Source organism: Lemur catta, chromosome 11 (genome assembly GCF_020740605.2).
Source record: "Lemur catta isolate mLemCat1 chromosome 11, mLemCat1.pri, whole genome shotgun sequence".
Classification (NCBI taxonomy): Eukaryota; Metazoa; Chordata; class Mammalia; order Primates; family Lemuridae; genus Lemur; species Lemur catta.
In genome coordinates this window covers 934,634-1,004,042 of record NC_059138.1, presented here as the reverse complement: position 1 = coordinate 1,004,042, position 69,409 = coordinate 934,634, and the positions used below count along the sequence as shown (strand labels likewise).

Genomic DNA, 69,409 nt, shown 5'->3' with positions numbered 1-69,409 from the left:
CCTCAGCCTCCTGAGTACCCTGGGACTACAGGTGCATGCCACTGTGCCCAGCTAATTCTTTTTAGAGATTGGGTCTTGCTATGTTGCCCAGGCTGGTCTTGAACTCCTGGCTTCAAGCAATCCTCCCACCTTGGCTTCCTAAAGTGATGGGATTACAGGTGTGAGCCACCGAACCCGGCCACCATTTCTAATATAAGCTGTGGGCAATTTTCTGTGAAGACAGGAAACCTAAAAGGTAAAATACATGTATAGGAGTCTTCAAAGGTGATGAAATCTTGGGTGTTCTAGGGGATTTTTTATTTACATATATTCCTCTGAGGATCTGAAGGCAGGGTTTCATTAAGGAAACATTTATTAAATATGTACATGAAATATCTTATTTCTCATATACCACTCTGTGCTTTCATGATACCTTTTTTTTTTTTTTTTTGAGACAGGGTCTTGCTCTGTTCCCTGGGCTAGAATACAGTGGTGTCATCCTAGCTCACTGCAGCCTCAAACTGCTGTGCTGGCTCAAGTGATCCTCCTGCCTCAGACTCCCAAGTAACTGGGACTACAGATGCGCCCCACCCTGCCTGGCTGATTTTTCTATTTTTTGTAGAGGGAGAGGGTCTCAAACTCCTGACCGCAAGGGATCCTCCTGCTTCAGCTTCCTAGAGTGCTGGGATTACAGTTGTGAGCCACGGTGCCTGGCCGCATGATACCTTTTATATGGGAATTTCAAAGAACTAATTTCCAGCGCCCGTAGAGGGTACAGCAGCTATCATTATTCTTATTTTACACACAGGGAAACTGAGGCTTGTTGATGTGGTTAAAGTCACAGCATCATCAGTGTTAAAGTTTTGTTGGGCACTTAGGGTGCATGGCACAGCAGTGACCGCATGCGTCACGTTAGTGTGCTCGTGACTTGGGAGCGTCACGTGGTTTCCTGCCTCCGGCCCTGTGCGGGCCCTGTGCTGTCTTCCCACGCAGGATAGAGCCGCGCTGTGAGGTGGCAGCGTGAGAGTTCTGCAGCTGAAGCGTCACCTCCCCGTGTCTGCTGAGATGGGGATGTAACCTGCTCTACTGCTTGACCTTTGAAATTTGTCACTGTCCATCAATCCCCGACATTCCCACCCCTCCTCAAGCCTCCCCCAGTTGAGGCTGGTCCCACGCCTGTCCCTTCTCTGTTCTGCCTGCCTCTGCTCTCTTCTGAAGGAAGAGGTGTCAGTCCCTCTTTTTCCAGGTTGCTTCCTCCACCCCACACACGGCCAGTGCTGCCGAGACCGAACCCTGCCGCAGCTGCTTTGTCCCCAGCACCCTCGATTCCATTCACCGGGCTGGTCAGAAACGTGCACGAGTGTCTCTGAGGTAGCAGACAGAAGCCAACAGCAAAACCGAGCCGGATAAGGCTTTCCTCGCCACGCACCGGCTGGCCTCCCTCCTGCTGCCCACAGGCGCTCCCTCTCTGGTCCCAGACAACACCTGTGTGTGTGTGGCCAGCGCTCTGTGGAAGGTCGCTGGCCCTTCGACCATGGATACTTCCAGCCCTCGCTCCCTTTTTGACCTGGTGATAGTAACCCAGTCTTTTTGGAAGCTCCTCTTCCTTAGAGCACAGAGACCCGAGTCCTGGGACCCCCGCCTCTCATTCCCTCTCGCTCCTGCTCCCCGCGGTGGTGGCTCTCAGACCCTGGCTTGCAGCCTTGGGGGTCTTTGAGGTTCCATGTAACCAGCACCCTGTCTTCTGGGTGTTCTCAGTTAGACCCCATTGGCCCCCTTCTCCCTGCCTGACGCCTTAGCTCTCTGCTGTCCCCACAAAGCCGCCTCTCCCTCTTGTCTCCCAGTTCCTGTCAAGTTAACCCCTCCTGGTTAGAACCTTAACATCTCAGAATCAAGTTTTATTTTTCCCTTTCCTTCACACCACCATGTCTAGTCAAGCTAGATCCTCAAGACTTTTCTTTGATAACCCTGAAGTATTTCCAGGGCTTTCAGAGTCGCTGTTACCTTTAATTGTCAATGAAAATAATTTGCATCTCCTGTAAGGGACTGCAAGAAGTCCAGACCCCCCGGACCCCATGGAGCCTCTTCCAGGGGTTCCCGACCCTCCTGTCCCAGTTCTTCTTGCGGCCTCCTCAGACGCTGCCCAGACAGGCCACTCAGGGCCCCAGTCCCAGCCACCCTCCTGCAGAGCACCTGGCCTGCCTTCGCGCCAGCCTTCCTTCCACCTGAGGAGCTTAATGAACCTTCCTGGACACGCGAGGATGTCATAGAAGGGATGAAAAAGTCAGGACAAAGCCTTCAGTTCCGGCCATCCCCCTTCCCTGCCCCAGAAGCTCCTGGCTCTGCCCCTTTCCCAGGCCCCAGGCCTCTCCTCAACCTCCCCCCGACCTCGGTTCCTGCCCACCTTCTTCAGTTAAAATTCTAGTAACTTCTGCAAAGACACTTCTCACACAAAGACTGTCTTTCTCCTTGTTACACACAGTCTTGCTGCCTCAATCTCTTCTTCTACACTCTGTTGGCAGCCTTGCCTTTCTATAACCACAAAAGAATTTCCAGAAAGGAATCCTGTTGTCATCCCTAGAACATGGAACAGCTAAGGTTTTTTTTTTTTTTTTAGAGATGGGGTCCCACTATGTTGCCCAGGCTTGCCCCAAACTCCTGGGCTCAGGCGATCCTCCTGCCTCAGCCTCCCAGGTACCTGGGACTACGGGGACATGCCACTGCACCCAGCTTAAGTTTTATAAATAGTACACTTTGTCTTTCTTTTCCCACCCTTGGAAATGTTCCTGTGTCTGGAATTCTCTCCATCCACCCAGACCTCAAACTGTTACCTCCCTTGGCAGTTCCCCTCGGGAAGTTCCCCTTGGTCTCCGCTCCGGCGTCCCCAGGCCTCTCCTCTGGGCCTGGAGCCTGGAGGCCCACAGCGCACACCACGCCTGCCAGGGCTGCGGGTCACAGGGGCTCCCTCGCTAGGCCCAGGCTCCCCCAGCGAAAGAGTCCTGTCTTGGACCACTTGTGCCTAGAGCCCAGAGTGCCGGTATACAGTAGGTGGTCAGTACATGCTCAGTAACCGATGAATGAAAATACACTTCTCATGCTCATCGCACAACTTTACCACAACTCAGTCCCTCACCAAACCACAGCCACACTATGCAGAGTTCTCCGGAATGGGCTTTCCATCATTCATGGTTTTAATTTCATAAAAATTTAATTATTGATTTTGAACAGTAAATATGTTTTGTATGCAGTGTAAGATATTCACATACTATATAAAGTCACAAAGAAGAAAGGGAAAAAAATCTCACTAAAGTACTTCTAACAATTTACTGAATATTCTTCCATTTTTGTTTGTGTATACATGTGTATATAGGTATATACACACATGCAAATGAATACAATTTCACTAAAATGAGATACTATACCCGCTATCTCAGCAATGCATCTTGATATATTTGGTGCTGATCAGCATAAGCACATTATGTTTTTATGGCCTGCATGGTACCTCAAAGCCAGGAGGCTCATCCGTGAACTTGTGATCAATAACCTGTGTGAACCTCCCCCATTTCTGCATTTATTACCTTAGGGCAAATTTCTACAAGTGTTACTGTTGGATCAAAGGTAAAGTGGCTCACGCCTGTAATCCCAGCACTCCGGGAGGCCGAGGCGGGAGGATCGCTCAAGGTCAGGAGTTCAAGACCAGCCTGGGCAAGAGCGAGACCCCCCGTCTCTACTAAAAATAGAAAGAAATGATCTGGACAGCTAAAAATGTATACAGAAAAAATTATCCAGGCATGGTGGCGCATGCCTGTAGTCCCAGCTACTCGGGAGGCTGAGGCAGGAGGATTGCTTGAGCCCAGGAGTCTGAGATTGCTGTGAGCAAGGCTGACGCCACGGCACTCTAGACCGGGGAACAGAGTGAGACTGTCTCAAAAATAAATAAATAAATAAATAAAAACCTGCCAAACTGTCATTCAGGACCTTCACCTGAGGGCCCTGGACTCACAGTGGGCGTGGCAGAGTGTGTGTGTGTGTGTGTGTGTGTGTGTGTGTGTGTGTGTGTGCGCCCACACGTGCAAGTTCCCACATCACTTGCACATTTTTGCAGGGAGAGGTCCATAACTTTTATGAGTTTTTCAAAGAGGCTGGTGACAGCAGAGCTGTTACTTGCTGGGTAATCCCATGTGCCTGGCAGTGAGCTAAGCACAGTGGTCCTGGCATCGAGCCCATTAGTCCCATTTTACAGATGAGGAAACGAAGCCCCTTAGAGAGGATGCTTCTGTCCTTCCTGCAGTCTGTGCATTTGTCCTTATTTGGCTTCCCTTGCTCAAAAAACTTCAATGGTTTTTCCACTGGCCGCAGGATAAAGTGTAAAGTCCTTATTCTCAAACAGGCCCCGATTCCGGTCTCCCTTTCATCTCTGACACCTAAAAGCTTTGCTCCAAGGAAGTTGACACAGTCACACACCCGGGCCTGTCTTATGCTTTTGTACTTCGCCTCCTTGCTCCTCTCCACATGCTTTTCCACTGCAGTTCAAGTCCTTTCCATGCACGGGCTCAGAGTGGAACACTAGACCCCAGCGACCAGGAAGGGTGGGCGAGTGGGAGGGATGAGAACAATGGAAACAATGTACACTAGTCAGGTGATGGTTACACTACAAGCCCAGACTTCACAACTATGCACTACATCCACATAACAAAGCTGCACTTGTACCCCCTAAACCTATACAAATTCAAAAAATAAATAATAAAACCAGAAGTGGGTGTATTATGAAAAAAAAAAAAAAAACCTTTCTGGTCCTTTTGAGGCAAACTTCTTCCTCTGAACTAGAGTTTCCGGTAGTACCATCACCTGGGCTAACATTAATTTTGGAATAAATTCTTAATCTTCACTGAAAGACCTTCTCTGTTGTTTCACAAAGAGTTACTTAAACGCTGCCATGCTACTTCAGCTGCAGGGAGTCCGTGCCGTCCTCCCTGACTACCGAGTGAATTCTACCAGGCTGGGACCTCGTTTGGTACTAGTTGATTATTCTCGTGATATAGTTCACTGCATAGACAGATTAAAAAAACATATTTTGTTTTTTTTCAGGAGAGAAGAAAAAGCCATTTGAGGCTAGCCTGCCACTTACTATTTAAAATTCATGTGTCTGTGCTGTCTGCATTTCAAGATGAGCTCACAATTGCTGTGGAGACTTATTTAAACATGAAATGTCACATGATAGCACTGTCAACGCTGAGATGGAAATAAAACTCCATCACCCTGCTAGTAGATACAGTGGCATGTGACAATGCCAAACTGCAAATATATCTGAATGAAATTCCAGCTCTTGCTGAGATTATCTTATGTTTTATTATGAGAGGTTTATACTAACACCAAATATTCTGTTATTTCTTCCTTTTGACCATTTACATAAGACTTAATAAAAATAGAGAATTGAGTCAGATTAAAACATTTTTTTCCCTTTGCTAACTGATCATCTGCTAAAAGCACTATGCTATACCGTAATACAATTAGGGTTTAAAAAGCAAAAAAATGAACAGACAATATAAAGCAATCTTTTATTCTTAAGTAGAAAAACTAGAACCATTAACCAACTCTTCCAGTTACCTTAAATGAGGAAACTGTAGGGAAGGGAGAACTTTCCCTCTGAGGGTCCCGTCATTGAGTCTACGGAATAACCTGACAGTAGGCAGATTGACAGGAGAAAAGGTACACAGACCTATCCCATGTCCCAGGGATGACCTGTGACAGTCTGTCCTCTGGGTGTGGAGCTGACCTACAATCTCCTCCCCTGTGATACCGTTTATTCTTCCTCCTCCCTGAGGAGATTCCCAGGGAGGGGATTCCTGACAATTGAGTTTCTTTCGGAGGATCTGTCTTTAGGCACCTAAGGCAAATTCAGAGAAAGCCCCTCCCAGCAGTTGCTGTTCCCCAAGGGCCTTCTGCTTGAAGGGATCAGCATACTGAAGTGGCATTATTTGATCTCCTTCATTATTGACCAGCTATTGCAGATAAAAAGTGTTACAAGTGCCTTTTACCTGAGTAGCTCAAGGGCTCAAGTGAGCAAGAATTCCTTAAGTGTCCTTAGTTGAGAAGGTGGCTGAAAAGCAGAGCCCTGGGATTCAGCATTTTAAATTCACAGAAGCCTTGACAAAAGGGCTTTTTATTTCTCCCCGGAAATGATGAGGTGGGTTAGCACTTAGACAATAAAGTAGCAAACATCTAGTTTAGCATTGTAGAGGAAGACAGCTGGGAAATCTGGGCTAGGATGCAGAGCTATAATTGTATTAACAGGAAAAAACCAAACTTTGCAAAATAATTTAAAGAGGTTTATTCTGAGACAACGTGCCGTGACCTCGGTCTGGGAATACATAAACCCCAGAAGCCTTCAGTAAGTGGTCCTGAGGTGGACAGATTCCAGTTTGGTTTTATACATTTCAGGACACAGGAACTGTAGGTAAAACCATAACTCAACACGTGCAAGGTATACCTTGGTTTGGCCCCAAAAGGTAGGACATCTAGAAGCTGGGGCTTACGTGTCATGAGTGGATTTAGAAATTCTTTAATTGGCAATTGGTTGAGAAACTAAAGCTTTGTCTAAAAATTTGGAATCTGCATGAAGGAATGCCTAAGTTAAGGAAGTTTGCTTATCACAGAGCAAGCCACAATATACTGACTGTGAACTAAAAATCTTAAGCCCCCTAGTGACTGAATGGACTCCCTCTTGGCCAAGGGGACCTCCACCCGCCAAAAAAACCCTTAAAGATGAGTTTCTGGCCATGAGGAGAAGGGAGGTCAGACAGGCCTAGTTATGCCCTGTTCCTTTTGGAGTTATTCCTTGTAACAATAAGATACAAAATCATTAACAAGGCTAAAGCCATGTAAGACAAAGGTTAAACCACACCCGTAGGCCATCAATTTACTTAACAGATGATTTAAGTCTCTGTATATGTCTGGTGGCTTGTCCATGATTAGCAGACTTCCTTATCTTTACTTAAAACAGTCCAAGACTTTAGGCAAAGCTTCATGTCTTTAACCAATTACAAATTGAAGAATCTTTTTTATTTTTTTGGAGACAGAGTCTCGCTCTGTTGCCCAGGCTAGAGTGCCGTGGCATCAGCCTAGCTCACAGCAACCTCAGACTCCTGGGCTTAAGCGATCCTCCTGCCTCAGCCTCCCGAGTAGCTGGGACTACAGGCATGTGCTACTATGCCTGGATAATTTTTTCTATATATATTTTTAGTTGTCCAGACCCTTTCTATTTTGAGTAGAGACAGGGTCTCACTGTTGCTCAGGCTGGTCTCGAACTCCTAACTGTAAGGTTTCTGGATGGTCGGCGCCAGAGAAAGAAAGACGAGGAGAGTAGAAAGGGGTAAGCAACAAGGCTTTATCTGAGCGCTCCCAGGCGAGGGTAATGGTCCCGAGAGAGGGACCTGATAAGTCGCACTGCCCAGAAGTCTTGTGTGGGCTTATATATGTTTTAGAGCTGGGGGATGGTGGGCTTTCTGTTCCCTTAAGGTTTTAGGGTGGGTATTGAGAACTAGGAGGCGCTGGTGGTATGTATGGATTTCAGGAAGGAGACTCTTATTAGGGTAATCCATCCAGGTGTGGCTATTCTTTAACTTAGCTGTGCCTTGCAGGCATTGTTTTCCGCAGGTCTCCTGGGCTGCTTCTTTTTCTCATTAGGGAGGGGAGGGGTGCCCGCCACCAGCCTGACAGTAACTTCCAGTTATCCTCCCGCCTCAGCCTCCCAGAGTGCTAGGATTACAGGCCTGAGCCACCTCGCCCAGCCCTCCCCCCCCCCTTTTTTGGGACAGTCTCTCTCTGTTGCCTGGGCTAGAATGCCATGGTGTCAGCCTAGCTCACAGCAACCTCAAAACTCCTGGGCTCCAGCAATCCTCCTGCCTCAGCCTCTCGGGTAGCTGGGACTACAGGCACAGTCCACCATGCCCAGCTAATTTTTTCTATTTTTAGTAGAGACGGGGGTCTCACTTTTGCTCAGGCTGGTCTCTGTAAGGCTGGTGGTAGGCACCCCTCCCCTCCCTAATGGAAAAAGAAGCCCACGAGACCTGCGGAAAACAATGCCTGCAAGGCACAGCTAAGTTAAAGGACGACCACACCTGGATGGTTACCCTGATAAGAGTCAGGGTTCCTAGAGTCCACACATACCACCAGCCCCTCCTATTTCTCAATACCCGCCCTAAAACTGCAACAAAGAAATTCCTTACTCTTCCTGTCAAAACTCTTCGCGCCAAAGAAACCCCATCCCCAAACTCTAAAAAACACATATAAGCCCACTCAAAACTTCTGGGTGATGCGACTTCTCGGGTCTCTCTCTCCTGGGGACCCGAGAACCTCACCTGGGCCCGCCTCTCTTGGGACCCGGTACCCTCTCACTGGGGAGCGCTCCAATAGAGCCTCTTTACTTATCCCTTTCAACTCTGCTTGCCTTTCTTTCTCTGGCGCCGGCCTATCCAAAAACCTTACAGTCTCAAACTCCTGAGCTCAAGGGATCTGCCTGCCTCAGCCTCCCAGAGTGCTAGGATTACAGGTACGAGCCACTGCGCCAGGTCTGAAGAATCTTTAAACCCACCTAAAATCTGTAATCTCCCACTTTGAAATGGCCTGCCTTTTCAGGCCAAACCAATGTACACCTTCCATGTATGGATTTATGATTTTACATGTAATTCCTGTCTCCCTGAAATGTATAAGCAACCAAACTGTAACCCAACCACGGGAGACCATTGGTTCAAGGGTTCTTGGGTGTGGTTTTCTGGGCCATGTTCCCAGATACTTGGCTCAGAATAAACCTCCTTAAATTATTTTACACAGTTTGGGTTCTTTTCAGTTGACAGGACTCAAAAGAGATCTATTTAACAAATTGATGGTCAGTAGGCATGACTTAACCTTTGCCTTCCACGGCTTTAGGTCCTGTTTATAATTTAGTATCTTATTGTCACAAACAGTCTGTTTTCACAGTCTCATGACCTGGGTACTCTTAACATTAATGCTGGTCAATTGTTGTGTCTAAGCTCCAAAGGGAGGGGCCATAAGGAGGCATGTCCAATGCCCCTGCCTTTCAAGACCAGCATTAACGGAAAAAAACCCCAACTCCGTAATTTAAAGAGGTTTATACTGAGCTGAATGTGTGTGACCAGCCCAGAGCACACGACCTCAGGAGGTTCTGAGAAAATGGGCCGGAGGCAGCTGGGTTACAGGTTGGTTTTATACATTCAAGGGGACAAGAATTACATGTAAAATCATAAATCAATAATACATGGAAGGCTTACATTAGTTTGACCCAAAAAGGTGGGAGGGGCTTACAGGTTATAGGTGGGTTTAAAGCTTCTTTCGTTTGTAATTGGTTAAAGAATGAATTTTTGTCTAAAGGTTTGGAATGTTTTAAGATAAGGAAGTCTGTTAATCAGAGACAAGCCACTGGACATTTACTGAGACTGGAATGATCTTTTAAGTAAATCAATGGTCTGCAGGTGCGGTTTCAGGTTCCTCCTCCAGGGCCTTAGGTCCCGCTAATGATTTACTATGTTGTCGTTACAACAGAAGCTCCAAGAGGGAGGGAGCGTGACTGACCTCCCTTCTCCTCTTGGTCAGCAACTGAGCTTTATGGTTTTTCTGGGGTCCCCTTGGCTCAGGGGGGTCCTTCCAGTCAGCCTGGAGGCTCAAGATTTTATTTGCGTTCTCAGCAGGGACCCAGTTGCAGGATTTTTCTGGGGTCCTCTTGGCCAAGGGGGGTCCATTCAGTCAGAGGGGACTGAGGGCTTCACTTTTAGTTGATGAGTGCTTGTTTGCCTCATCAAACCTTGCACCCGCTAGAGCTAGACTTTCCTTTTACTACTTAAAACGCTAACGTTTTTGATTCCACAGGACTTGAGTCGTATGTTCCAAGGCAATCACTATCTCCAAACTTCTGGCTGGTTTTCACGTCCTGGAAACGGAACCCTTGCCGAAGCAGGAAAGGCCGGCGGCGGCGGACAGACCGGGCGCGCGAGTCTCCAGGACACCGACCACGCAGGCGGAGCCGCGCACCTGCGTTTTCGGCCACCGCTTTCTGCGCTTCCGTCATCACTCGCCGCAGAGCTCCGCGGGCGGGCAGGGGCCTCCCACGCCCCCGCCTCTTCGCTGGCGGCGGGCAGGGCACCGCGGATACGAGGAAGACGCAGGAGGCCCCCTGCCCAGCAGCAAACACCTGTCCCCTCGCGGCCGAGGCCGCCTCCCCGCCCCCAACCAGCCGAAGACACGAGAACCTTCGCGAAGGCAGAGGCGGGGAGCGGCCTGCCCAGGGCCCGGTGTGGGCAGCGACGACTGCGCATGCGCGGCGTCAGCACAGGGCGGAAGTCGACGTCGCCGTGCCGCCGCCGCGTGACGTACTTCCTGTTTGTTGTTGGAGAAAGGAGAGAAAGGAAAGCGCGAGGAGCCGCCGCCGCGACCCGCACAGCCGAGCCAGAGCCGAGAGGAGCCCCGGGCCGCCGCCCCCTCCCTGTTTGCCGCCGCCGGCCGCCCGTGTCCTCGGTGAGGCGCCGCTGGGGGCAGGGGGAGGCCGGCGGAGGTCGCGTGCGAGGCCCGGCCGGCGCCGGACCTGACCTGGAGCCCTGGTCGCGACGGTGGGGTGACCTGGGTCTCCGGCCTGGCCCGGGCGAGGGCGGGCCGGGCAGGGGACGGGCGCGGGCGGCCGTGGGTCTGCGGGTCGGCCCGGGTCGGGGTCTGCGGGCGTCCCCTTCTTTCCGCCTCCGTGCCGGCGCCCGGCAGGCTCCGCGGCCGTTGGGGGTGGGGCCCGCGCCCGGGGCGGCCTAGCTGGGCCCGGGGCCGAGGGGCTTGGTGTTTGCTCCGTGCTTAGAGCCCACGTCGTTGACTCTGAAACCAGAATCCGGGGAGTTTGCGGAGTGAGGTCCTCGTGGTGGGCCGTGCTGCCAAGTATGGAGGGCGACGGGCGGGCGGGCGGGCGGTGGGGACGGCAGAGCCCTGTCGGTAGAATTCTCGGCCGGTTCTTCAGAAGTTTGGTGATTAGCAAACTGACTTTTGTCTTACTTAAAAAGCCTATTTGCCTTGTTTCATTTCAAAGGATTTGAACTGTAGTTTATGTAACTGAAGTTTATGTAACTTAACGTTTATGTAAACTCTTCGCCAACTAAGGACAGAAGTTGACACGGGCAGTGCAAAATGCAGACCTTATATTGGCTCTGAAAAGGTTTTGGCGGTAGCGACTTTGAGGATGGGTTGCTAGTCAGTTGTGTAAACTTCATTACTAACTTTTCCACACGAACTGTTGGAAGGAAATGGCCCGAGCAGAAGCAGTGTGCCACCCGAGGGAGGTTGCCCAGGAAGCCGAAGGCTGCAGAAGATCTGGGAAGAGTAGGCTGAGGAGCACATTTTGCTATTTTTCTACATTTTTATTTGAATTGTAGATTTGTAGTAAGATTTTATGACTAGTATTTGTCAGCTAATTGATTTAGTAGAAAAGTAAGTGATCAAAAAAGGAAAGGTAAACGCACAAACCATTTGAACTTGGTTGCTGCTTGTTCATGTTTAATCACACTTTTCCTAATAATTTTACGTGTCGAAATGATAGTTTCTGAAAGGGATTATGTGAATGTCCCCCGCTTCCCCCGTGCCCTCCCGCCCTCTTGCTGTCTCTGGGGAGGTTTAATCCAGGCTTTTCTTGTTTCCACAACTGAGAGCCTTAAGCTCCATGGGGTTGGGGCTGTGTGCTCTGTGTTAAAGTGATGAGTACTCCGTGTACACGCTCTTTAATGAGCTGTGGACTTCCTGGGTTATTGAGAACATTAAACTTGGGGGGTAAATTTCTTTGAGTAGTTGGTAGGCGTGGATGCCATGACAGGAAGTGGGAGCAAAAGAGGTGAGAAATTGGCTTTTGAAAAATGCCATACTGAGTGTGGTACCGTGGAGGATGAGAGTGGTGGGGATTTCAGAGCACTGAGAGCTTTTAAGGAATTGGAGATGAATTCAGCATCGTACTTTCAAAGACCTCAGTGTTTTAAAATGTATTTTTTTTTGTGAGTGTTATCAAAGTGTTAGCTTTGGGAGATATTTATGGCTGCAGGACAGACTTCTCTGGAGGATGGGATGGGGGAAGTATTTAATACTGTGAAGACTAAGTTGTGGGTATGGAATTATAGTGTGGTACCTGCTAGTAAGTGTCATACAACAGCTTTCCCTTTTAAGCAAAATCATTAGTTTTAAGAAACAAGGGTAAAACCATTTTACCTTGAATTACCTCTGTTTTGGTTTTGCATCCATCCATCACCACGGTCAACAGGTTTCAACCTGGATAACTCAAAAACCAGGTTTGGAGATGGGGTGGTCTTTTGCTTTTTTAACAGTTTTACATAGGGCACTTCAAAACTTGGTAAATTATTTGTAATTTTCCTGAATATGTCACAACATGACTTGTTTTTTTCCATTGAGTGTAACCAGTAAGAGCACATGTATGACACCTTTCTGTTGCTCTTGTGTGAAGGTCAACCTCTGTTGGTGAAGGCTTACACATGAAACGCTTTTAAATCACTTCTGATGCCTATTGATAATGAGTTAGAGAATATAGTCGGCCTTTATATTTGTGAGAACGGTATTTAAAAAAACCTTTTTTCGGCCCCACTTCAAATTGATTGTGTTAAAAATCTGGTTTGGTTTAAATTTGCCCAGGACACCACCTAGTGGTGAAAGGCGTGTACCACGGGCTCGTTGGCAAGTGAGAATGGGCTGGGGCAGTAGGATTTAACAAATGCTGTAGTTCTCCTTGATGAATAGAATTTGAGAACTTCACAGTTGAAGGAAAGGAGGTTAATGAGAAGAAAAGTGAAGCTGGTGAAAATAAGAATATGTTAGAAATGATCATTTCTGAATGGAAAGACAGTGATACAGCCAAGCTGAAGAAAATGATTTAGTGGATGTCAGCTAGTAAAAATTTGATGCTGTTATTGATATTACTAAGGTGTTTTGTTGAACTTTTATTTTTGGATGGAAATACAAAATCGTAGTCAAAACTTGTCATGTTATTGGAGACATTTTACATGAGAAGTAAATTTAAGAGACGCCTTTAAGGTGAGGAAGATTAATTTCTGGAAATATAAGTATTTCAGTATCTATCAAAGGGGAGAAAGTTTTTTTAATGTCTCTCAGACTTTATTTCAAAAGCAACAGAATTCGAGTTGTTTTTTTCCGGTTAGTCTATGTCCTGGTTACTGTCCAGTGATTAATAATGGAATCCAGAATTTAGGAAAGTTGGAAAAATATGTATAACCTACAGTTTCAGTTTGCTAGCTTTGGAGACTGATTACTTGACTTTTTTTTTTTTTTATTTTCTAGATGACGGGGAGTTATTCAAGGCTGTAACTACCTAATAGGTTATGACTGCCAGTTGAAAGAATGGTCTTTAATAGTGAGTAATAGAGGGAATAACTTCCTGCGTTTGTTTTAGGACTATTTTAGGACATATTGGATAGGAATGTAACATAAGTAGGTGATCTGTGATAAGGAATCATAACTCACTACTGTGTTTTTTTCCTTCTTTTCCCTACCTGATTACATTTTGTTTGGGAATTCATCATATGATGAAATGACACTTGGGAAACTTCTCCACGTTTATTATTTGTTTCATTTTAAACTCGTGGCCTGCCTCCATTCCATTAAGCAGATAGTATTGCACTGAATTATTTGATGCCACAGCATGATTTGAACTCCTCTTTAAAAAATGTTTTAAGGCCGGGCACGGTGGCTCACGCCTGTAATCCTGGCACTCTGGGAGGCTGAGGCAGGAGGATTGCTTGAGGTCAGGAGTTCGAGACCAGCCTGAGCAAGAGCGAGACCCCATCTCTACTTAAAATAGAAAGAAATTATCTGGACAACTAAAAATATATATAGAAAAAAAAATTAGCCGAGCGTGGTGGCGCATGCCTGTAGTCCCAGCTACTTGGGAGGCTGAGGCAGGAGGATCGCTGGAGCCCAGGAGTTTGAGGTTGCTGTGAGCTAGGCTGACGCCATGGCACTCTAGCCCCGGCAACAGAGTGAGACTCTGTCTCAAAAAAAGAAAAGAAAAAAAAAATGTTTTAAAATTAGCCACTTTCTAGAAGTAATGAGAATTTTAATTGACTGGTTTTTAAGCTAAGGGTAGTGGAATGTCTCCAATGGCCATGTGACCTCTCTTGAATTACGTCACATACAGCCGCATATGGTGTGAGTGGTGTTCAGTGGGTGGACAGTAATGAACGGCTTTCTGGAAGAAGGACCCTTTTCAGCTCCATATTCAGCGTTGGATCTCCTTTATTGGAGCAAAGGAATTTGTTTTTGTGTGGTTTTTTCTTTTCTTTGGATGAAAACACTTGGAGGGAGACTTTTTTTGCAAGTAGAGCAGAGTTTCTTGGGTGCTAGATGGAGAGATGTTTGAAAATGGCCTCATGCATGAAAAGATAGTCACTTACGTACTGTAACTTTATTTGGGTGGATGTTTAAGATTTGGGTCGTAGAGTAGAAAAAGCATAAAAGTCTACATACTAAACTTGAGGTCTTTGTCTCAGTGATAACCTGCCACATAATGACAGTGTCACCATGAGATTATAGTGGAACTGAAAAATTCCTGTCGCTTAGTGACGTCTTGTTTTGTAGTGACGCTGGTGTAAACAAGCCTGCTGTGCTGCCAGTTGCATGAAAGTATAGCACATGCAATTATGTGCAGTTGATAATATTTAATAACGAACTGTTACTGATGTGTTTACTGTACTTTTTTTTAAGTCATTTTATTAGGGGGTACTCTTACTTTAAAGAAAAAAGTTAACCATAAAACAGCCCCAGGCAGGTCCTTCTGGAGATATTCCAGAAGGCATGGTTATTATGGGGGATGACAGCTCCCTGCATTGTTGCTCTGAAGACCTTCCAGTGGGACAAGATACAGGGTCTGAAGACAGTGATATAGACGATCCTGGCTGTGTGTAGGCGTAGGCAAATGTGTGTGTGTCTTACTTTTTGAGACAGGGTCTTGCTCTGTCACCCTAGCTGTAGTGCATAGCTCACTGCAACCTCAGACTCCTAGGCTCAAGTGATCCTCCTGCCTCAGCCTCCCAACATGCTGAGATTACAGATGTGAGCCACCGTGCCAGGGTTGTACTATATTTTTACTGTATATTTCCTATGTTTAGATATGTTTAGATACACAAATACCATAGGGTTATCATTGCTTACAGTGTTTAGGACAGTAATATGCTATGTAGGTCTGTAGACTAGAAGCAGTAACTCACACCACATAGCCTAGGCATGTAGTAGACTGTACCATCTAAATTTGTGTAAGTACACTCGGATATTCTCACCATGAAGTCACCTAATGATGCATTCTAGGAGCATTGTGACAGCATGGCTATATTTGTAATAATCATATTGGGTGCATATATTCTCTTAAATTTCATTAAGACCATGGGGCACAGTTATGGCTTTTAAAAATTCACTTTTAGAAAGTTATGAAAATCAAAATCTTGTAAATTAAAGGAGCCAACTGAGCTGTGCAGAAAACTTAGCTTTTTAAAGCTGACTCGTGATGGAAGATCTCAAATAGCTGAAACTTTGATTTCTAGTCAAAGCTGGTAGTAAATACAGTTTCACGGACAAGAACACAGCGGATGGGGCAGGGCCCAGTGGCTCACGCCTATAATCCTAGCATTCTGGGAGGCCCAGGCAGGAGGATTGCTTGAGCTCAGGTATTCAAGACTACTCTGAGCACAGGACCAAGACCCTGTCTCCACTAACAGTAGAAAAATTAGCTGAGTGTTCTGGTGAGCACCTGTAGTCCCAGCTACTTGGGAGGCTGAGGCAGTAAATTTGGTACCTCTGTAGTAGTGGCCCAGGATGTGTCATCACATTTGTTTTACATTTTCTGTAGCAATGGTGTTATCTTGGCAACTAGAGCTTCATGAGTGTAAAAATCCTGTCATCTCCTGCATACTGGTTTGCATGCAGTTGATGTCAAGTATCCTTGTATTTAGCCATGAGGTGTTAATTTTGGTCAGAGAAAGTCTAAAATTAGTAAAGTGGGCTTTTGCAGGTAGCCAGTTGGTTTGGGAACCTGTAAGGGCCTTTCCAGTGTCTTTCCAGGGGTAAGCGGAATAGAGGTTAGTAGGCACTTCTGTGGGGACTTTTCTGCACTTTTTCTTACAGCAAAAGGAGAATCTCAGACTTTGTGAAAATAACTTAGACTTATTTTTCCTGGAATTCAACCTTAAGAATGTTCTCGTAATAAAATTTATAAGTGCAAATGATAGTTCACGTGTGGAGTAATTGCAGAAGATATGCTAGCTAATTTAGCTTTGGCAGTCAGAACTGAGGAAGTACCCTGGTTCAAGTGTAAGCCACAGCAGAGACGTGGGTGTTTGAACCAGGAGCGCCTTGTGTGTCGCCTGTTAGCCCTCGTCCTGGTACTGCACATGTGAGTTTGTTTGCTGGGTGAGTGGGATTGGAGCCGGAGAGGTTAGAGGAGGAAGCGTGTTAATTTGTAGACTAGGAGAAGAGCTGAAATCTTACCCTTGAGTGGACAGTTGTGCTGTGAGGGCAGAAGCTTTTGTCAGCAGCAGTGTGTCTCCTTGGATGCGCCAAAGCTTTGGGAACCTGTTCCACCTTGGCAGGACCGTTTAAATGTAACGTAGTAAAGTGAGAATTGAGGGGCTTGAGCTTTGTCATTCACAGTCTTTGGGTCATCTTATGGCTGTTTGGGTACAGTGCATTGGATGCAGGATTCTCTTCGGCTCAGTCTGGATGTGAACATATAAAATTTGGTTCTGATCACAATCTCTGGCATGCATCGTGTGTGCCATGACATTTTAATGTTTGGCTAATCTGGCTTGGTTAGTCTGACTTCATCCTGGTAAGTGGACAGGCAGTTCTGGGCTCACATTCTAGAGGAGTATTTGTGTCGTTTCCTGGAGGAGCTTGTTGGAAGTGCAGAGTCACAGGCTACTGTAGTTTGGCGAAATAGCATCTTTTGGAATGGGTCCTCTTTTAGTCACATTGCTTCATTTTCATGCCTACTCCAGTGACAGTGTGTATATGTAGACGGTTGTCAGGCTTGATTTCCGTGTGTACTTGGCTTTTCCTTCCCAGGAGCACTTGCCTCCCCAGCAGCTGCTGATCCTCACAGTTTGTTGCCTACTTTTTACTTTTCCTGACTTAGTTCAGAGTTTTAGCTGCACCCGATCATCACTGTCAACTTAGCCAATTTTTTTCCAGCCCTAGCAGTGTATGGCACTGAATGGGTGTCCCCGTGTTGAAAGAGTGAATATTGGAACATGCGGTTAAGACCTAGGTGTGTGCCTGTGGGAAGCTGAGGTGGGAGAATTGCTTGAGCTCAGGAGTTTAAAAGGCTGGCCTGGGCAACATAGCGAGACCCTGTCTCTTCACAAAAAAAAGGTGGTTGTGGTGCACACCTGTACTCCCAGCTACTCTGGAGGCTGAGGTAGGAGGATTGCTGGAGACCAGGAGTTTGAGGCTGCAGTGAGCTATGATCATGCCACTGCACTCCAGCCTGGGTGGCAGTGAGACTCCATCTCTTGAAGAAAAAAAAAAAAAAAAAAAAAAAACTTGGCCTCCCTTGATTTCATTAACGATTTGGTCAAAATTTAACAAGTAGGTGGAAAAAATGGACAAAGAATGTAGACAATTCATAGGAGTCGAAGTTACAGATGGTTCTTGAATGTGAAAAGAGGCTTAACTATATAAGCAAAACAATGAGGTATGAGATTTCACTGACGAGGTTAAGGTTGGAACAGTTACACCAGTTAATAATTGTTTTTGAAGGCCAGGAAGAACTTGAGGCTAATGCTAGTCTAAACTCTGTGGAGAGGAGTTAGGCAGCATCTTTGATTTTGAAGGTATACGTTCTTTTCCGCAGAAATTCCTGCAACTCAGAGATGTGACCAGGAGGGCAGCTCTGGAGAGCCTGGGCTGACTGACCCCTCCTCCGTGCGGGCTGTCATCCGAGCCGGTTACTCAGCCTCCTGCCGCAGGTTTCCCCGCCCGGAGATGAGGACAGCGATGGTGTGGGGCACTGTGTGAGGGTGGAAGGGAGGGAAGACAGTTTCTCAGACCTTCAAACGCTGGCTGTTGTGACCATGACCTCTATGAGTGTGTGCGGATACTTGTTACAGGGTGGTTAGAGATCTGTTTGATTGCTGACATTTCCAGTGCAGGACCTGTGGTGCGTTGGGCCGGAACAGGCGGACTTCAGAGAGAATGGACGGCTTGCTCTGTGTTGGGAGGAACATTCTCCCAAGATGTACTCCGAAAGGGGTGGGGCACTCTGGAAAGCTTGCAGCTCCCTGAGGGGCTGTTGGTACAGGCTTTAGATCTGTGGCTTGCCCTGCTCCGTCTGACTCAAGGAAAGAGAACCTGTAGCAGTGATTCTCTACTTCCCCCTCACCCCCACCGGGGATTTCTGGCTGTGCCTGGGGACTTTTTAAATGGTCAGAACTAGGGCTGGGTGTGGGAGGATTGATTGCTTGAGGCCAGGAGTTGGAGGTTACAGTGAACTGTGATTATGTCTCTGCACTCCAGCCTGGGCGACAGATTGAAGCTGTGTCTGGGTGAAAAAACCCCAAACGAACTGGGGAGGTGCTGCTGGCACCTGGTGGGTGCAGACCATGGTCTGCTAGGCAGCCCACGGTGCGGGACAGACCCCACGGCAAAGGCGTGTCCCGCCCAGATGGTCAGTTGGGCTCAGACCCTGACCCAGAGGGAAGCTCAGGCTGGGAAGGAAGCGGTGCACCTGGCCTTGCCTGTACTTCTCTCCCTGGTGCTGCTGGAGTAAAATACTTTGTAGAAACTTTTGCTCTGACTCTAGGAGCCCCCAGATAAGTCTTTTCCTCTTTTTCCCACAGTACTAGGATTATAGGCATGAGCCACTGTGCCCGACCGTGAAATTCTTTTTTTATAAAGTAGGCAGTTAAATGTTAAGAACAGAATCCTTCCTGTCTACCACAATGCCCTGTTCTCCATGGGACTTGACATGTTTTCACTTTGAAAGGGGAAAGTGTGGCCTGTAAATAGTATTTTTCCAAATTTTCCCTTCATTTTTTAAAAAAAATTTATTAAAATTTCCTTATGTCTTTTTTGTTTGTTTGAAACAGGGTCTCACTCTGTTGCCTGGGCTAGAGTGCCGTGGCGTCAGCCTAGCTCACAGCAACCTCCAACTTCTGGGCTCAAGCAATCCTACTGCCTCAGCCTCCCGAGTAGCTGGGACTACAGGCATGCACTACCATGCCCGGCTGATTTTTTCTATATATTTTTAGTTGTCCAGATCATTTCTTTCTATTTTTAGTAGAGACGGGGTCTCGCTCTTGCTCAGGCTGGTCTCGAACTCCTGAGCTCGAGCGATCCCCTGCCTCAGCCTCCCAGAGTGCTAGGATTACAGGGGTGAGCCACCGCGCCCGGCCTTGTCTTTTTTAATATATATTTTTTTTTCTTTCTTTTTTTTTCCTATACATTCAGAGAAACTTTTCTAGTAACAGACTACAGAAAGGATCCTTGAAAGTATAGTCTTAATATATATATTTTTTGACATAAGCTCTCCTGGCTGGACTGCAGTGGCGTTATTGTAGCTCACTGCACCCTCATAGTCCTGAGCTCAAGGGATCCTCTTTCCTCGGCCTCCCAGAGTGCTAGGATTGCAGGCGTGAGCCACTGCACCTGGCCTGTCCTTCAGTTCTTAAGCTGTTTAAGGGCTTCTACAGCGAGAATTGGTTGTGCAGACCTAGTATTCTACTTAATAGCTAACAGAAGCGATTCCTATCATTACCATCGTTACTCGTTGTCCTTCCATTTTTTTTTTTTTCGTTAAATTTATTTCAGGATATTATGAGGGTACAAACGTTTTCATTACATTTTATGTCTTTGCCTCACCCAAGTGAGGTTTAGAGGCTTACCCTTCCCCTCTACAATGCACACTGTGTCCATTAGTTGTGAGTGTACCGCCTCCCCCCCCCCCCCAATCCCTGGAGAATATTACTACCATGTGAGCACCATAGTGTTGATCAGTTAGTGCCAATTGTGACCATTTTTAAGGAAAATCTTTTAGGGATGTTTCAGGAGGAGGAGAAGTAAAGGCCTTCAAGGACTTTTAGCATTTAATTTTGTTTTAATTTTTTTTGAGGCAGAGTCTCGCTCTGTTGCCCGGGCTAGAGTGCTGTGGCGTCAGCTTAGCTCACTGTAGCCTCCAACTCCTGGGCTCAAGCGATCCTCCTGCCTCAGCCTCCCAAGTAGCTGGGACTTACAGACATGCACCAGTATGCCGAGCTGTTTTTTTCTATTTTTAGTAGACATGGGGCCTCACTCTTGCTCAGGCTGGTCTTGAACTCCTGACCTCAAGTGATCCTCCCACCTCAGCCTCCCAGAGTGCTAGGATTACAGGTGTGAGCCACCAGGCTGGGCCAGTAGTTATTCCTGATAATGCTAGTATTCAAGGGTCTCCCATCAGAGAGTGGTATTGCTACACTTCCTTGGTATTTTTCCCTTGTGCGTCTTTCCTAGCCTCTGAGTTAGAATTTTTCTGTTTCTTTGAAAAGTATAGTGTAGTTTAAAAAAAAAAATTCGATTTTAGAATGTCTTTAATCTTTATTTCCAGTTACTATGTTTATTGAGGTATTTGGGTTACACAAGTGAACACATAGATTGTGCCTGGCTACACGTGTATTTAAACTCTTATTTTATGCTTTTTCATAATCCCTGGCTCCCTGTGTGTACCGTCTCCCCCCACCTCAATTTCTGGTATGAAGTTTACATTTTACTTGTTTTCTATTCATGTTTGTCTTCATATTTTGGTGTGTGGGCTGTCCCGCCTGCCTTCCAAAGTAACAGCCTGTGCCCTACTTGCCTCCCCAGTAGGGACAGGCCCTTAGAGTGAATAGAGCCTGTTCTGTTTCTCTACTTCTGGAGCCTTAGTAGCCAGTTTCAGCATCACATGTTTCCTCTTTGATCCTGGCCTTCTGATCTTCAGAATTACGTTGAACCTTCTTATCCTGTTTCCATGTCTCTGCACTGAACCTGGATAATGGCCTTAGCTCTCACTTCCACATCACAAGCCCTCTCTAGCTCTCCGGAATCTGCTGTTAAGTTTAAAATGGCTGTGTTAAACTGTTGTTACTGCCATTTTGATTTGTTAACAAACCAGCAGGTTGACACCAACATTTCCATTCCTCTTACCACAGTTCTTTTGTGCATACTTGGCAGGGTGTGTGTTTCTCAGGCTGAATGTTTTCCTTCTGTCTGGGATTGGGCTGTGAGCTGATCTGCACGGGGATCGTTTGCTGTAGGAATCTCTGTGATGTGAGTTGCAGAGATTCTTGTTTCTCCCAGAATAGTGCTCGAAGATTACGAATAGGATTCTGTTTTACCTGCTTGAGGCTTTTAGGGCTGCGTGTTCTGAGGGGTGTTTCTCCTTCCCTCTTCCCTGCAGTTCACTAGGAAGTTTTTCCTATTCCGCTTTCTTGGAGTCAGCTCTTTGAGGGACCACAGTTAATGTAGGGGTGTTAGTTGCAGCTGCTGCTTGCCTGTGCCTCTAAAACAAGGCAGTCTGGATGCCCCAAATCCCGCCCCATCAATGCATAAGCTTCATGTCTCATGCTTTCTTCTAATTTTCTGGTTACTGGCACCCTGGGTGTGTCGTTCTATCCTAGGAGCAGAGCTGTCTCTTTAAATTTGCTATATTTTAGCTAACATTCTGGGTATTTGTGCTAAGAGGTGGTTCTCTGTTAGATCGTTGTGTGATATGTTTAGTTTTTTTCTTGTTTTGGGTTCCTGGACTGGTAACAGATTGCATTTTTTTTTTTTTTTTTTTTTTTTTTTTTGAGACAGGGTCAGTCTGCATTGCCCAGGCTGGAGTGCAGTGGTGTTGTCATAGCTCACTGTACTTCACTGTACCTTGAACTACTAGGCTCAAACCATCCTTGTGCCTCAGCCTCTGGGGTAGTTGGGACTACAGCCGTGCATCACTGTGCCTGGCTAATTTTTCTATTTTTTCTAGAGACAAAGTCTTGCTATGTAGCTCAGGCTGGTATGGAACTCCTGGCCTCAAGCCATCTTCCTGCCTTAGCCTCCCCAAAAGATTACATTTTTGTGTATTTCTTCTTAACCCTCTTATATAGTTACTGCATGAATATTTAGTGAGGGTTGTGTAGGCAGATGTGCACACACATGCTGAGTCATGAGGTAAAAATATTTTTTTCATACTACGGATTGCTTTCTAAATTTGGAAAGTAAATACAATGAAACTGTACATCTTATTTTGAGAAATGGAATAACTCATAATGTGGCATTATTTAACCTTGACATTGTTCAGCCTTAGCAACATGGCCTTAGGAAGGTTAAGATCTCATGTATTTGTTTACAGTGAGAATATTTCTTTTGAAACTCTCCAAAACTAAGGTTTCTGGGAAGGCTCCTGAAAGCCTAGCTTCAGTTTTGGACAAAGTGGCTTGGTTTATTGGGTAAAGCTAACATGGTGTGGACCTGTTCAGTGCAGTTTCTTGATCTTTGGTTTAATAAAATGATTTAGCCAGTCAAATTTAAAGAAGTAAATTGGTTGGGACACTCACATCTTAAAGAAGCAGGATGTGTGTAGTTGCTGTTTGTGGGACAGGTGGCCGAGCAGAATGGATTTTCCCTGTCCTACTCTGTGAAGCAGCGAGGGAACCCAGGGACCCACGGGTGAAGCTAATCTCTGCTGCTGGGTTTGGACTGAAGGTCATCTGGGGTAGTGACATCCACAAGGCAGTACTGTATCTGTCTGGTGGTGGATGGACGGGAGTTTGAAGCCAGAGGGTAAAGTTAACACTGACAACTCTGCATTCAGAAACCTTTCCTTTTTCTGTTGGGAGATGTGTGAGGGGGCTTTTGCTGTCCCTGGTGAGAGGGACAGAATGGTGGAAGGGCAGCTTTCTGTTCTGACCTGCAGTTTCTTCAGGGCAGGGACAGTGTGTTCGTCCTCAGCGCACGAGTCTTGCCCAACGCCTGGCACAGGTGTGTGTTGAAGGAAGGCGGTGGCTGGTGTTTTCTGAGCGTGGCCCACATGTGGGAAAACAGGACACTCACGGAGAGCCTGTCAGCTCGTGGTCAGGTGGCTGCCCAGTCTCAGAGTCGCCTGCACCTTTTATTTAGCTTGGGCTATTATTAGGCTATTGTAGAGCTTTTTTTCTATATCTAGAAGGGTTTTAGAACATGAGTTTTGGAATCAGTTCCCAGAGGGGAGGCCCTGGCCTGACAGGTGAGGGTTAGCTGACAGAAGCTCTCTGGGCCAGCAGGTGCTGGGTGACTCTCCTGCCCAGGTCCCACCCCTGTGACCCACCCCGCCCTGCAGTCTTGTCACTGACTGCCTGTTTTTAATTGCAGGACCTGTTCCCACAATCAGGTAAAACATGGTGGATTATTATGAAGTTCTAGGCGTGCAGAGACATGCCTCAGCCGAGGATATTAAAAAGGCGTAAGTAATTTTATTTCTGAAATAATACACCTGGGAAGTTGTACATTGGTAATTAAGTGGTATAACTCTTTCTGCTGCTATTAAAATGGCTTTTAATGTTACATAACAGTCTTTGAATGCCACAAAGCTCAATTTGAACTTTAGAAAGCAGTGAACAAATGAGCGTTTGCAGTCGGGGAACTCGGTGTAGCCCTTCGCTCTTCAGGCCCGCGGTGCACCCTGTCCCTTTGCCTTGCTGCGGTGGAGTCACGTCTATTTGAAGTAGATGAAAAATTCACAAGGGCTGTGAAATAATCCCCGATTTTACACTGGACTTGGAAATGGAGCTGACATGGCACTTTCCGAGGGAGGGGCCCAGAGCACAGCACCCTGACTCCCTGGTGTGGTTGCCGGCCCGGCCGCTCCCCTCAGAGGCCACTTCCTCCACGTGAAGTCTGAGATCTCTGCTGCCTGCTGCTCCTCGCTGCGTGCGACCAGGGCCTGGCCAGCACGAGGAGGGCAAGTCCCAGGTCACAGACAGCTCTCAGGGTCATCTGGATCCAGGGGTGGGGAATCTGTGGCTTTCCAGATCCCCAAGTGTGGTTCCTTGATTGAATCCAGACTTCACAGGACCAGTCCCTTTCTTAAAAAGATTTGTTGTGTATAATTTGGATTCAGTCAAAAGACTGCACTCAAGAATCCAGATAGCTGTTAACTGTCAACGTGTAGAGTATATAGCAGAAAAGTCACAATGCAGATTTTTTTGTTTGTTTTTGGTGAGACAGTTTCACTTTGTCACCAAAGCTAGAGTGCAGTGGGGTCATCGTAGCTCACTGCTGCAGCCTCAAACTCCTGGGCTCAAGTGATCCTCTTAACCTCAGCCTCCCTGGAACTATATAGGTGCGCACCTGGCTAATTTTTTCTTTTTTTTTTGGTAGAAACAGGGTCTGGTTATGTATGTATGTATGTATGTATGTATGTATTTATTTAATTTATTTGACAGAGTCTCACTCTGTTGCCCGGGCTAGAGTGCTGTGGTGTCATCCTAGCTCACAGCAACCTCAAACTCCTGGGGTCAGGCGAGCCTCCTGCCTCACCCCCTGAGAAGCTGGGACTACAGGCTCGTGCCACCATGCCCAGCTAATTTTTTCTATATATATTTTTAGTTGTCCAGATAATTGCTTTCTATTTTTAGTAGAGACAGGGTCTCACTCTTGCTCAGGCTGGTCTCTGACTGAGCTCGAACGATCCACCCGCCTCAGCTTCCCAGAGTGCTAGGATTACAGGCGTGAGCCACCACGCCCAGCTAGTCTGAGATTTTTTTTTTTAAGGGCACACTTGCTCCCCCTTTTAATGCCACCCCCCCTTTTAGATGTGTTCTGCGTATATTTTGCTTATTAGAATAGAGGATTTTTTTTTTTTTTTTTTTTGAGACAGAGTCTCACTTTGTTGCCCTGGCTAGAGTGAGTGCCGTGGCGTCAGCCTAGCTCACAGCAACCTCAAACTCCTGGGCTCAAGTGATCCTCCTGCCTCAGCCTCCCGAGTAGCTGGGACTATAGGCATGAGCCATCACGCCCGGCTAATTTTTTCTATATATATTTTTAGCTGTCCAAATCATTTCTTTCTATTTTTAGTAGAGACGGGGTCTCGCTCTTGCTCAGGCTGGTCTTGAACTCCTGAGCTCAAACGATCCACCCGCCTCGGCCTCCCATAGTGCTGGGATTATAGGCATGAGCCACCGCGCCCGGCCGATTTTTTGTTTTTGTATTCAAAAAAACGTGCAATTATTCAGTTAATTGAAACCCTGGAACAGACCATGACCTTGGTCATAGAATTTTTGAAAAAGTCAGAGTTCTAACTCTGCTTGGATTTTGAATCCAGAACAGAGGGCTGTCTGAAAGATCACTGGGACCCTGGTCTGTGTGGTGGTGGGTGTCTCGCCTGTGCCACACCAACCTGCCAGTGGGCTGTCGGAGGCGTCTGTTCCTGGGAGTCAGAACGTGTTGGGACGAGGAAGGTGGTGTTGGGTCCTCACTGCTCAGCGACCAGGGCTGCCTTCCCCGTGGAGCATCCCTGCTTGTTTAGCCCAGTCAGCGCAGGTTCATGTTGTGAATACTTTGCTCCTCAAACGTTTTGCTGTCTATAAGCTCGTTTGTATCACTGCTATCTGGATTCTAGAACTTGTGTATTTCATTCTAGGGAAAAGGGAGGTTTTATAATTAAAACTGGTATTAACCTCACTAGCTGGCAACTGTGAAACCATTTTCTTGCCTAATTGTTAGTTTCAAAAACCTAGTTGATTTCTGGACTTTTTTACTCTTTTCAAGGTATCGAAAACTGGCGCTGAAGTGGCACCCAGATAAAAATCCTGAGAATAAGGAAGAAGCAGAGAGAAAATTCAAACAAGTAGCCGAGGCGTATGAGGTGTTATCAGACGGTGAGTAACACTGACCTTGAGAAGGATCTGAGCGGGTGGCTTAGGGCAGGAACAGGGTCTTGGGACCCTCCCAGAGTGGGTAACGTAGTGTAGACACAAGGGACACATTGGGTGCCAGCTGGATTTGGGGCCTGCTAAGAATGTCAGGTAACAGGCCACTCTTTAACAGAATTTTAAGAGGAAACCATGTAATCATTGGCAGCGTCAACACTTAAACACAACCAGCCTTGCTTTCTCTGTTGACACTGTTCCTTTGTTTTAAAGGAAATCCCAGACGTTTGTTTATTTCACAAGTCTGAAAACACATGAAAACACTGGTAGTTGAAATCTTTTTGAAATGTGGCATTTATCGTCTTAAACTGTTGAGCTTTAACTGTTCTTCAGACTTTTTTAGGGGTGCGGGGGTGGAGTCTGGCTGCGTTGCCAGGCTGGACTCCTGGGCGCAAGCTGTCTTGTGTCTCTGCCTCCGCGTGCCCAGCCCGTGCGTCGGAGTTCTGAGCTGGGCTGATACTCAAGACCACAGGCCCTGCCTGCTGTTCGCATTTTTTGGTCATTGTGTGTGTGCTAATTTGGTATCCCAGATTTGTGGGTTTCGTGTACCAATACCATTAGAAAAATTGAGGACTAAACTGAAGCTTTGTATTTGACCTAAAATACACCTTTAAACTACCATAAGAAAATCCCATGCTTGATTTTTATTTATGTTTTGAGGGCGTGTATTTTTCATGTCCTCCTAGGCAGTCTCTAGCCCAGGTGGCACCCTGAGGGCACAGTCACTGTGCCTGCTAGGGTGCTGGTCGCGGAGAGCAGGTTGTAAGTGGTGTGCTTCCACACTTGAGTTTCCATTTTGCAGAACATGAGATTTTGGGGGAACACAGGTGGTGTCATATCTGAAGTGCCTATTCCTCCACCAGGGCCATGCTGTAGTTTAACCCTGGGATGTGAATGAGTGTGACTGTCGGCGACAGCGGCACACCGGCTCCACGCCTTGCGCTCAGCTGTGCCACTAGCCAGGGTGCCTGAGGCTCTGGGGCCTTAGTTTGGCTCCTTTCTGGTTTTCAGCACATCTGCTTTCCACCCCACGCGTGTCCTGGCGTGTTTCTGTCTGTGCCGCAGACCACGTCCTCTAGGCTTTGTGCTAAGACGCGTCAAGGGTTGGAGTGGTCTTGTACTTGGTCGTGGGAGTTTTCACGGTGGACACGTGGGCTCTGTGGGTAGTAAAGTGGAAGCAATTATCTAGTGGAGTGCGGGTTTAATGTTTGTAATAACTTCTAATTCATAACACTTTGAAGCTTTTCTGAGCTATTTGTCAGAGGAGAGGCACATAACGTTTCCCTCTTGCTCTCTTTTCTTTCAAAGTAAAGGTGGCATAACTCCTTGACTTCTAATTGTGAAAAATTAAAAACTGACTTACAACTTAAGAAATGCTTTGTTGAATTTTAAGGGTTTGAAAATAACTTTGCCTTATTGAATGTTTTAAAAATTTTTTAGCTAAAAAACGGGACATCTATGACAAGTACGGCAAAGAAGGATTAAATGGTGGCGGAGGAGGTACGTAAATGAATTTTTCTTTGGAGACAGAGGGCTTGGCACGTCAGTGGGGTTGGGAGAGACACTGTGACCTCTGGACAGTGTCAAAGACCCAGCCTAGGAGGTGGGCTGGATTGGGGAGAGGAAGAGAGGAACCGAGGGCATTTAAAAAATCTATTAAAAGTCTTTGTGGGACCAGAAGAAAGTGCATGTTGATGCATTTTGTGTAGATAGGAAATTGTTTGCAACCATCCTTTAATATATTGTGGTCTTATACAAGTACTTAGATGCCTATCTGGTATTATGTCAAAATATCGTTAGGGTTTTGCAGAGGTGGGGAACCTGCAACCTTCTGATTTCCAAGACTTCTTTTTTAAGCAGCAAAGGAGACAAGAAAAGCTTCATCTTTCCCTGTTGCACTTCTTTTAATAAAGAGTTTTTCTGTAAAATTTGGATTCAGTCAAACGGCCATACTCAGAGACCTAAAAGGCCACAATGTGGCTTTAAGGCTGCAGGTTCCCCAACCCCTGGAAGAGCAGATTGTACTGAAAAGCTGAAATCGTCACCCCAGGTGGGGCCTGGACTTGTGTGGGAGAAGTGCCCGTGGGGGTCGGCTGTGCAGCCAGCGTCACCGGGAACACGCGGGCCAGGCTGTAGCTGCAACAGGAAGTTGTCTTAGTGAACGCTTGTTCTCTTGGCTTTCACAAATCTCCGTAACAAGTAATAAATGGTGTGTGGTGTCATGTTTGGATCACAGACTTAGGAGATGGTGAGAGGGACAGTGGAGGCCCTGCTGTGACAGGTGCATTGTTAAAGTTGAGGCACTCATTTGTCATCAGCTTTGGTGACACACAGCTTAAACCAGGCAGGGGTTTACATTTGATAACTCCAGATTTATGAAATATTTTCTTTTTTTAAGGTTGTGATTTGTGTTATGTTCTATAAACAGGTGTTTCTCTACAAAACACCAAAATCCATAAACTAAAAGCTGTGTTTTGCTCATGTAGGTGGAAGTCATTTTGACAATCCATTTGGGTTTGGCTTCACATTCCGTAACCCAGATGACGTCTTCAGGGAATTTTTTGGTGGAAGGGACCCGTTTTCATTCGACTTATTCGGTAAGTTGACCACCTGGGGGGTCACCGTGGTGTTTGTGGTGTGTCCTCGAGCCCAGCGCGGCGGACGGTGCCCTCTCTGCTGAGCGACCTGCGTCTGCCCGTGCGGCTCGGTGTTAAAGCTGCAGGGGAGCTGCGAACCCTTTCTCTTCAGTTTTGAAGATTTTTAAAAATTCACAACTGGAACATTAATGAAGGTTTTTAAGGTGTATTCTCGCTGTGTGTGGCCCTGATTAACTTGCCCTTGCCCTCAGTGAAGACTGGTGAGGATTGCTGGGGTCTGGGAAGTGTTCCTGGTTGAACACCAGTTTCTATGAGAATTTGCCGTGCGTAATGTTCCTGTTAAAACCGTTGCATATCATAGGTACAGCTCCTGAGACGTTTCACCTATAAACCTGCCTTTTCTAATAGTGTGTTGGGACTGTCGCATTCACAGTTTGTGAAAACAAAGGACACCTCTGGAGCAAAGCAGCAGACATTGTTACAGGAGAGAATAGCGTTAATGTTGACAGCATTTTAGCTACTTTTCAATTATAGGGATAATGGAGTTTCTCAGCAACTGCGTCTCTTAGTGCTGATGCTGGATTCTAGGCTTTCATGTGTGTCTTGGACGCAGGTAGCATCAGGTGCTCTTGCTAGCTGTCTGCTGTCAGACTGTCTGATGTGCTGTCTGCTGTCAGACTGTCTGTCTGCTGTCAGACTGTCTGATGTGCTGTCTGCTGTCAGACTGTCTGTCTGATGTGCTGTCTGCTGTCAGAGTGTCTGATGTGCTGTCTGATGTCTGTCTGTCTGATGTGCTGTCTGCTGTCAGACTGTCTGTCTGTCTGATGTGCTGTCTGCCCTCAGACTGTCTGTCTGTCTGATGTACTGTCTGCTGTCAGACTGTCTGTCTGTCTGATGTGCTGTCTGCTGTCAGAGTGTCAGACAGACTGATGTGCCGGCTGCCTTGGGAGGTCAGGGTTAAACGCGTGCTTCTGAAGCTGTATTTGTCTGTTGACTCATGGAGGGGGAAACCTGTCCTGTGTTTACCTCCTTCCTTGCCTGGAGCATGGTTGAAGAGATTGAACAGCATCCACAAACCTCCAGGAGGGAAAAAAAGAACAGTTGTTTCTACAAATAATCCAGGGCGACCAGTGGAAACCCTGCCTGCCCCAGGCACGAAGAGGAGCGGTGACTGTCATGTCGGGTAGGTGTCGGGCACCTTGCACAGTGCAGTCCTCTGGTGTACCTCACGTGGGGACTCCGTCCTCATTGTGGCGTGGCCTGACTTGAGGAGAGTCCCTTCCTCAGGGAGGGAAGGACAGGTAGTGCACGTGACCATTTTCATCAACACGCTGACAGCTGGAGCAGAGCAGGGATGTGCAGATGTGGAGGAGGGGGCTGCGTGGTCTGGTGAGAGTTGAGGGCTGGTTTGCATTACTCTCTGCTGCCGTAAGCAAAGGGAATATGAACAAAAACCAGGGTCAGCACCCTTCACTAACTGACCCTCATACAGGCAAGAAATTCCATGCCAGGAGTGAAAATTTACTGAGTTCTCCTGTCTTCAGAACTACCGTGGTGTCTCTGTATAGCCTTGAGCCTCCCACAGTTGTCCTTTGGGGAGGCAGGGCACTGTTGGGGCAGGAAGCTGTGTTCAGATCTGTGACTGTCCTTGTGGCCAAGCAGGGAAGAGGGTCTGCTCTTTTGACAGCGTGGGTTTCCGTTCCGGGGTGTGCACGAGCAGGCTGACCTGCGTCTGAGGCCCGGCACCTCAAACGTGGTTTGTCCTACCTGATTCTTACAGAGGGAAAGCGTCCCTTAGTGACTGAATTATAGCCAGGTTTTGTTTTCTGAGGGAAAAAATCATTTTTTAAATAAATTTTTATAATTTCTTTAAAACTAGATATTATTTATTTTATTATTTTTTATTTTTTGAGACACAGTCTCACTCCATTGCCCTGAGAAGAGTGCTGTGGCGTCAGCCTGTCTCACAGCAACCTCAAACTCCTGGGCTGAAGCAATCCTCCTTCCTCAGCCTCCCGAGTAGCTGGGACTAGAGGCGTTAGTTACCACCACACCTGGCTGATTTTTTTCTTTTTTCTTTTTTTAGTTGCCTGGCTCATTCATTTCTCTTTTTAGTAGAGATGGGGGTCTTGCTCTTGCTTAGGTTGGTCTTGAACTCCTGAGCTAAAGTAATCCTCCCTCCCCAGCCTCCCAGAGTGCTGGGATTACAGGCGTGAGCCACTGCACCCGGTCGAGAAAAAACTCTGATAATTAAAAATGTCAATTTTTGAACTCATTAAAAATGATTTTCCTTGAGCAGCTCTTTCAAGAATAAGAAGTTATACATGTTGGTGAATATAGAAATTTAATTAGATGTGAATGCGTAGTGAGTTTTCACGCACTAGCCCAAGGAGAGAGGCAGCGTGTGCCAGGTGCAGATGCGCACACTCCGACGATAGGCGCTCTGTGTTTCTCACGACCAGGGCGGCAGTGATTCCTCTTCCATCTGTTCCTCAGGTGCTCTGGGTGACTTCCATTTTCAGGCTGTCAGGATTTACACACAGGAAAAGAAGCTGCTCCATGGCTACTGCATGTATGAAGTCACCATGCAGCCTGCTGGCGGTATGTTCAGTGTAGACCAGAGCAAATGCAGGGCTGGGAGAATCCTGCTGTATTCATGATTTCGTTGACATTTATCTGCGTTCAGATCATATTTAATAAATGTTATGATGTCCATTTTTTGGTAGCAGATTATATTTTGGATTTAATTTTTCACGTGACCAACTTTTTCCTGTCCTGTTTTGGCTTCTAAAAACAGTTCACAATCTGTGTCACGATACTGCTGAGCTGCACTTTGTGTTCATTAGACCACAGAACCCCTCCCGCACAGGAGGGGCTTGGACCTGGGGAGAGGGGGGTGTGCAGGGTATGGGGCAGATTGTCCTCGCTCCTGTGCCGGAGCAGGTGTGCAGAGCTGTCCCTGGTGGCAAGGAGATTCTGCCTGGGTTCTTTCAGGTGTCGAACCCATCCTGAAAGCAGAGGCCGTCCTAGGAAAGGTGGTGGAAGCTGATTCTGAAGTCAGCACTGAATGAATATTGGCTCTGAAATATGGGGATCCAGTCAGAACCTTTGAGGCTAGCTGTTTAAATTCTTTCCAGAATATGGGGTACCTGAAAATGTGCTCTTGTCAAGTGTTATGGGAACACTGGTTAATAGGGAGTATACTAATTTGAATTAGGGTGATCATTACAAGACAACAGTGTTCAGGAAAACAGTGTTCTAAGATAAAAAGTACCTAGTAGTGTCTTCTGATCCCCTTAGTCACAGCAGGAACTGTCATTGGGGAGAATTATCTGGGTATAATTTTTTTATTTGTGTTCTTTCTTTGGAAAGCCAAAACCAATCTTTAAAACTGCTCCCAGAGAGCCTTTTTGTGTTAGCAGTTTAGCACATTTTTTCCTCATAGAGCATCGCTCTTTCAAGCCGTGGGGAAGGAAACAGTTCACGGAGCAGACTTTTGGGGGGAGGAATGATTATGTTGAGGACGAGAATCGCCTCGTTTTCTGAGCCACAATTTAAGTTGATGGTGGTGAGCCAGTCATTTTGCTCTCCAGGGTTCGAGGAGGTGGCCAGTGAGGACCTGGAGCCTAGTGAAGAGCTAGAGCAGCCCACAGTGGAGGACACGGCAGAAGACAGCCCCAGTGAGGAGGACAGTGAGGTGCTGGATGTGATATCCAGCGAAGACCTGGATCTCTTTAGTGAGGACGAGCCGAGCGAGGGCTGCGGCTGGGGCCTGGGCGAGCCGCCCAGCGAGGAGCTGGAGCCCCTCTCCAGTGAGGACGAGGCCGGGCCCGGGGAGGCCGGGGAGCTCAGCGAGGAGTGCGAGGAGCTGCTGAGCGAGGAGGAGCTCGGTGGGCCGGAGCTGGGGGTTCTCCTCCTGCCACAATAAAGCGTCAGCGGGGCTGCTGGCTGTTCATACGCAGGCTTAATTTATTTAGAGCATCTCTTGAATAAAGACATTTCTTCTGCTCCTGCCTCAGTACTGTCTGGTCCGTTGCCTTTGAGCGAGACCAGAATGGGGTGGCACGTTCTGAAGGCCAGACCTGGGGCCTTGTTGGTGTCTTTCCCCCGGGCTTAGAGGCCCTGGAAGCAGTGTTTGCCCTCTTTCCTGGGGCTGCTGTAACCTCATGCCACAGACGGGGGCTTTCAACAGAAACCTGCCCTGCCGCAGTCCTGGAGGCCGGGTGTCCACGACGGAGGTGTCCGCAGGGCCCGCCCCGGGCCTCTGTCTGAGCGGTTTCCTCCCGTCCCGTGGAGACCGCTTTTCCCCGTGCCTGCCTGGCGTGGCCCCTCTGTACATACGTGTCAGATTTCCTCCTCTTGTAACTTCAGAGTTTACATTTTAGAGATGGGGTCCCGCCCTGTTGCCTAGGCTGGACTCTGAGACCACAGGCTGTGCCACCAGGCCCAGTGACAAATTTCCACTTTTTATAATTGGTGTCCACTCGGGTGACGTGATCTTAACTTGATCGTCTACACAGGCCTGTTTCCAAGTCGAGTCGTACTCACAAGTTCTGTGTGCTAAGACTCTAACATCTTTTTTGAGGGAACACAAATCAACATGTAACATAATCTTTCTGACAGAGTTGGTTAGATTTTTTTTCTAATTGGTACAGTTCAGAAGCAAGCAGCAAATTTTGAAAGGGGAAAGAAGGAAAAATCGTTGAAAGTTACCCGTGTTCAGAGGAGTTAATAAAACGTAAAATGCAGAGCTGGGAGAGGCACAGCGGATTGGAAGAACCCGGCGCAGGGGCTTGTAACCCGCAGCCCACGCCGGCCTCGCGTGGCGCGGTGCTGAGTTCTGTTGATTAAGGACAGAGTTTCACACACGTGTGTTAGCACACGTGATTTGAAAGAAGGCAAGGGGTGAGACTTCCATATTAAGCCGGGTGCAGTGGCAGGCACGTAGTCCCTGCTACTCCAGGAGGCTGAGACAGGAAGGTCACTGGAGCCCAGTAGTCCCGCCTGGCCGACAGTGGAAGACCCCCATCTCTTCAAAGCAAAGCAAAGCCCACGAGGTGTTGGTCTGGTTTCCCGCTGACCTTGTCTCCGCGTGAAACTTTGGGAGCAGTCGCACTGGGGGCCGGAGGAGTGAGGATGGTGAGCTTCGCTTCCTCACAGCTCCCTGCTTGTTCTCTCTCTTGTGGGGTGATTTAATTTCTTTGGTGAGATATTCTTGGAGAACGTACTAAAGTATGTTCTGTGAATATGTGTGGATTCTTGCTGTGGAGACATGGAGCTGTTCTTCGGTAGGTATTTCATTTCTGCTGGATCATCTTGGCAGGATGGTTGCCGCGTCTGTCCTCTCAGCACGTACTTGGTGGTTTCGAGATACTTGTTTCCTCTTCCCTCTTTCCACCGTCCCCAAATAGGAAGAGGAAATGGTTTCTGGAAAAGGCCATTTTGAGGATTTTCTCTGCCATAAGAACCGTGGTGCTGGCCACCCACCCCGCAGCAGCCGGAGCCGTGTGAGACGGTTTTGCTGCAGTTTTTGAGATCAGTTCATCCACTGTGCTTTCTGGCGTTTCCTGTCAGGTGTATTTTGTTTACTTTTCCCCCAAGGCAGGGCAGGTAGTACCTTGTCTGGTGCTTGGTTCCTAAGCTTCTAATCGTTGCCATGACAATCACTTGAGCAAGAAGTTGACAGAGTCCTTTATAGATTTTCTCATCTCTTTCCGGTGGAGTTCTGATCCCTGGGAGCTTGTGGACAACTGGAAGGTGGAGCCAGCCACACCTTCCATCCTTACGTGGGGTGGGGAGGGTGTTCTGGGCCTGCGGGAGTGAGGGGAGGAAGAGCGCTTTGAACCCCAGGCCACGGGCAGAGCCAACGCCATGTGTTAGGCTTTGACAAACTGGGGGAACAGCAGCGTTCACAGGAAGTCTGACAGGCACGACACTGTGAGGGGGACAGGGAAGCAGAAGCAAGGGAGAAGCCAGCTGGAGCCAGGGGGAAGCCACCAGCCCCCTGCGAGTAGGGACGGAAGGGACTGGCACCCAGTGCTGTCCAGGCAGGTCCTTGGTGAGGTGTGCGTGCCGTGGTTGTGCTCGTTCTGGTGCGGGGCTCCTCGTCTGCACTTGGGCCTATTGTGTTTGAAGGAGAAGAATTGACCACTTTGTAATAGATTTTTGTAACTCTTGGAAAACACGGTGTTCCAACCAGACCTTAGGATGTAACTAGAAATCACATTTATAGCCAAAAATAATTGTCTGAGAAGTTAAAAGTGATGGTGTTCATTTGACAACACGTAGGACGTGCAGTCCTGGGTGGCTGGCGCTGCTGGCAGGCTGGGTCGGCCGTGGGAAATGGCTCGCAGTTCAGGGCGTGTCACAGTGTGTTCTTCATTTGCTCTTCTCTGTTCCCGTTCCTTCCAAGTGTCACTTGCTACTTTGGAATATGGAAGTGAAACTGTTTTAGAAGTTTGAGTCATTGCCTGTTTTCGTTTTAGTTCCTGGTACTGAGATGAGTTGGGAGATCAGAGAAAGTCTGTGTCCGCCATGGTTGGCATTTGAATTTGGAGTGGATTTCTGAGAGTTATGGTGTAGTTTCAGCTTTGAAGCTATAGTGTAGAGGGAAGTACTTCTTTTGTTCAGCACACCCATGGTGCTGTTTAGATTTTGTTGTCCTTTTCCCCCCAATCCTGTGTGTACTTGAGGAAGTAGTCGTTGAGGCCACCCAGGAGCAGGACCTTGGTGCCTCAGTGCAGTGCAGGCAGGCCTGGCCTTGCCTGCGTTCGTGGTTGGTGATGTGCTTGTGTAGGACAGGGTCTGAGCGTCCCGAGTGACTGCTGTCAGCTCCGCTCCTCCGCCGCACACAGCGACGGTGGTGCTGTTGCTGCTCTGTCAGGCTCTCCCTCTTGGTGAAACTCAGGAAAATGTACGGGCTTAAAGCATCTGGGTGGGTGTGGCGGACGGCTCACGCCTGTCATATTGTGGCCACTTCATGCATTGCTTTTAGTTTCCTGAGAGCATAGCAGGATCTGAAACTTTAAAGATGCATTGGACATATGCCTAGGATATTGAAATGAAAGCGTTAAATCCCAGCACGGACATGTCTGTTTTAACTAATGTTTGTATCTCAGGATACAAAGTTGTGCTAAGACATAAAGACCTCTGTAGAGATATTTGTAAAGTGATCAGGAGCACTTCTTTGTAAAATTGGTATTGGGGTTCTCCGGAGACACAGCCAGTAGGGGAGGGTGTGTGGGTTATTGCAAGGAGCGGGCTGGCGGGGGAGGGTCTGCAGGGCTGTGTCAGGCGGGTGCTGGTGGGCTGCCGCAGCCTCTCGCTCTGTCCCTGCTGCAGCTGGTTGGGCGAGGCGCCCCCGTGGTCAGGGGGCAATTTGCTTTGCTCATTCTACCAGCTCAAATGTTAATCTCATCCAGAAGCACCCAGAATAATGTTTGACTAAATATTTTGGGTATCCTGTGACCCCCATCAAGTTGGCACATGAAGTTAACCACGTGTCCGCTGGGTCGGCTCCCACCCGTCCCGTCTCCTTGCCTGACTCAGCTCTCCAGATGCGGACGGCGAGGGCCTCGCTAGCGCGCTGCAGCCGTCCTGCCGACAGTGCGAGTACACACGCCCCTTCCCTGTGGGGGCGAAGGGGGAAGGAAGCTGCTGCTTGTTAAGCGCACACACACGTGCGTGACACCTTCATAACCAAAGGAGAATATAGGCGCTTGTGCCCCTGGTTTCTGTACTGCTGACGTGGTTGTGGCTGGTGTTCCCGTACCTGCCTTCTTACCCACCTCTTAAGCACCTCAGCTGGTCCTGGTTCTCTGTGGTGGGATGGTAGCATATTTGGTTACATTAAGTTTTTTTCCAGCCTAAGCAACATAACGAGAACCCAGGAATCTCTACAAAAGATACACATTAGCAGGGTCTGGTTTCCCACGCCTGTAGTCCCAGCAGTTTAGGAGGCTGAGGCAGGGGGATCGCTGGAGTCTGCAGGTTCCAGGCTGCGGTGAGCTGTGATGACGCCACTGCACAGCCTGGGAGAGTGAGACCTGGTCTCGTAAAAAAAAAAAAAAAAAAAAAAGAATAAAATTTCTTATTCAGTTTATTTCTAAAGTCAGCAAGTATGTTCTGTCCTTTTTAAATGCAGAAGTAATAGTGGGTTTAAAAATGTGTAAAACGGAAATGAAGTGAAAGCGAGACCCCCCTCTTTCCTTTGTCCCACTCCAGTTGAAGGCCACAGGAAGCAGGGGTCAGCGTGTCACCGCTGTGACTTGCAGGAGTGTTGGAGCTGCAGCTTCTTCTCCTGAGCTGCTGCAGCCGCGCACACACCACGCTCCTGTCTCGTGCGCGCCTGCTCTTGTCAGACGGTCCCTTCCACAGTCAGCGTGCTCTGAATGCTTCCGATGGGTTGAGCTTCCTGAAGTAGGGTGGCCAGGTTAATGGCTGTTTTGCTTTTCACTTGCAACTAACCCCTTATAAATAGTCCGCAAGGCATTCAGCTTTTGGGCGCATCTGGAACCAGAGCCTGAGTGATACCACTGTTAAGCAAGTGATTTTCATGTTTTCATTCCAAGCTAAATTAAGACAGTGATACTTAAAATTATAAAATCGCCTTGTTTAGAAGCTACTTCAAAAGCTGGTTTAGAAGTAAGCCCGTAAGCCACTGTGCCTGGCCCTTTTAAAATTTTTTTCAATCAAAAGTTGCCAGGCTGGGGTGCAGTGGCTGTTGAGAGGTGTCATCCTAGCTCACTGGCCTTGCCCTGCTGGGCGTGAGCAATCCTGTGTAGCTGGGACTGCAGGCATCTCCACCCTGCCCAGCAGAGGAGAGTACATTATTGCACAGTAAATGTAAACTGTGTTTGTAATGTTTATATAAGAGTTACTTATCTGCCATTTTGTAGATAAGCTAGGTAGAAAACTTGACTGGCAGAGTTGGTGTGTAGACCATGGCAATAAATTAGAAAGTTACTAGATAGAATACTTAAGTTTTATTTGAATTGGAGGAATCTTTGTAGCCTCTGGAGAAATTCACAAAATATTACAGCTTTAGATATGATGTAATGTCTTTCTTCTGTTCCTGCTTAGCTTTCAGCTTAACAGTGGGAGCAGTGAGGTCTCTTTCTAAAGTAGCTTGTAAATTACCTTTTTAAAAAATAAAAACGAACTGTTTTTAAAAGGATAGTGTTTCATTATGGAATGTAGGAAACCAGTTGCAAAGTCAGCACAGGTATTCGGGTTAACTTGTTTGCTGGCCATGCCGATTCCCATCAGCACCTGGGCACTGGGCACTGGGCTGGGACCCCCTTGGTGTCTGTGGGGAGTGGGGGGCTGTGCATGCCGCCTTCCCTCTGCTCCCGTCTCTCTGCCAGCTCTGAGTGCGCTGTCAGTCACCAGTTCCCTAAGTGTTACTTCTTCAGGCCCCGCTTTCCTGGACTCCACGTGAGTTCAAGCTGCCTGGCCCGTTCAGATGGGCTCTCTTGAATGGAAGTCAGGTACTCGCCTCTTCTCCTTTTCCTCCCTGCCCCAGCAGAGCTTCCGCGGCCTCTGCTGCTCCTTCCTTGTTTGCAGGACCTCGGGACGGCGGGGTCTGCTTGGGCTCAGCTGCTCGCCTGTGAGCACTGTCCGCAGCAGCCTGGGCTTCAGGTGCTGCTCCAGGCATTCTGGTTTACACCTGTTGCTCCTGCGGTCTCGCTTGGTGCTCGGCTGTCACCTGCTGTGTGGTGTCTGTCCCTCGTTTCTGGATGACTCACGTGTACCAGCTGCATCCGCGGCCAGACTCCCAGCCCCGGCTTGGCAGCCGCGCGGCCACAGCAGTCTGTGCTGTGCGTGTGTCCGGGACGACTGCTCCCCTTCCCCCGGCACATCTGTGTCCTGGCACCGCCACAAGGGTCCTCGTCTTTCTCACACATCTGCCATTTCCCTCAAAAAATACAGCACATGTTAATAACAGAACCCATGTAAATTAAAAAAATACTTTGTATAACTCGTGTTTTCAGGTAAGTGCTCGTTGATTGAAGACGGTAGCAAAGAGAAACGGAACTGTGGTTTCTGGCCTCCTTTCCAGGAGCGTCTGTTTCCAGCAGCTGCGCCACCTCGCGCCGGTCGTTCTGTGCACACCGCAGAGGCGCAGTTACGTCTTCCAGTGACGTTTATTCCAGGCTGTCTTCAGCCAGTCCCCCTGGAAACTGTGCCCAGACACCAGGCTTGCGAAAAGTAACGGCACTTCCAGACGTTCCCGGCCCAGGCTCTCCAGCTGTTTGTTCTGCTCACTTGGCTGTACCCTTTCTGTGTGTTCACATCTGTGCATGTTCATGTATGTTCATTTTTGTCTGAATTTGGAGAAGGCAACTTGGACGTGGAGTACAACAACCTAAGTGTGAAACTACCTTAACCCCTCCAATGCTGACGGCAGGATCAGTGTAACAGGATGTTAAATAAAAGGCTGTGTTAAGGCGGCTGAATGTGAAGAAGAGCCTGTTCTTGATCCTATGTGCATACACACTGTTTCTTAGTAACAGCCTGGTTATTTTATAACGTATTACAGCTTCGGTTGAAGTAAACTAGAAGGTGAAACTGTTGGGGGTGGTGTTTCAGTCACCCTCTGGTGAGCTCCTTTGTTGTCGCTTGCTGTCTCTGTTTTGCTCCTAATGGAATGGTGTTTTGTAAGGCGTCAACCCGTTTCCTCTTACTGTGGCTCTCCCAGGAGAGACTTTACAGCATGCATTTATGTTTGCTTTTAGATGACCCATTTGATGACTTTTTTGGGAATCGGAGGGGTCCCCGAGGAAGCAGAAACCGAGGAACAGGGTCGTTTTTCTCTGCCTTCGCTGGATTTCCGTCTTTTGGAGGATTTTCTTCTTTTGATACAGGTATTAAAACTCTAGATATAATCTGTTCTCTGAACAGAAATTAGTGTTTATAATCAGAATACTCTTTATTAGTTAAGAGTAGTGTAAAGCATGTGTATTCCTTTTGGCAGAATAACTTTGTAGATTTGCCAACGTTTTTTAGGTGTACAAATCTGTACTTAATAACCTACATTTCCCCCTAATCTTCCCAAGAATGTTGTACTTGAAAACCTACTTCAAATCTTACTGTTAAAGGCCAGCATTTAATGAAGTTCTTAGTTATAAAAGGGGCAGTGTGTATTCTGGGTACGTGCAAAGTTACCCATTTGGATAATTGCAGCAAACCCTTCGTGTTCTCTGACCCCTTGCAGTTAGAACAGCCGTGCACTAACGAGGTGGTATCCTAGGCGTGTCCGGCTGGAATCAGAAGGCTGGGCTCTGACACCCGTCTGTGGCCAGGCTGACTCCCCAGCCCAGTGCCCGGCCTTCGCTAGCCTGATGTGCACCTGTCGTGTGGTCGTGTACGTTACCTGAAGAAATAGAACCTTGTCTGCCAGTGCTTCTCTTTAACGCTCATCTTGTTCCTCTTAACCAGGAGCAGTTGTTGGTTCTGATTCTCTTAGTTTTATTTTTAAGCCTCCATGGGAAGAATTAGAGGTTATTATTCACTTTGCCTTCTACATAATACAGCTCAGAATTTTATTTCCCTTTAATATTGTGCCGATGATGCTTAGGTGAGTGGTGCACTTGACTGGGCTTCACGGTTGGCGTGCTTTCCCACGCAGGCCTCTCAGGTGGTGCCACGTGATGTGCTAACCACAGGGTAAGAGAGAATAAGAGAAAGCTGATTAAAAATATCAAGAAAATAGTCCCTCATTTAAGACATGAGTGGCTAGTGTGTGGGGGGTGTACTGAAGCCGTCCCTACTCGTAAGGAGCCTTGCAAAGGATCGTGCGGCCCCAGGTTCGCTCCGGGCCTGTGCTGTCCATGTGGCAGCCACTGAGCACTTGAGGTGTGGCTGAGCCAGATTGGGATGCTGCAAGTGTGGACCGTGCCCTGGAATTCAAAGACCTAACATGAAAAGCAGTGTGAAATATCTCCAGCAATTTTTAATATCACAAATTGAAATGCTACTATTGTGGACGTACTAAATATATTATTAAAATTAATTTCACTTGTTTTTATTTTTTTAGGGAGGCCATTAGAAAATGTAAAATTAGCTCCGTGGCCCACTGTTTCTTTTGGACACCACTAGTCCTGGAGAGCAGTAGCACTTAGGTGATTGAATAGTGTTCAGGAGTATATGGTGTTTGTTTTAATGTGAACATTTTGGAAATCAGACAAGTATTAAGCTCTAACAAGCAAACTTGCCTTGATATCACAGATAGGTTTGATTTAGTGTGACTCGTAAAAATTGATGTTTTTTTATTTTATACATAATGTGATAGCCATGTAATTGAGAATGGTGTCTGTGAACTGTGGAACTATAATTTTCAGGTTTGTTACTTGCAGTGTTTATTGTAAAATTGATTAAGCTTTTTTTTTTTTTTTTGAGACAGAGTCTGGCTCTGTTGCCCAGGCTAGAGTGCAGTGGCGTCAGCCTAGCTCGCAGCAACCTGGGTTCAAGCAATCCTCCTGCCTCAGCCTCCCGAATAGCTGGGACTACAGGGATGCGCCACCATGCCCGCCTATTTTTTTCTGTATATTTTTAGTTGTCCAGCTAATTTCTTTCTGTTTTTAGTAGAGGCAGGGTCTTGCTCTTGGTCAGGCTGGTCTCGAACTCCTGAGCTCAAACGATCTGCCCGCCTTGGCCTCCCAGAGTGCTGGGATTACAGGCGTGAGCCGCCACGCCCGGCCCCGATTAAGCTTTTTAGTAGTTTAGATTCGTATCCCGTGTTCCCATTGCCAGGAGAAGGTCCCAGTTCTGTGGGGGCACACATTGCCACCTGCCCCCGCTGTGATGCGTGGTGCTGAGCGGGTCACCCACAAGCAGGGAGGACCTTTGGCCTGTTGGAAGGGCCAGCTGGGTCCCCGAAGCACTGCCTGAGGACAGGGAGAGGACATGTAACGACAGACATAGCTGCCTGTGCTCCGTGCTCCTGTTCCCGTGGGCAGTTAGCTCAGGCCACGCTCGTGTATCCACGTCTTAGCATCACATGGTCGTCTGCGTTTTGAAACTTAGTGATTTTTGCATTAATACTTAACATATTTGTCTCTAATCAGCTTTCTTTTCTGTTTTCCTGCAGGATTTACTTCATTCGGGTCCCTAGGTCATGGGGGCCTCACTTCATTCTCTTCCACGTCCTTTGGTGGTGGTGGTGGCATGGGCAACTTCAAGTCCGTATCGACTTCCACCAAGATAGTCAATGGCAGGAAGATCACCACAAAGAGGTACAGTGGCCGTGTGCAGTCTGTGGTTTTGGTGAGTGGGCGTGAGGCTTCCCTGGTGCTGCGCTTGCGTGGCCCGTGCCCCAGAGCAGCAGCGCAGGTGCCCGCTCAGTCTGGCACCACGAAAGTCATTTCTCTCTAAGTTAATTAGAGCTTTTACTTTTAATGTTAATTCGTTACCAGTAATCATGAGTGCCATAGCAGTGAAAGTGCAGGGATGTGATACTGTGTGACACACGTCCCCAGCATTGTTAGAGGGGTCAACGGAAAACCGTTAATAGTTCGACCTTTACTGGTTTTGACTAATAGTATCTTGCATGGATTTAGCATTTAGGTTCACGGTGGTTGATACAAATCTTACTTTTGTCAGAATAAATCTGTTTTAGGAAAGAAAGATGTATTGTGAACAAGTTGGCTTCCGCTGTGTTTTTCAGCCTGAAAACTATGTATTTTCCTGTGTTTATTGCAGTAATGTTCTTTAATAATATTCATATACATTCACACACATATTCACTTTTAAAAAGTTTTAAAATTTACTTTCTCCACAGAATTGTCGAGAATGGTCAAGAAAGGGTAGAAGTTGAAGAAGACGGCCAGCTGAGGTCCTTAACAATAAATGGTAAGGAGCAGCCGCTGCGCTTGGATAGCAAGTAATTCAGCGCACGCTTGGCAGGATGCTAGCTGTAACCAGCACCACTGGAGGATTGACAGGAACTGTTTTTGAAGATTTCACACGAACTCGACTTTGAGTATCACTGTACCTAAGTATTTATAAACCGCCCATCGGAGCCGTGTTTGTCATAGACTTTTGAGTTTATTGTTGGGACCACATAATAGGACCATTTTTTGTCTTTAAAATTGTTGTAAATCTCTGTATGCACTTTGCTTTTTTTATTAAACGTACTCAAGGTGAGCCTTGACTCTTCAGTAGTGGTAGGACGAGGTTTACACTAACACCAGCATGGACCTGCTTTTTCCCATTGTGTCTGAAACGCGAGCCAAGTAGTGTCAGCTGCTGTGGAGTTAGCCTTGCCAGGATGAATCTTCTACAGAAATAATTTCAGTTTTTTTCAGTATTTAGTAGTGAAAGATATTAATGCATTAATGGTAATACATTTCTGGTTTACTATAAATTAAGGATGTTTTCTAGTTGTGCATGAATGCTGGCAACTTAGTAAGTTTTGACAACTGTTTAAATATGTAATGTTAAGCTTAGGTTTAAAAAGTAAAGCTGGTAAACTGGGTCTTTGTCATTTGCTTTTAAAAAAAAAAGAAAATAAATGCAAATGTGTTTGGTGCATTCTTTCTTGAGTGGGATCTGTAGCCTTCTTGTGTCTGTGTATGATTTTGTGCCTGGGCTTCTAGTGTCACTTTACTGGCGTTTCCTTCTATTCATTAGCGGGATGCCGCACTCCAGTTCTGTGTAGACATTTTCCTCAGCATGTTGGGAGAGTATATGGAGACGTTCCCTTTATAAGTAATGACTTAGCAGTTTACTGAACATTTTATTATGGTAACATTTCTATGGGGGAGGGAAGAAATAGTTATATAATTTTTCATTCTCAAAAGTATGTTCTAATTTTTTAGGATATATTTGATGTAAGATCACTTATGGACAATATGCTTCGTAAAATCATGGAATGATTTAGGTGTGAGCAAAAATAAAGGCATTTCTTTTGTTTCTCAATCTGTAATATCTTTTGTGATCGCCATCGGTAACTAGAATTCCAGCCTTAAAGGATGTTAAACTAGACTTGGATTGCATTCAAACTATACTATTCTGTTCTAATTTGGAAATAAACAGTACGGACCCTGTTAGAAGGATGGGCGTGCCCTGACGCCAGTGCTGGCATAGCTGGAAGGCCTGCGGGCACTGCTCACGGCCCCAGAGCCCTGGGGGAGCCTGTGTGTTGTGACTGAAAATGAGTAAAAGGTATTTTATGAAATTTCATAGGAGCTTTCAAAAGGAGCGTAGCAATAATTATTTGAAGGCAGTTGAACTGGAGAAAGCGGTGCTTGAATGTGTTGTGTTGGAAGTGACCTAGCATGCAGCTCCACGTTTCTTTGGGTAAGGTAGGTATATCACACTTTGGAAAGCAGTTGACATCTTTTGTCTAGTGTTGGAAATACAGTTTCACAACTAGGATTTTAGTATCATAACACCTACTTTCATTTATGCTCTCGAGACAGGTAGATCCTTTTTCCTAAATGAGAAATTCGGGTAGATAATTTGTACTTAAGAGTTTCATATTTTTCATTCATGGCAATGGGGGGGGGGCTGAGCCTTTGGATGGACAGGAGCCTTGAGATGTCCATGTGTGACCAGAGAGACCAGGTAACAGCAGAGGTCTCGTCTATCCCATGTGAAAGTTATCCAGGAAGCATTTCGCTATCACTTTGGTATAACAAAATTTCTGAACATGTTAGCATGTTCCAGATTTTGTAAAGTTTTCAGCACAACTCTAGCTGTAAACAGTTTGTTTACTCCACATGGTGTTATGTTTAACTCTTAAGGGATCTTTTTGGGGAAATCTTTTTTTAAAAACAGATCTGACAGTCAAATAGTCATCATTTGCTTTTTAGAAAATTAGCTTTATTCTGTTCTTCCATTGATAAAAATTTTAAGTTATTAATAGGAAACTCAATTTGTGGCCGTCCAGTCTTACTCCTTTGACTTGTAAAGCACAGTGCAGCTTATTCCTGGAGGGTTTATTCCAGGGTGTGTGAGAGCCACAGGAGAAGCATGAACTTGTTTTCGCCATTGATAGCATCACTCAAATATGTGATGATTTGGAAGAATAGCCTGTAGTTGAAATTACAGGTTCTAGTAGATTCAGTAGTCCCTTTATTTGCTGTGGTTTGAGACATCTGGTGGCGTGAAGTGTCTTTGAACGTAGGTAGCTGAAGGCTCACTCAGAAGCAAAGCCGTGTGTCTGGCATGTGCAGCTGCGTGCAGTTGTGTTTGGCTGTGCTCACCTCCATGTGTGGGGCGGACCATGCTGTGTTTCTCTGCCCGCGTTACCCTTCCTGTAGTTCCGGGGGTCGGATTGGTTCAGCGATTGAGGATTCCCTCAAATTGTGTCCTTCACAAAACAAGCCGCAGATTCCAAGGATTCTAGGCTTGATGTTGGAAACGCAGTAAGTCTTTTTTAATATCACGAAGGGTGTCAATGGTGTCGATAATGGCACAAGTGATGATTGGTCGTTCTCCCTCCTTGGAGCTCTTTCCGGGGCAGGTGTTAGAAGTTAGTAGCGTTGGTGTTGCTGTCGCCGTCCGCTCCGCGCACTCCAGCCCGTGTGCCTCACCTGCTGAGGTGGCTGTTCCCACGTGAGAAACATCATGGTGTGATCATCTTCCGAGTCCATTTTAATTTCTGTTTATTCGTTAATCTCCTAAAGCTTTAAAATTCTTGTTCATTATGTCTTGGTTACCTGCTAGCTGTCAGTACTCTGTTTAGGGAATATTACACTTGTTTTTCTTGTAAGCACTGCAGAGTTAGTTAACAAATGTTACTTTCAGAGGATCCAGTGGTAGTATACAGTTGGATATTATTACCCTGCCGTTGCTTCTCTGTCTGTGGTGATGAAATTTGGTCCTTAGCATGGTCAGTAACCGTGGAGGCAGATGTTACCATTTCTGGAGGGTTTCAAGCGCAAAATCATGTTTAGTGGATTTGAACACTTGATGATGTGGTCACGTGGGAGTTGAGTCAGATGACCCGGTCAGTGCCTTTTGTGTGCTTTCTAATATAGGCACGAGATTCTCTTACCTTTGAGGTCTTTTTGAGGTTGCCAGGACTTTGGTATTTGCTGGTTTAATGTGGTGCAAGTCCTTTAACAAAGACGTTGCCCCCGCACGTGCTAAAATTATTAAATTCTTCGTCCGTCACCATTTCCTTAGCTGTTAGAGTCATTCTCAGTGAATCTCTGCATTTTCACGTTAGGCACTTCCAAGCGCTGCTTGACTTGGGAAAGCAAATCTCGTTCCGAGTTAGTCATGGACAGTTGGGTGGCGACTATTAAATCTTTTCCGATTCTTGTGTCAAAACTTTTGGCAAATTTGCGCTTTCCAGCCTTTCTAGGGACTCGGAGTATTAGATGTAGCCCTTGGTGCTGAAGTCTGGCTAACCACTGAGGAAGGTAGGATAGGCCAAAGACTGTCGTTTAGGGTAAATTATTTCATGTTAGTGTTTATTTATTTATTTAGACAGAATCTCGCTCTGTCGCCTGGGCTAGAGTGCCGTGGCGTCAGCCTAGCTCACAGCAACCTCAAACTCATGGGGCCCAAGTGATCCTCCTGCCTCAGCCTCCCGAGTAGCTGGGACCACAGGCATGCACCGTGACCCTTGGCTAACATTTTTCCTATTTTTAGTTGATCATCTGATTTATTTACTTATTTTTATTTTTAGTAGAGACGAGGTCTCCTCTTGCTCAGGCTTGTCTAGAACTCCTGACCTTAAGCGATCGTCCCACCTTGGCCTCCCAGAGTGCTGGGATTACAGGGGTGAGCCACCATGCCCAGCCCATCTTTAAAAAGATCAAAGAAGGGAAGCTATTAATACAACGGCCCTTACTGTGCCAGAAATATTGAACTCACTGTGGCCACTGATTACCAAAGACCAGAACTGGCTGAGTTTTTTGGGTCTTGTTAGAAGTATGAATGGGCATCGAGAGGCTTGTTGCTGCGTTTGTAAACATTTGCTTCCTTGCTTTTGTGCAGGGTGTCAGTAGATCTTAAACTGTTTTTTTCCAAGGAGTTAACTTTAACGTCCTGGGTGAATTAAGTACTCAACCCAGAACCCTGAATAGACTTTCTCCCCCTTCCCTCGTACCCACCCATTCAGAAAATAAAAGACTCCTACGGTGGAGTGCCGCCCTGCAGGCACGTGCTCATAAGGACAAGAACTTGGTTGCCGCTGTGTCCCAGCCTGTGCGCGGGAGGTGTCCCTTAACTACGTGTTGAGTGAATCCAGAGGGACGATTGCCGTCGCAGGCCACTCATTTCAGGAACGCCAGTTGCCGGCATTCTGGCGCCTGGTTGTGGAGGACTTTTGGTGGGGACCGGCAGGAGCTTCCTCTTGGCTCGTGACGTTCCTCCGCCCCTCCTTGGCAGCACTGAGGAGCACACGAGGACGTGGTGTTAGATTCACAGTCCAGTCAGCAGACCCTGCGGATTGTTGCCGTGCTGCCCCGTTAGGCTTGCCTTGTCTCTCGAGAAGGGATCAGTGCTTCGCCCAGTTCCCCCGACTTTTCTCTCGGCAACTGGTTCTTGTGCTGAGCCAACAGGCACTCACAGCAAGGGGACAGGGAGGCTTTCCGAAGGAGGCTTGCGCTGAGGACTTGCTGCAGAGCTGGGTGGCTCCTCTTCTGCCTGTCCCCGCAGGCGCGGGGTTTGCCCTTGTGTGTGGCGGGTGCTGCGCTGAGTTCCTGAGAGCCCAGGAGGTGCTGCGGCCATGGGCAGGGTCTGAGCCCAGGGCGGGCAGGGAAGACCCGCCTGCCCCTAAGCACTGGGGCTACTGAAGCTGAAAGCCCCGACGTCCTGCCAGGAGCAACAGCTTGTGTGGAGTTGGGACCCTGCGTGTGACTTGTTTCTTACCTGCATTTCCCCCAAGTCGAGAACCTCGCTACCCGTCAGCCCTAAGCCAAGTAACTTCTTACCTGAAAGTTCAGGGTCGCTTTACATAAGGCCACGGCTCTCATCAAGCCAGCGCCAGACCCGGAGGGAAGTGGCTGTTCTTCAGGGGGCCCATCAGCCACAGCCTTGGCTGTCTGGGCCAGCGGCCCCTGCCCGGATGGGGCGGCCCCCCAGGCAATGTCCTGGGGACAGTCCATGCCGTACAGCAGGGACTGAGGGGCTCAGGGCTGAGCCCCTGCTGCTGCCCTCACCTAGCAGGGAGGACTGGGTTCCCCCGGTCGGGCCGGGCCCAGCCTGAGCAGTCTGCCTGGTGAAGGTCGCGCCTGCTGCTAGTCAGCACCTGCTGGGGCCTTGGCCCAAGTCCCTGGCAAATGTTTTTCCCCTGAACATTTGAGGTATTTGCGTAGAGTCATGTCCTTGTAGGAGCAGTTGCATTAAACAGGTACCTAGAAGTTGAGTAATTGGGCTGAGAAATGTGTGCATTTGAAATCAATAGTCACACGTTACTTCCAACAAAGCGTCTGCTCCACCAGCAGTGAGTGGGTCAAGGTCCCAGTGTCCTCACCCCCTGGGAGGTGCTGTGAACACTTGTGAAAACTTGTGTTTGCTTGGCTGATTAGGACAAGCATCTTGTTGCTATGTATGTTACCTGCATGTACCTGTTTTCCGGTAGACTTGTTCTCTTACTGATGTTGTAGGAACCCGTTATGTAATGGTTACCAGTCCCTTGCCTGCTTTGCTCAGGTGGTTTTCTTTTTAATCCTTCGGAAGTTTGTTCATGTGACTTACCCGTGTGGCAGTCTTAGTTACTGACAGAAGCAGGTGTGTGTGTGTGTGTGGCGCCTCTGGCTTAATGTCATGCTTCCAGAACTGATTATTACCCCATAGTTTTATTCTGTAATTGTACTTTGTTTAGTTCTTTAATTTGCTTGGAACGTATGTGTGTATTGAAAACATCTGAGTTTCTCACAATATCTCTGCCAGTGTTACCCACTCAGTGTTTGTTAGACATAAATCAGTTTTTGGATTCTCATATTTTGGTTCATTTCTACATCAGGATCACCCTTTCACAGTTTTATCTGCAAGGGCAGTTGGTGTGCAGGGCTGTGGCACGTACGATGAGCTCAGGGCCCCCCGCCTCTGTTGCTTTATTTAGTGAGTCACTTTGGGGAGACCTGGGTGTGCAGGAGCAGTGTGGTAGACGCGCTCTCTGCTCTTTTTACCTCTTGTTTTACGCACGGCTGTAACGTCGGTGTGAACGTGTTTGAGAAGGACCACTGCACCAGGCTGGCAGCGGCCTGCGTGCGTTTCCCCTTCTAGCTGATTACTGCGGACGACCAGGAAGGTCAGTGTGCTCTGGCGTTGCCTTCACCTGGTCACTTTGCTCTTCCAGTACTGTGGTTTTTTTTTTTTTTTTAATTTGGGAATAATTTTTTAGAAGTAGAAAATTCTATAAATTTCATCATACTTGTATCCATGTTTTTTCTTATCTAATCATTAATGTTGATATCAAGCATTTCTGTCTTGTTCTGCAGCAGGCGAGTTTTAGTATTTTACTGTGTGATTTTACTCTTGGTTTCTCAAACCCCTGCCTGGAGCCATCCTCCCGCCTCGGCCTCCCAGGGTGCTAGGATTTCAGGCGTGAGCCACCGCGCCCGGCCTCATTTGTTATTTTTTATTTGAGGTTTTGAAGTGTTGAACTATTTGATTACTCTTTTGATACAAGAGGTTTTAATATTTTTCATGTTTTTTGAACAAGTATCTCATTTTTGTCTTAAGTTTTTCTTCCTGTCCTCTTGGTTAATTGTGCTGCTGCAGAATGTTTATTTGCAGTCTTCTCATAAATGTAAAGTTCTAAAAATTTCTTTTGAGTTTGATTTATAAAAACATTTTTGTTGATTTCTAAGTCATTTGTAAGTTTTGTTTTCATTCATTCAAAACATGGCCTATGTCCAGGCGCGGTGGCTCACGCCTGTAATCCTAGCACTCTGGGAGGCCAAGGCAGGAGGATTACTTGAGCTCAGGAGTTCGAGACCAGCCTGAGCAAGAGGGAGACCCCGTCTCTACTAAAAATAGAAATTAGCCAAACAACTAAAAATAGAAAAAATTAGCTGGGCACGGTGGCGCATGCTTGTAGTCCCAGCTACTCCGGAGGCTGAGGCAGGAGGATCGCTTAAGCCCAGGAGTTTGAGGTTGCTGTGAGCTGGGCTGATGCCACGGCACTCTAGCCTGGGCAACAGAGCGAGACTCTGTCTCCAAAAAAAAAAAAAAAAAAAAAAAAAACATGGCCGATAACACATGCCTTGTCAGTTGTGTGAACTTCTATTCTACTGGGTGTTTTCTGTCTTGGTTAAGAAATTCTGTTGTTACATATCTACCTTTTTAGAAAATGTTTAAAATACTAATCCATCTGTAACTTGTGTGTCAGGTAGGAATCTCTTTCTCCTATGTGGGTATTTTGTCCTTCACCCACTGTGAAATGCGATTAAATTCTTAATGATTTGCTTGTCTTTGCCATTTTGGGGGAGGAATTTTATTGGGATCCCCCTAGTGCATAGTTTGTTAGGAACCGACGCTGTTTGTACGCTTCTGAAGGAGAAACCACGCATCACAACAAGAGCAGGTTTTGTCTTGGACGCTGAGGTGTGAGCTTGTCACGCAGCGAAGCAGGCTGGGTGTGCGTCCCAGTCTGGGTGTGCGTCCCAGTCTGGGTGTGCGTGGCTGCAGTGGAATTTGTAAAGCGCTACGCTTTATGGACAGCAATTTTTGGGGGAGGGGAGATACGGCATCTTGCTGCGGTAGTGTAGTGTGTCGCAAATAGCAACAGCAAGTGGTTAGCTTCAAAGTCAACACATAGTTCCTTCTGTTATCTGATGTTTAACACATTGCCTAGTTTTGCTTTTGATTTTGTGGTACAGAGACTTGCCTGGGAGCTTAGTGGGGTGTTTGCTGGGGTGGCAGGAGCCTGGCTTGGAGCCCCTGCACTCTGCTGCCCCCGCCGAGAGCGTCCAGGGAGGCGGCTGGTGAAGGCCGGTGCCCGTGCTGCCGGGAGCCTTCCGGTGAGTGTCCTGACGGGCAGACGGAAGAGCACTGGGAGAAACTGGAATTGCTGTCAGTGCACTTGTTTGTGAAATGAGCTTTAATGTCTCTAGATCAGCGGGGCGATGTGATTCTACAAACATTACAGCATTTGTTCTGCTTTATGATGTTCCTTTCCAAGATTTATTTCAATTGCACTCTCTGTCCGATAAAAGTGGTGCTTTGGACATGCAGGTAGATGGCTGCAGTGCTGGAGCTTGACCGAGGGACAGCAGGTCTCCTGGGGACACTTAAGGTGCACGGGATTCCGTTTGGAAGGAGCTGCCGCTCAGAAGTCGTGCTGCCGGTTCACGGGGTAGACCGCTGGGGTCGGGGGGCTAGTGGTGTTTCCTCTCTGCCCCTGACGAGATCCAGGTGTCCCCTGTCCCCCACCCTCAGCTTGGGTGGGGTCAGGCGGCTCCAGGAAGAGGAGCAGGACCCCCTGGGCTCTGGGGCGTGAGGTGGTGGCCTGCGGGGGCACCAGTGAGCTCCAGGCGCTCCACGTGTCACATGTTGGCAGCGTGTCATTCCTCGCTGCCTTCTGGGCCGGGTGTCAGCAGCTTCCTGGGAAGGCTGCTGTGCCAGTGTCGGGAGAGGGTCTCAACATGACCCGAGGCTGTTTAGGGTTCTGGAACCTCGGTCAGGAGGCTGCGTGTTGTGAGTTCCTAGTCCAGGAATGCAAACCGGAGGGAGCCAGGCGTGGGGAGGAGGCTGCAGAACTTGGGACGGTTCAAGTCTAAGGACCTTTTCAGACGTGAGCAGCCGCCACCCTCCTCCTTTTCTAGGTGAGAAAATGGAGGCCTGTACTTCCCTTGATTTCCATCTTGTAATTTTCCTCAAACCATCCCAAAGTCCCCGAGACGTGACAACAGCAGCTGGCAGTGCCGTGTTCCAGCCGCTGCGATCACAACTCGTCTCAGTGGATCCTGGCGACACCACCACCGGCTCCCTGACCAGGTGTGGGCGGGGCCTGCACGGGGCCTGCGGTGCTCTCCTGGCGTGCCCGGAGCCGGTGCTCTCGCTAGGGAGGCCGTGCCCAGAGCCGGCCCTGCTTCCCCGTCGCTCTGAGGAGGAGCTGTGCGAGCTGCTGCCCGCTGCTGGCTCACAGCACTTGGCTGGGACGTGAGCCGAGCAGCTGGTGGCTGGGACAGTGCCTGCCAAGCACCCATCCCTGCAGACCAGTCAGGGCTGCCCCGGCCGGGGAGGGTGGGTGCTGTGCACGGCGTCCTGACGCTGTGAAGGACCCTCCATGCCCGAGGCTTTTCAGCTGCGACACCGGTGCGGGGAAGTGGCCACAGCAGAGCTTTTGGGCTCCCTGGCCCCACGTGGCCTGCGTCACAGGCTGTCGTGGCTGGTCCGCTCTCGAGTCGGGGGCTCTGGCAGAACAGCTGCCGCTGTCTCCTGTGTTCCTGCCTGTGCTTCCCGCCGGCAGGCGCATCGCCTTGTAGTCAGCTGGGGTGCGCTTTTTGCTTTTTTTAAAAATGAACTTGGGTGTCATCCTTGCACAGGGGCTGTGTTAATCTTCTCTGTATCGTGCACGTGCTGCTGAGGCGAGCACCAGTGTGCTCTTTCTCCAGTTATTTCCACAGCTGGCCTTTGCTCCCCAAAGAAGCTCTGTCCTGACAGTCCCTGAGCAGCCATTAAGAATTACTGTGATTGTGGCCGCTGCGGCACCCGTTGTGGCTGCTCTGTCCTGCCGCTCAGCCCAGCCTGCACGCTGTCACCGGTGAGGTTTGTTCCTCTGTGTCGGGAGCGTGGATGGCAGAACTGCTGCTCCCCTGTTTGAAACTATTCGGGGCCTCCCTTGGCTTCTAGGATACTGTGGTGTGGCTTCTGGGACGGCGGTCCCCTCCCGTCCCGTCCCACCCCTGCTCCGTAACCCGCGTCCTCGCACTCCCCCAGCCAGAGGTGGTCTGTGCCTAACCGTGGTTTCCCCACGTCCCCCCTCTCCACGTGCCACGCCTGTCTCTTCCCCCTGGCACCCACGTCCGTGTGTTGCTGTGCTCCAGCCCCCTAGAGCAGGGCAGGCAGGGTCTCTGGGGTCCCAGTGCCTGGCACGCGTTCCGTGTCAGCGCGTCTGTCTGCTGCTGGGCCAGGCTGCGTGTTTGGGTGTTCGGGTGACCTCCGTTGTGAGAGTGGGGTTCACGGCTGCAGTTTGCATGGGATGCTAACCCCCCTCCCTCCGTCCCAGAAAAAAGCAGAAAAAGGAAGCAGCCCCAGCAAAGACTCTTGGATTGTGCATATTTGGGAGAAGTGGTGGTTTTTGTCTGTGGAAGCTTGTTTTCATCCGCATGTCAGCCAGACTCCTGCGCTGTATCCAGGCGCATCTGGGGAGGGACCGCAGCGTTGGCTGCGATGGTCGTTTGCTATGATGGTTGTGCTCGTGCGGCAGCTGCGGGGACGTTCCTGCAGTGACTGTGAGATGATTTAAGCGTGTTTTGGCTCAGGGAGATACTGGCAGATCTTGTTTTTGTTTTTAAATTTTATTCAACTTGCTGGTGTTTTTTTGGTATATTTAGTTCCCCAAATGAAAAAGAAACTTGAAATCTTGTAACCAGCCTACATTTTAGTATTAAATAATTTATAGGGCTTATTAGTTAGTTCATGCACAGGAAGAGTAAGGAATTATACCAAAATAGTACCTCATCTGTGGGTTGTAGAGTTAGATGTGATTTATTTACTTTTTTCTACAAGTAATGGGCTTTGTATAATAAATCGCTAAACTAAAATTGTTCACTCAGTAAATCTCGAAAGCAGAATGATCAGTGGTGTCACACGGGAAGTTTGGAGAAGGCTGTAGACAGACAGACACGGTGACTTTCTGGGAGCCTGACGCGTGGGGGAGGAGACTGAAGTGGCAGTTAATACTTCCTTTGGCTTTAATTAGGGGAATTTTAGGTTCTATCAAGAGGAGCCAGTGGCTCTGTGAGAGGTTGAGTAGGTTTCTTCCCGAGCGTGTGTGTTGTGAAGACACAACGGGTCTTGCGCACGTCCAGCCGTGACGAGAGCATCGGAGTGCTGCGGCAGCTCACACGGAGCTGTGTCCCTGCCGGCCGGGCAGGCCTTTCGCCGCGTGGCGCTGCCGCGTGTGATTCAGAAAGGCCGCCCTGGTTTTAAGACGCAGGCACTGCCTGTCACACCATTCGGGTCAGCGCGGGGCCGCCCGTGTGAGGTGGTCCCACGAGACTGTGATACCCTGGCTTTGCTGCTCCCTTTCTGTGTGGTGCGTTTGGACACACAAGTGCTGCTGCGTTGCCGGCGGTGTCAGCATGGTGCCGTGCGGGCGTGTGCCCAGGAGAGCAGCCAGGCATGCAGCCTGCACCATCGGGATGTCCCCGCAGTGGCAACGTCGCCTGATAACACGTGTCTCAGGACGTGGCCCTGTCACTAAGCAACCATGACGGTAGCTCGCCGGATGCAGCGTTTTTCTGCCCAGCCAGAAAGCGTGTGTAAAGCCAAACCTTGAATATGTTGGTTCCTAATAAGGTTTCGATGCCGTTGGTTTTGGTTTTTTTGTTTCTGTGTGAGGTGGGTCAAAGGGAAAGCAAGTTCCGGGGCAGCCTGAGTGTGGCTTGTGTGGCTGCATGTGTGCTGGGGGGTGTCACACTCACTGTGCTCTGATGGCTGCTGGGGGTGGACACCCGGCGGGACTGGTCCTGTGCCGCTCAGACATGGGCTCCTGGGCGTGGCGTGGCCGCGGCGGGAGGTGCCGGCAGGGTGGACGCAGCGTCCCTCCCTTCAGCCTAAAGCGCCTCTTGGGTCTTGACTTCCAGGAAATAAGGAATGTGGAGCCTGCGGCTGCTTGTTTGAAGCGAGCTGCCCTTTGGCCGCTGCAGTTTTCCAGGGCAGGGCAAGAGAATGTGTTGTTCCCAGCGGTCCTCAGGCCGCGTCCCTCTGGGATGCAGCTGCCCCATGTCGTGTGGGAAGGATGTTCTTCCAGGGTTGAGGTTTGTTCCTTTAGCGCTTTGGCTATGTCACACGGCTGTATACAGCAGGTGGGGTGTGTGTGTGTGGTGTGCGTGTTGCCTGCGTGCCCCCAGAAGGCAGGCAGCGGACACCTGGCTCAGGAGAGCAGTGGCCTCACCTGTGGGCCGAGTGTCCACCTGTCTCCTGGCCCAGGTTGCTTTTCCTGGCACCTCAGGAACCGGGAGGTTCACGGGGACCTGTCTGAGCTGGGCCTGTGCCCGGGCACCTGGGCCCTAGCGCTGCTTCTGGAGCGGTTGCCAAGGGGACCAGGCCAAGGAGCCGCCGCCCCGCACCTCACACCCGACCAGGGGTTGAGGGGCCAGGAGGTGGGGCCCTGCCTGGGGGCTGAGACCTGGGCTGGAGCCCACGTCCCCCTTGGGGCCATGGAGGGAGAGAAGTTTAAGGCCTGGGGCCGACAGGTCTGTGAGGAGGAGGAAGAGGGGAGAGAAGCAGAGCTCGCTCTGGGGCCAGTTGGAATTCCAGCCTCCCGTGGTCCCTCCAGTCCTTTGACAGAGGAAATGTGAGACTTGCACATCTGTGCAAAGCCCATCTCTGTAGGCTTCGAGATAACAAAAAGCTAGCTGTGAACATGGGGTATGTCTGTTTTCAATATTTGTGCATTTGGTGCATTTGTTTTCCAGATAGCAACCGTAACATCTTAGTGACTATTTTCCAAACAGTAAACACAAAACCGTGGAGCAGCTCTGGAGGCCGTCCAGGCTCAGGGGAGGTGGGAGGCGGGAGGCGTCAGGTGTCCATGCCGCAGGCAGAGCCTGGTATTGTACCCAGAGGGCGGCTCGGGTGGCCCTGGACTGCCCGGCAGGACTCTGAGGTACAGGCAAGGCTGGGAGCCGGACGGGGGACCAGGGCTGGGAGGGCCGGAGCTCTCTGCACGCTGCTCTTGATGTGGGGGCAGGCGTGGCTGCACTGAAAATGCAGAACAGGGAATGGCCAAGAGCTGCATCCCCCGGAAGCAGGTGCGGGGAACAGCCGCCTCCCTCGGCCATGTCCGAACCGCAGCAGCGCGCCCCCGACTCCCCGCGTCCCCGCTGCTGGCCCGGTGAGCAACCCAGGCGGAGAGCTCGGTGGGCAGGGCCCTGGGCGCTCAGCCACATCCCAGGCACGGAGGGTCAGTTGAGCATGTCACATCCCTGAAGCTTTAGTACTCGCAGAGTATAATCCTGCAAATCTTGCCGGGTACCGGGTGTGGCTCTGCCCGGAGATGGGATCAGCTCGACTGCCCCGTGGGAGCCGCGGGGCGAGTGCTGATGTTTGGTCTCAAAAGTCCCTCCTGGGTGGGCGGGGCCTGTGTGCCCCCGTGGGCACCACCAGGACGGGGCTGCAGCTTGGGGAGGGGACCCAGGAGCCACAGGACACAGCCAGGTGAGTCGCAAACTCTTCCTGGCCACGGCTCCCCTTCCTCCTCCTCCTCCTCCTCCTCCCCCCCTGCTTTGGATTCCAGAGTCAGACTTGGAAGTCGCCTCACCAGAAACGGTCATTTCGTGACACCATTCTCGTGTGTCCTCTTGGAGGGGTCCAGGGTAGCTGGGAACATGTGTGACTAGCTGACGTGCTCGGTGCCGGGTGCTCATGTCACAGGCCCCGGGGGCGCTGGCTCCTAACCGCCCCTCATCCCGTGGCTGGGACCCTCTCTGGGAGACCTGCAGGTGTCCTGGCGACACGGTGTCCGAGAAACCTCCGTGTGCGCCGACACCGGTGTTCAAAGCCTGTGCAGACCGAGTGCGTTTTCGTGCTCTCGTGGGACCGCAGGCCCCGGCCAGGTAAGCACACGGGGTCCCGAGTGGAGAACTTGCCTCAGCTCCGTGCTCAGCGCTGGTGCCCAGGGAGCGTTCTCAGGCGCCGCCGGTCTCGCCAGCAGCCCTGGGGCCTCCGGCCGGACCCGCAGGGCAGGTGTCGCAGTGGCTTGTGAGGTACTGGCCCTGCCAGCTCGCAGTTGCGTTTATGGTGCTTGGTTAATGGGCTCCAAAAATCCTGTGTCTCTGTGTCCGGAGGTGGGGAATGGGACCGGCGTAGGTCGAAGGTGGGCACCGAGGCCTGTCGCCTTGGCAAGCGTCCGCTGAGTTTGGAACACGGCTGAGCCCTTCCCGAGTGCCGTGACATGGGTGCTGCGCATGTGTGGGCGTCAGGAGGGCCACCGGCCCGTGAGGGGCACGGGGCCAGGCCGTGGTCTCCCCACAGGTGGGCTCTGTGCTGTGTGGCAGGGGGGCGAGGGCCCTCCCTGGCCGCTGCTGTTGGCCTCTCCAGGGCAGGGCCGCAGTCGAGGGCCCAAGAGAAGGTTGCGCTGCTGAGCGTGGGCCGGTCCCCGGTGCCGGGCAGGGCGTGTGTGACGAAGCCCAGGTCTGGGCCGAGCTGAGGACAGACTCCTGCTCGGCCGGGCCCACAGGAGCTGGTAAACGGTGTGTGGACTGGTTTATGGACAGCCCTAACACCCGTGTCTCTCTGTCCATCTCATTTCCAGATGTTTCTGTGGGCGGACACTCCCTGCGGTGGGTGGGAGCGGGGTGGGAGCTCAGCGCGTGGGGGGCGCTTGCGTCTGCCGAGGGGGGGCTGCCTGTCTGCACCCGGCAGGGAAGGCGCCTTCAGCCCGCTTGCCCCGGGGTGCGAGGACGTGTCTACAAGGTGCTTGGTGGCAGTCAGTCACGAAGAGTAAACGGGCATCTTCTCTCCTCGAGGAGCAGCATCTAAGGGGACCAGGAGTTCCAGGGCTCTGGTCTCGGTTTGTGGCTGCAGTTCCAGCCGGGCCTTTTTCTTACACGTCCATGCAGTGGCTGCTAATCAAACTGACAGAGGATCAAAGAAATCCTTCAGTGAATAGTATTTGTTTTCTTATTTCATTCTTTGTTTCCATCCAATGTGCAATTTTTTTTTCTCTTTTTCAAAAGATCAGTGCAAACACAACTTTCAGAGCCCTGCATGTCTGCCCGGGGGTGCATGTGCGGCGTGCTGGCCCGTGCCCGGGCCGGGCTGGGAGCCGGGGTGCTTCCCGGGAGGCCGGGAGCAGGTCTGTCCACTCCTCGTGCATGCAGACTTGGGCCGGCACCAGGCGGGCACAGGTTCTGGGATTAGAGCCACCTGAGAATGAAATTGCCAGGTAGACGTGACGCCTTTTCCTCCAGGGCGTCCCGCTTGATTTTGACGACGGAATTTGTCGAGGGACTTGTCGAGGGACGCGTACTGGTGGGGAAGACACGTTGGCTGTGCCTTCTGAAGCCGCCGGTGTGCGGAGGTGGGGCTGTTCCTCCAGCCCCAGAGGCAGCTGTCTGTGGCTGCTGTGTCTGTCCCCCTTGGAAGGTGAGGCTCGGGCCCCAGCGGTGCCGGGGACGCAGTGACATAATTCTTTTCTTCTCCTTCTGCAGAGCGGTGGTGGCTGAAGCGATGGTGACCCGTGGACAGCGTGGATCCCTTGCCCCGAGGGCGTGTCGCTGGCCGGGACGCCCACTCACCCTCTCTCCATGCTGTGCTTTCAGGTGTGGCGGACGAAGACGCCCTGGCGCAGGAGTGCATGCGGAGAGGCCAGAGTGCCCTGCCGGCCCGGCCCGCCAGCGCCCGCTCGCCCAAGTCACCGTGGCCGGCCTCGGCGGTCAGACACGCACCCCACCACATCATCGAGGAGGAGGGTCAATACGAGCGCCCGAGGGTCTCCGGGCCCTGGGAGCCTGCCACGTCCTCAGCAGGTGTGCACAGGGAGGCTGGTGCGAAGCCTGTCCAAAGCGCTGCTTCCCCCGAGGCCCAAGGACAGAGAGGCCAGAAGCCGCACCTGTGCTGCTGTGTGCTCACCTGAGCGGGCAGCCACTGCCCCACCTGCCCCCTGGAGCTCCTCCCGGAAGGCGGGCCCGCGCGGGGCCAGTCCTCCCACGATTAAAGCCGGGTCCCCGTCTCCCGGGATGTGTATGAAGCCGGTGTCTGGGCACAGGCGGAGGAGCTGCCGGAGCGGCAGGTGCTGCCTCTACCTTCCCCGCACCTCCTTGTGCCTTTGTATCAGCGCTTGCGGTTGCCACCCAGCCCCTGTGCCTGCGCCCGCCAGCCCCTCGCCCTCTCTGCTTTCCGCATGGGCTCAGAGCAAAAGGCGCCTGCAGTCCGGCCTGTGTCGGGCTCCCGGGGTGGGGTGGGCAGTTCCCTGTGGTCGGCATGGTCTCCGAGGGGCATGGGCCCTTAGGTTGACCCGACGGAGCCCTGGAGCCCAGTGGAGGTGCCCCTTGCCCCTTGCCCCTTGCCCCTTGCACTGCTCGGGGGGGCTGGAAGTGTTTGTGCTCAGGGCTGTGAGTGGCCAAGTCGGCCGCAGCAGGGTGGCTTGTGGGGGAGACGCTGGTGTTTGAAGCTGTGTCAGGTGACTCAGGTGTGTGTCGCGGGGTTCATTCCATGGCCTTGGGCAAAAGTACTGTCTAGGCAGAAATGAGAGATGGGAGTCGGCTCTTCTCCTTTCTTAGAACTTTCTGCTGGAAAATCAATCCCTTGAAGTCCCGTCTGGCTCTTCTCAGATGAAGCGGAGTTGTCCATCGTGGTTTTAGGGGACAGAAGGAAACATGCCACCAATGTAGAGCTTAGAGTCACTTTGCCCTGGGGTGGACACAGCTGCCCTGCCCCGTGAGTCTCCTATGGAGCCGACCCGGCGGGGCAGGTGTGGGCTGTGAGCGTTCAGAAAGCCCTCGCTGCGTGGGCGGGACTGTCGGAGGGTCCCAGGGTCGACTGTCACCTGTTGGTACTGCAGGGTCTGAGCGTGGGTCGGGGCAGTGTCAGGTTGAAGGGTCTTTGTAAGGTGCAGGGCAGAGCAGGGTCATAGATCCAGTTTCCCTGGGCAGGTGCCGTTTAAGCAGTTTGGGCTGGAAAGGCAGGCACCGCACGCCTGGCCTGCTGGTACCTCATTTCCCGGCTCCCAAGAACTAGGTGTGCGGGTGTGGGGCTGCCCGGAGGTGCCCCGGTTCCAGGAGCAGCTGGCCTCTTGGAGGAGGGGCCGTGGGAGGGGTCACGCAGACAGGGCCCCAGGGTCACCTGCATACTTACTCCAAAGCCGGGCTGGTCTCTTTGGAGGGCAGCGTTGCCGTGGGTTCCCAAAGACCACGCCTGTCAAGTGAAAGGTAGAGCTGCTGCTGCGGCAGATTTTTGGCAAAGTAGGATTCAGTAGTAAAGTCAGGACGGCGATTCTTCCCACCAAATCTCACTGTTTTGTCAGTTTTTGTCATCAGGTTCCCAACAAGATACCTTTTTTGGGTAGGGAAGAGTGGTTAACTTAGAAATCCCAACACCAGGTGGCAGAAGCTAGAGGAGTTTTGGGCATCTAGGGGCCTCAGGGAGCAGCAGGCGGCCAGGAGCCGCCTCCTCTCTGGTCTGTTCCTTCTGTTCAGTCTAGTTGTGAGGCCTTGAAGAGTGTCAAAGTTGAATCATTGAAGAATTAAAGATGGTTTTCATACGAATGTATAATGAGAATATGTGGAAGGCTTTTAGTTTTTTTTTGAGACAGGGTCTTGCACTGTCACCTGGGCTAGAGTGTCATGACGTAGTCACAGCTCACTGCAGCCTCACACCCCTGGGCTCAAGCGATCCTCCTGCCCCAGCCTCCTGAGTAGCTGGGACTGCAGGTGCCACCACCACGCCCGGCTGATTTCTGTATTTTTGTGGAGACAGGGTCTCTTGCTCAGGCTGGTCTCCACCTCCTGGCCTCCGCAGTCCTCCCACCTCGGCCTCCCAGAGTGCTGGGATTACAGGAGTGAGCCACCTTGCCTGGCCCCAAAAACTTCTATTTAACTTCTTATTGAGAGACACCAAATCTGATTCAGAGGAAGATTCCAGAAACTGCTAGAGTAGAAAAAAGGACAGATTGGTTTGCATCTCTGCAAAAACCGCCCACAACGTGCTCATCCAGCCTGGCAGAGTCTGGGTGCTGAGCGGCGGTGAGGGTATGTGAGGGAGGTTGTGTCCCTGTAGCGTCCTCCCTGACGTTCCTGGACTGAGGACTGAAAGCCTCGCTGCCCGAGAAGCCTCTCGTCCCAGGAAACCGGCACTTTTCCAGGCTGGAATGAGCTGTCACTCAAGATGCAGCCTTCAGATTGTACATGAACTGCTTATGTGAGGATTTCCCGTGTCACGGCGTGTCTAACACAGCTCACTGTCGGGGAGCAGCTCAGGGAGCCCAGGCGTTCGGGGAGCGGCGAGTTCGTGTTCAGCCTCGGTGGCTGGCTGCGCAGGCAGCTCTGGTTGGTGCTGTGCAGGTGAATGGGCGGAGAGGTACTTGGCTTGCTGGCATTTGCCGTTTGGTTGACTGTGCTGTTGCTTTAAATTACTGACCTCCCCTCAGACCTGCCCTGGCCCGTAGAAGCACAAGTGCTTGTGTGTTTCGTACTGGATGTCACCTGGAACCAGTGACTCAGAAAGTAAAACTTTGGAAAGGACCAGTGTTACTTTGCATCTGTGAACGCCGCATGTCCTGTAAATCCATCAAGAACACAAAACCATTAAAAAGGAAAGTTAAAATTATTGAACCTGAAAAAAAATCTTTATGAATGAAAGAATAGAATTGGTCCTTTAACTTTTTTTTTTTTGGTTTTAAGAAAGCAACTTACCCAGAGATGCTGTAGAATGTTTCTCTTTAGTTCCATCTTTAATTCCAATCTTTAAAGATTGGAATTTAACCCTGTTACTAGCTTTTGATAGCTTGAAGTTTTTTTTTTTTTTTTTTTTTTTGAGACAGAGTCTCACTGTGTTGCCTGGGCTAGAGTGCCGTGGTGTCAGCCTAGCTCACAGCAACCTCAAACTCAAGCAATCCTCCTGCCTCAGCCTCCCGAGTAGCTGGGACTATAGGCATGCGCCACAATGCCTGGCTAATTTTTTCTATATATATTCTTAGTTGTCCAGCTACCTTCTTTCTATATTTTTTTTAGTAGAGATGGGGTCTAGCTGTTGCTCAGGCTGTTCTTTAGCTGTTGCTCAGGCTGTTCTCAAACTCCTGAGCTCAGATGATCCTCCCATCTCGGCCTCCCAGAGTGCTAGGATCACAGGCGTGAGCCACTGTGCCTGGCCTGAAGTTTCTTTTTAATGAAACTAACTTGGGTATTTATACATGTTAAGAATAACACGTAGTAGTTCCTCAGAGTATTTTTCTATAGGACATGCTGTTTAAGTAGTCAGTTTATTATCCCTAGCCCAGAAAGGATGGGTAGTAGTTGTGTTACTCTTTTAAATGAGCACCTATTATTTTTTTTTTTCTGGGTCAGGGGCCAAGGCGGGAGGATCACTTGAGCCCAGGAGTTGGAGGCTGCAGGGAGCTATGACTGTGCCACTGCACTCCAGCCTGAGCGACAGAGAGAAACCCTGTGTCAGTGGGGAAAAAAATGCCTTGTAGCAGAAGTGGCTGAGAGCCCCACTCTTTGGTTGTCATCGTCGAGGCTGGACGTGCCAGCCGGGTAACACGATGTCTGACCGGGGTCCGTTTTGGTCAGAAGGACAACGCAGGAGGTGCAGCGGGGGGACCTGGGAGGGTCCCTGGCCCCTGTGGGAAATTGCCAAAGGTGAGGATCAGCCCGTTAGTGCTAGTCAGACAGACTCTTTTTTTTTTTTTTTGGTTTGTTTAGAGACGGGGTCTTGCCGTGTTGCCCAGGCTGGAGTGCAGTGGCTGTTCACAGACATGTTCATGGCGCTATAGCCTTGAACTCCTGGGCTCAAGAGATCCTCCTGCCTCGGCCCCCTGCGTAGCTGGGAGTGCAGTTTTTGGTTTATTTTATGTAATCGAATCTGCTAGGAGGAAAAGAGGCCATCCTCACCTCACTGCACGAGAAACGTAAACTTTAAAACTTTGCTTTAACTAAAATGAGTCAGAACACAGAAAGCCACTGTTGGAGACATCAGCCCCTCGATCGATTGGGGTTCCAGAGAACCGCCCACGAGGGCTTTCCAGTTCAACTGCTGCACGCGCGCTGTTTGTCACCGCTTCGCACGAGGGCTCTCTGACTCGCTGCTCTTGTGTCAGGGGTCACCGCCCCGGCACCTGCACTACTTCTGACTCCCGCCCGCCTGCAAACCCCTGACCGTCCCTGCTGTGCTTCCAGCCGAACCTGGGGCCTAAGTTCGGAAGCACCTTGTCTGGAGGCTCACCTGGCAGGGCGGCCGTCACACCCCTCTGTGCCACCTGGTGTCACTAAGCCGTTGGGGAGGGTCGGGGAGGGTCCAAGGGTCCCAAGCGAGCTGTTTGCACCTGCTGGCTCTGCCCTGGGAGGCAGTTTCAGGTCAGCAAGGGCCCTTAGGACCCTTTGAAGGTGCCGTCTCTGGCCCTCCTTGTCCTGCCCTGTGGCTTCCTCGATCGCCGCCTTCCCCCAGGGCAGCCTTTGTGGCCCCAAGTCCCCAGAGCAGGCCCCTGGGCGGTGGCTTTGGGAGCAGCTCCTTGGTGACTCGGCGCAGCAGCTGCGTCTGCTCAGCCCTGTCTTTCTTTCTTCCAGTAACTTCCAGGCAACTTCCCTAAATTTGTGGCGTTGACGCTTAGCCTCTCGTGGAGTGGGACATCCCCTTGTGCTGCTCTGGTGGGGCAGCTAAGGCACACTCGGTTTGCACGGAAAGCTCACGTGAGCTCCAGCCTGTGCACGTGTGGGCTGTGAGCAAACGTGGTGCGCCGTGCTCGTGGGCTAGGCCTGCAGGCTGTGTCTGTCGAGGCCCGTGTCCCCTCCTGTGGAGCAGGGCTCAGGGGCAGAGCCGTGTCCAGTCACGTGGGCCACGGGCTCTGAAGGGCATGTCTGAGAGTCCACTGCTGTGGGCGACCAGAGCGAACCACATTCAGTGGGCTCCGCCTCGGAACACGCTTGTCGGCACGGGAAGTGGGGTCCCGCTGGGTGACGGGTCGGCTGCTGGGGCCGCCTGGTGGCTGCAGGTCTCCGGGCGGGTCCCGCGTGCCGGCCCTGTCTGCAGACTGCCCTGTGCTCTGACCCGTCTCCCGTGAGAGGCGGCTCCGTAGTGTCGGATGGTGAGGATATTTGACGTGGCCTTTGGCAGGTGTGGGGCGCGTGTGTTAAACCCCAGGCCCGCCTGGTTCTCTGCCGGTGTGTCCTGGGTTCGGGTCAGTCAAGCCCTTAAGTTGATTTCCTGTTGCCCAAATTCACCATCAGGCCCAATTCCTCCCGCACGTCGGCGTAGGCCAAGTCTAGGATGGTGTCTGCAGGACCGAAGTCAGAGTTCTTTATTTCTGGCCCTTTCGACAAAACGTCCGGAGGGTGAATGTGTCTTTCTCCTTTGGCTTCAGCTGGCGAGGTCAGTCGCACAGTTGTTGACTTTCAGCACATAATGTGGGGACAGAGGAAGGTTTCCGTCCTCAGATAGGAGATGGGGACTTTGCTGAGCCGAGTCCCGCAGAGCCCAGCCCAGCGAGGCTCTCCCTGCAGGACGGCCTCGCGCTCCGGCCAGCGCTGGGGGAGGCCCAGGGGACACTCAGATTCCCGCCCCGGAGGTGGGAGTGGCGTGGCTAGGTCAGAGGACCAGCGTGGGCTAGGTCAGAGGACCAACGTGGCGTAGGTCAGAGGACTGACGGGGTCCCGCATGGAGGTGCACCTCCCGCAGAGCTGCCCCCAGCTGTGCTGCTGGGGCAGGGGAGGGGCCGGGCCCCAGACACTCAGGTATGAGTATGGGATTTCTGCGCTTTTAAAAGGCAATTCATGTTTTCATTGAGATTTAAATGTGGCCCAGAAAGGTGACTTTGTTGCCTTTTTTTTAAACATGAGGAAATACTTAGAAAACATGTTTGCCTCTTAGTGGGGAAGCCCTGCTGCTCTGCAGTGTTTGACAAGCCGTGTCTTCGTAGGGTTCAAGGAAGGTGGCAAGAGGAAGAAGCAGAAGCAGAAAGAGGAGTCGAAGAAGAAGAAGTCGACCAAGGGCAACCACTAGACGGGACTGGCCGGGCACGTGGCACTGGCCCTGGCGGGCGTCAGCGCACGGCCTTGCTCAGTGCGCGGCTGTGCACACCCCCTAGGTAGCAGCGTCTTCAGTCGGGCCTTGTCCCGGGGCCGCACTCACTGTAATCAGGACTAATAGCAGGAATGTGACGTGTGATCGTGCATCAGTCAGGCAGGGACGTCGGGAGGAGGAGCTGGGGACATGGGTGGCGGCGGTAGGAGCTGGGACGCAGCCTCGAGTCTCTCACTCTGCTCTGCTCACGCCAGCTCCGCCTGCGTCTTCCTCCAGAGCCGCCCGCGCCCCGGTCAGCCCCCAGCCCCCAGCCCTGTGCACACGGCTGAGACAGCCGTAGCCGTAGAAGTATAGTCAGGGCCAGGCAGTAACGGGGCGCGTGTCCGTGAGACGACTTCCTTTCCCGACGCCGGGTAGCGTCTGCACGCAGAACGTAGCTGAGCGCAGCGTGACTGAGCCGTGAGGTCACCGCACAGTGACCGTGGCTGTCAGGGCACTTCCAGCCACCCGCGTGGTGGGCTGTCGGGAATCGCTTCAGGTGGAAAATCATTGCTTATATTTATTATTTCAATTTTAATCCTGTCTGGGTAATCCAAATTTAACTTCAAATATTGTTTAGTTTTTGCTAAATTTCATCCTTTTTTTCTTGGATCCATAATTGTTCTTTTTAGCAAAAATTTTGCTCAGCAAACCATCTCTAGGTTTTGAAGGTAGGGTCACGCTGGGCTGTTTATAGACACATGAAAATAATCAGATATTGAGCAAGAAAGTTGAACTAAATATTTCAGTTTGCAAATATTGGCTCCTTAAAAATAATTATTCTATTCCAGCTAGATTCTGCCCGTTTCCCCTGGTTACTCATTCGCATGACATGCAACTTAACCCGTTCCTGCCGGGGAAGGTTGGAAGCCGCATCGCCTTAGCCTTTTTCTGGCACGTTCCCTCTCGGTGACTGATTTCTTCCTTTTTAACATGAGGATCTGTTGTTGACACTGCTTTCTCCTTTGTCCCCTTGGAAGCGAGGGCATCCTAAAAAGCTTCGATGTGAGTTAAAAATGCCAGCAGTTCTCATGCATCACGGTTGACACTGGGAGCTTTGGCACAGTCCACGCAGCAGAACCGCAGGCGCAGAAGCCCGGGAGCAACGTGGTCCGTGGTTCTGAAACGCCTCGAGCAGTTGGCATCGTGTGTTTATTGGGGTTTGTGGGGAGGGGGTGCAGGCGGTTGGGCGGGGGTGGACTGGTGTTTGATGCTTTTCGTGGGAAATGGAACCCTGAGTGCATAATGTATTTTAAGTGCTACCTACGTCAATAAAGTATGTTCCTGAGTACAGCTCGCCTGCCGTCATTACAACCGTCAGTCAGCTGCACTGTCACTGCTAATTAAAAATAAAAGCAATTCTTCAACATTTCAATTGTGAAAGAAAAAGTGATATTTTGGGGGCAAATGGCTAGATTCCGAGGTGCATTGGTTTTTTTTTTTTTTTTTTTTTTTTGAGACAGAGTCTCGCTCTGTTGCCCGGGCTAGAGTGAGTGCTGTGGCATCAGCCTAGCTCACAGCAATCTCAAACTCCTGGGCTCAGGTGATCCTCCTGCCTCAGCCTCCCGAGTAGCTGGGACTACAGGCATGTGCCACTATGTCCGGCTAATTTTTTTTTTTCTGTATATATTTTTAGTTGGCCAGATAGTTTCTTTCTATTTTTAGTAGAGACGGGGTCTTGCTCAGGCTGGTCTCGAACTCCTGAGCTCAAAGGATCCACCTGGCTCGGCCTCCCAGAGTGCTAGGATTACAGGCGTGAGCCACCGCACGGAGGTGCATTCTTGTAAGATGAAAACATGACTTTAAAGCGGGAACCGCCAGTGAACATGCACCGTGCAAACCCACAGCCCGTGTGGCACGGAGGGGAACCGGCCCTAGAGAAAGTCCTCGCGACTCTCTCTGCTCTGTGGTGGCGTCCTGGTGCTCTGGGCTTTCTGGCCGTACAGGAAGGTGCTGCCACGAAACCGCCCCAGGACCCACCACTGTCCGTGCTCCCAACAGCCTCTGTGACTTGGGGATTTTTAAAAAGCAGAATCAATCTCAGCTGCTTGAATCCCTGAGCCTGCTGCTGAGATTGTGCCTGAGGGAGGGGGTGGTTCCGCGATGTGAGGCTGTTCCCCAGCAGCCTGGGCTGCGGCCCTCCACCCTCCAGGCCAGCGCGAGAGCGTGGCCAGGCTGCTCCCGGCAGGCGCACAGGGGCTGGGGATGTCGCCAGGGCCGTGAGCATCCTCCAGCCACGCCCTGCCACGCGTGTGATGGACTCCGGTGCAGGCTGGGGCGTCACTGGACCCTGTGGTGCCGGCAGCTCGCGTGCCAAGGCAGCTGCTGCCGGCTCTGCTGGGGAAGGGCAGCGCGGGGAGCGCCTGCTGCAGACGAGGCGGCTCAGCCAGGTGCGTATCTGCCTCCCAGGTGAGGAGCACGGCGCAGAGCCGGCCAAGGCTGCTGCCCCTGGTCCTGGGCTGGGCCCCGTGGGCCCCGGCACCAAGGCGGGTGTTCCTCGGCCCCGCTGTGTGCAGATGCCCCGTTTCTGCTATGGGAGGTCTGGGGGTGGCGGGGGTGGGGCCCGGCAGACTCACTCTGCTCCCTGCGGGGGAGGGGAGGAGGCACAGTGCTGTCATCTGTGACCTTTGAGATGCTGGGCGGGGGGCGGCTGTGGGGATAGGACTCGGGGCCCGGGTGAGGGTCCTGGAGGTGTGGGGAGCACAGCCCGGGGTCACCCAGCACCCTGGGATGACCCTGCACCCCTTTCCCCTTTGTCAGGGGTCACAGGGACCAAAACCCACTTGTGGCAAATAGACACCTTGAGATGCTCACGGCGTCCAGGAAAGGGGCCACCTCACCCCGCAAGGCCCGTGCGCCCCCCAGTCTCTGCCCTGGAGGTGCGTCTGAGTCCCTGGGGTCTGGATTTGGCGGGAACGAGGCAGAGAGCGGGAGTGGGGAGTTCACAGCCTGCTTTCCACGCACGGCTCTTAAAGGTGGGAAGGTTCAAGTCTGAGAGAGAACGAGTGAGACCACAGGTGTTTTAATTAAACACAACACAGGGGTAGTTACGTGTTGTGAGTCTGTTCTCCTTTCTGTTTGGCAGGTGTTTTCCTGTTAGGTTGTTGAGAAGAGCCCCTTTCGCTGCACGGAACCCAAACTTGACCATTTCACGGTTCTGTTCGGTTCAGATTCACGTTGCCGGGCAGCCGTCACCGCCGTCCCCCTCCAGCACCTGTCGGTTTCCCAGAATGCAGCTCTGCCCCTTCGGGCCCTGCCCCCTGTGCTCCCGCCCTGGCAGCCCCGTCCCACCTGTCCTGTGCACCTGAGGGCTACGGGGACGCGCTTCACTCGGCACCTCGTCCTCGAGACTCGTCCACTTGGGAGCCTGTGTCAGCGTCACCCTGTGCAGGGACCACACGGTGCCCGTTCCCCCCTCGGGGCGCTTGGGTGGCTTCCGTGCGACCTGCTTTGGCCGACGTCGTGATAGGACCAGCGACAGTGTCTGTCCTCTCTGGGGAGTGTCCTGCGTCTCTTGCGTGGGGGTGTGTGCTGTGGGTGTCTGGCTGGGCTCGGGCACGAGCGCAGGACACGCCAGGGTGTCCCCTGCAGCCCACGGAGGGTCCTGGGTGCCGAGCAAGCTGCCCCACCAAGCACGACTGAAGCTGAGGCCCAGAACCTTCTCTGGATGCTTTCTCCTGCCTGGAGCTGCCCACCCTGGGCCCCCAGCCCTGCAGGCTGGCCAGGAAGAAAGGCCCCTCCAGAGCCCGCCGTCTGCCTGGACCCTCGGGCCAACTTCCGGCCCACGTGATTTCTTGCTGTGTGGTTTCTCCCTCCCGACCTCTGGAGCTGCTGGGGCGGTCAGGGCAGGTGGCAGGGTTTCCTGTCCCTGAGGGTGGCTTTGCTTTGACCTGCAACATTGGGCGGACCCCGCCCCCGCTCCTCATTCCACAGTGGTTTGGATCAGCTTCCTTCCTGTCCCCTCCAACTCCTGGTCACCCCAGATCCTGAGTGTTCTGTTCCTGCTGCACCCCAGGTACCTGGTGCACCGTTTCCCCTTCTGGCCAACCCTCTTGTCCCGGGAGTGTCGCTGTCTCAGCGGGACACTGGGGAAGGGGGTGGGAGTGACCAAGGCCCCCTCCAGGGGCGCCAGCTTGTGAGAGAGGCTCCCGCGGTGGGACATGGGCTGGGACAGGAGCTGTGGGGAATGGTTCAGGCGCAGTGGGCACCGCCCTGGGGTACCCGGCTTGCTCACCCGGCGACCTGCCCACCTGCGGCCGCCTCACCTCCTGTGCCAGGCGGGGGTGGGAGGGGAGCGGCTATGCCCCTCCGGCCCCCAGAGGCAGCTGAGGCCCAGCCGCGGCACAGCGAGCTGAATTCCTCGCCCTTTGTCTCTGGGGTTTTATAGCTTTTCGCTTGATCAATGTTCATTCTCGGTAGACAAACAGAATTCAGTCTTTATGGCATAAAAATTACTGTTTTTCTGACCGACTGGCCATTACGGGGTGACACAGGGAGGCGCCGGGTGACAGGGACGATGAATCTTCCCATTACTGGGAGAGCGAGTCTGATTTATGGGCACAGGTCCGCTGGCGGGGTTCGGGCTGGCTCAAGCCCCCGTGTTTCCCTGGCCGGGGCCGCGGCCTGCAAGGCTGAGGGGACCTGGGGTGGGGGGAGCTTGCGTCCACTTGGCAGCCCCTGGCCATGTGCTCCTCCGCCCCCAACAGAGTCGGGTGGCCCCCGCCGGGAGGCTTTGGGATGTCGTGTCCTGGGGGGTCCTGTGGGCCTGGCTGGTCCTCCCTTTGCAGATGAGGACGCAGCCCGGACGTTACCAGTTTCCCCAGGTCGGCAGACGTGTGGGTTTGCGTCCCTGTGTCCTGGGTTTCTGCTCCTGCCACCTGGTTGGCCACAGTGTCCGTCACCCACAGGCGACAGGGTCTTTTGCAAAATCCCGGTGAACTCGCGTCTTTAAATTGGGTGGGGCAGTGTGGGCCTCCATCTGTTCATCCACCCACCCACCCTTCCATCCATCCATCCATCTGTGCTTCCATC

General features: G+C 50.4%; 2 protein-coding genes and 2 pseudogenes across 3 annotated transcripts; 2 read left to right on the top strand and 2 right to left on the bottom strand.

The window, feature by feature from the left end:
• The first annotated feature begins 9,538 nt into the window (after positions 1-9,538).
• LOC123647494 (translation initiation factor IF-2-like) lies at positions 9,539-10,791 on the top strand. Its single transcript, XM_045564972.1, has 2 exons — positions 9,539-9,586; positions 9,865-10,791. Exon 2 carries the CDS (start codon positions 9,877-9,879, stop codon positions 10,789-10,791), a length of 915 nt encoding a protein of 304 aa, XP_045420928.1. The 5' UTR covers positions 9,539-9,586; positions 9,865-9,876.
• Positions 10,316-65,669, top strand: DNAJB6 (DnaJ heat shock protein family (Hsp40) member B6). Of its 2 annotated transcripts, XM_045564792.1 has the most exons (10): positions 10,316-10,509; positions 23,374-23,464; positions 25,771-25,880; positions 27,372-27,431; positions 28,418-28,528; positions 39,265-39,393; positions 41,619-41,763; positions 42,309-42,379; positions 57,928-58,134; positions 64,236-65,669. In XM_045564792.1, the coding sequence occupies exons 2-10, from the start codon at positions 23,400-23,402 to the stop codon at positions 64,316-64,318; spliced, it is 981 nt and encodes a 326-aa protein (XP_045420748.1). In that variant the 5' UTR covers positions 10,316-10,509; positions 23,374-23,399; the 3' UTR covers positions 64,319-65,669. The 2 variants fall into 2 exon arrangements, with proteins under 2 accessions (XP_045420748.1, XP_045420747.1); XM_045564791.1 differs by lacking the exon at positions 64,236-65,669 and having other exon boundaries at positions 57,928-58,378.
• On the bottom strand, positions 19,454-19,531 carry LOC123647794 (annotated as a pseudogene).
• LOC123647847 lies at positions 51,951-52,041 on the bottom strand (annotated as a pseudogene).
• Positions 65,670-69,409: the final 3,740 nt, after the last annotated feature.

Excerpts from the sequence above, each read along its gene's own strand:
- LOC123647494 (XM_045564972.1), top strand. The coding sequence starts at position 9,877 with ATGTTCCAAGGCAATCACTATCTCCAAACTTCTGGCTGGTTTTCACGT.
- DNAJB6 (XM_045564791.1), top strand. The coding sequence starts at position 23,400 with ATGGTGGATTATTATGAAGTTCTAGGCGTGCAGAGACATGCCTCAGCC. Across the intron at positions 41,764-42,308 it reads AGGAAGATCACCACAAAGAG|AATTGTCGAGAATGGTCAAG; the intron begins GTACAGTGGCCG and ends CTTTCTCCACAG. Across the intron at positions 42,380-57,927 it reads GAGGTCCTTAACAATAAATG|GTGTGGCGGACGAAGACGCC; the intron begins GTAAGGAGCAGC and ends CTGTGCTTTCAG.